Here is a 72,089-nt window from a genome sequence, read left to right on the forward strand (position 1 = left end):
CCCACATCTGTACCCTAGAGTTCAGAGTGGAGAAGGAACCTTGACAGGCCTAGAGTTCTTTCTTCTCTCCCACTCTGAACAGGAGATAACAAAATTCCCCTCAGACATTCAGTACAATGATAATCGTGTCCTGTATCTCAAATGACAGAATGCTGCACATTATAATTAACATCCCCTCTGTTGTACTCTGCAATGTATGAACGGATTTGGAGAAAACAGCTAACCTGAAACATGGCCCCAAACTAAACTAAAAATGAATCTTGAAGCATAACATTCAGTTAAATGGTTTCTTCTTGGTCAGCTGGCGTACAATTCTATTATTAGTGAAGTTCTGAACACATCTTTTACATTGTGATGTATGAATTGTTCCAATTTATGGGTCCAGTCCAAAACCCCCTCAAATAAATAGGAGTCTCACAATTTATTTCAATAGTCATTGGAAAAGGCCTAAAGTGAACAAATTAATAAAAGTTATATCCATAATCCTGATTTTAGCTCTCACAAGACACAGGTATGCATAAAAAAGAAGCAATATCCATTAAGTTACCAAGCAGAAGATCAGTCTACAAATACTTCTAATAAATTCCCTAAGATCATTAGGTTTCGGAGTAGCAGCCGTGTTAGTCTGTATTCGCAAAAAGAAAAGGAGTACTTGTGGCACCTTAGAGACTAACCAATTTATTTGAGCATAAGCTTTTGTGAACTACAGCTCACTTCATCGGATGCATAAAGTGGAAAATACAGTGAGGAGATATATATACACACAGACCATGAAAAAATGGGTGTTTATCATACATATTGTAAGGAAAGTGATCACTTAAGATGAGCTATTACCAGCAGGAGAGTGGGGTGGGGGGAGAGAAAACTTTTTGAAGTGATAATCAAGGTGGGCCATTTCCAGCACATTTCCAGGAGTTAACAAGAACGTCTGAGGAACAGTATGTGCGGGGGGGTGGCGCATGGGAGGAATAAACAAGGGGAAATAGTTTTACTTTGTATAATGACTCAACCACTCCCAGTCTCTATTCAAGCCTAAGTTAATTGTATCGAATTTGCAAATTAATTCCAATTCAGCAGTCTCTTGTTGGAGACTGTTTTTGAAGTTTTTTTGTTGAAGAATAGTCACTTTTAGATCAGAAATCGAGTGACCAGAGAGATTGAAGTGTTCTCTGACTGATTTATGAATGTTATAATTCTTGACATCTGATTTGTGTCCATTTATTCTTTTACGTAGAGACTGTCCAGTTTGACCAATGTACATGGCAGATTATGGCATATATCACATTGGTAGATGTGCAGGTGAACGAGCCTCTGATAGTGTGGCTGATGTGATTAGGCCCTATGATGGTGTCCCCTGAATAGATATGTGGACACAGTTGACAACGGGCTTGGTTGCAAGGATAGGTTCCTGGGTTAGTGGTTCTGTTGTGTGGTGTGTGGTTGCTGGTGAGTATTTGCTTCAGGTTGGGGGGCTGTCTGTAGGCAAGGACTGGCCTGTCTCCCAAGACTTGTGAGAGTGATGGGTCGTCCTTCAGGATAGGTTGTAGATCCTTGATAATGCGTTGGAGAGGTTTTAGTTGGGGGCTGAAGGTGATGGCTAGTGGCGTTCTGTTATTTTCTTTGTTGGGCCTGTCCTGCAGTAGGTGACTTCTGGGTACTCTTCTGGCTCTGTCAATCTGTTTCTTCACTTCAGCAGGTGGGTATTGTAGTTGGAAGAATGCTTGATAGAGATCTTGTAGGTGTTTGTCTCTGTCTGAGGGGTTGGAGCAAATGTGGTTGTATCATAGAGCGTGGCTTTAGACAACGGATCATGTGGTGTGGTCTGGGTGAAAGCTGGAGGCATGTAGGTAGGAATAGCAGTCAGTAGGTTTCTGGTGGTGGTGTTTATGTGACCATCGCTTATTAGCACTGTAGAGTCCAGGAAGTGGATCTCTTGTGTGGACTGGTCCAGGCTGAGGTTGATGGTGGGATATCATTAGAAATACTTCCTGATACATCTGCCAGTGCCAAAAAACTATAGAATTACATTCAGTCAGCAGTAAAAATGAATGTATAAATGAGCTGATCTAAGATAATTTTTATTCCTACAAAGATATTATCACAGTATCATAACCATTTCTGCTACTCTTATCAAGAATCATTTTTGTATTTTAAGGGTCTCTTTTGCTGACACTTCAGATAGACCAAAAAAGATTTTAATGCTTTCCTGGGAAAAAGATACTCATGACACTTCACAGTTAAGATGAAGCTAACTTTAGAGAGTGGAATTTTACTGAACTGTAACCCTTAGCATATTTTGAAAACTGGTGTAGGAGATATCTTGTGGTTAATACATTGCTAAGGTATGAAACAAATAAATATGTCTAGAAAAGGGCATAAATAGTGACTAACCTTCAGGTGTTGAGACAGTTGGAAAGTTGCAATGGAACAGGGAACCTTGGAAACAGCCTAAGAGAAGAAGAATGTGTACCAAAAATAGGAAATAGAAAAGGATCAGAAAGAAACACGATAACAATGACAAGGGTATAATTACCATACAAGATAATGAGGAGGTAAGACCATCTGCAATCTGGATGCAGGATGTCAGTGAAGTACAGGGAAAGGTCTTCCGCAGCTGTTGGTAACTGTATGTCCCTCTGTGTATGTGATGTCTTTACTAACTGTTAATCAATACATCCAATCACATTGATTTATCGAAGATCTGTTATTATTAAACTAATCCAGATTTGATAGAAACCCTCTCACAAAACATATAATCCCAGTTAATTTTTATCAGTTATGAGTTATCAATTGGTTATTGATTGATAAATTATTATTGATTATTAATTATCAATACTTTATTGTTTCCATCTCTTTACATTATCTTTCTTCCAATAACTGCCCTACGATGGTATAGAGCATATATATTATGCACATAAATAAAATCATTATTTTATCATGGAGCTAAAATTGCCTTGAATATAATATCTGAAACAGTGCTGCTGTCATCCTAATACTCTGTATGCCAGACTCCTTCAATTGGCATTGAAGCTTCAACAAGAAAACACCTCTTTTAATTAAAATAAAATAATTTAGTGCTGTTGAAAGAGTGCTGGATTAACTGGTCTGGAGACTGAATTCCTCAGTTTATATCCATAGCATAGTACTAGCTAGTGCACTGGCAAAGGCAGTGCAAATTTCCCCCATGCTGCCACAACAATCTGCCTCAAACTTCATGTGAAAACTACCCTCCCAGGGTGACAGAATAGTCTCTGGTTTCAGAGTAGCAGCCGTGTTCATCCGTATCCACAAAAAGAAAAGGAGGACTTGTGCCTCCTTACAGACTAACCAATTTATTTGCATCTGATGAAGTGAGCTGTAGCTCACGAAAGCTCATGCTCAAATAAATTTGTTAGTCTCTAAGGTGCCACAAGTCCTCCTTTTCTTTTTGCGAATCTGTACTCATTCGATATTTGGCCCCTTTGCTAATGCTGATCAGACAGGTGCCACTGCAGATTACTGCTATCTGATTATAGTTTGCATGATGTGGACACCTGTCTATTAGAATTTGCCCCGAGCCCAGCAACTCATTTGCCATAGACCAACAATACTGTCAGAGGGAAACAGCTTAGTCTTGTCTATGAAGTACTCCTCACTACAGGAGTGTGAATTGTAAAGCACAACACATTAGAGTGCTCTAACTGCCCCATGAGGACCCTGCTGGTGGCATGAACTAAAAATACCAGCTTCGTGTTGACGTAGTCCTGTTTCAAACATGGCTATGTTAATACAAACTAGGTACCTTTTAGTTTGTGCCAGCAGGGGGCACACAGGTCAGAAATCTAGGGCCATTACATAATAATATGAACAATTCTGGTTTTTATTTACATTATTGTAAATAAAGATCCCAGTCAGGATCAGGACCCTTGGGTCTGGTGCTGCACAAACTCAAGTAGATACAATGCATAATTGAAGTTATCTGTTGACATGAACCATCCCATTTGATACTACAGAACAAACAGTATACACATATCCTCAATCATCTAAAATTTACAATGTTGACAAGGCATTAACAGGAGCTAAAGTGGGACCTTATAAGTCAAAGAAAAACTACCATTGACTTCTATCAAAGGGTTATTGGGCCCTAAAATAATAACACAAATGGAGGGGCAAAGTTAAGGTTGTTTGACTGTGGGTCAGAGAATGTTTCTGTTTAAATGGTTACCCTGTGTGAATCCCGTGTTAAAGTTGGTGTCATCCTTACTTATGTAACCTTAGTTTGTGATTTCCATATTTTCAAAATGTTCAGGGTGTTTACTGATATGTTAATTCTATGTCTTCTCTTTAGTTGTACTTTAGAAAATGGGCTCCTTAACTGCGATTTAAATAGATTAGTTTCAGAATACAGGATTAAATTCTGTGCTAATTACACATGTGCAACCCCACTGTACTCATGTGGTATAACCCAGCCCACAATTTGGCCCATAGTTTATTAAATAATTGTATGACTTTATATAATGTGTTTTCTGAGTTACTCTGGCCTTTTGGAGAAAACATGAGATATAGCTAGTGGCTGACATCTCCATGGAGCCATGGATTTATTACTTTTCCAAACACACTCTTCTTGGCAAATTAAACCAATGCAGTGGGTCAATACAGGGAAAGTTTTGTTAAGCATCTTTCATAGACAGCCAGGAGTGGACCTAGGATTGGAACATTTGGTTCTGTATTGTTAGAATATTAATTTTCATAAATGTCCTCTGACTGGTTATCATGCAAGACCCCTGACATGCCTGAAGAGTGCACACTGGTGTTATCTGGCGCAACCATGAGGTTCAGGCTCATGTTATTTCCTGTCTGAAAAACAGAGGGGGGAAAAGGAACAGATTTTTTTTTTACAGGTAAATATTAGTTAAAACAGACAGGTGAAAACTGAGAATAATGAGTGTAAAAGTTGCAAGGGTGGAGAGATAGCACCAGCTGGATTGTGATCATGCCAATGCAGGATGCATTGGTACCTGCAAAGCTCAGGTCCAGCAGCACTTTCTTGTTCACCAAACCATGTCTGAGATATACGGTTGTAGGAGCTGCTTCCTCCTGATACTGTGACTCAGTATATGAGTCAATGCCCTGTCTCAAGAGCCCTCATACAATGCCATGTCTTCAAAGATTTTCGGACAGTTCAAAAGGATGCTTTTTACTCAGGGTAATACTGTTCCTTCTCTTTCCAATATAATAACCCTTAGCTTTTCTACTTCTCATTTGTGCAGCAGTTTGTAAAGGGCCAGATTCTGCCCCCTTTCTTCACATTGAGTAGTTTCTTATACCACAAGTAGCCTCATTAAAATCAACAAAGTAAATCATTAAAGAGAGTTGCTGAGACTAGACAAAGATGGTGAATAATGGACACCATGAGTCTAAGTGTTAGTGCTCTCATACCACAGTGGTGTAGGTGCCTGAAAATACCCAGACAGAAATTGAAGACCGAGATGTTATTTCCACTCAGACCCTTCAGGTGTCATTTTCATTTCTACATTCAGGTCTGACTCTTTTTCTTCAAGAAAACACGATGTTAATGAAACACTAAGGCTGGGATTTTGATTGCACAAGAGGCAGGACATTCAAAGTTAAAGTTGCTGTGGAAACTCTAATTCTCTCCAAAACTCTGAATTTCCTGACTTGTGTGATTAACAAAGCAGCATTAACATTGCACTGACATAGTTGATGCCAAATTCTAGTTCTCCTCATTTGTTTACTTTGTACAGATCGAACAAACAGCAAAACACATAGGTCTAAATTTTCAAGAATTGGCTCCCCGAATTGTGCCACACACCCCACATACAAATGGGAATGAGTGCATGCAAACCAGATGCATACATACAGGAGTGCTCATTCATGTGGGCGATCACAAATGTGGGTTTTAATCACTCAACAGATGTAAATATCAGTTAGAAAATATTACAGTGTTTGGCCCACAGTATCTGCCTCACACACATATGCCAGTGCGTACACATAGGGTATGTCTTCATGGCAAAGCAAAGGTGTGTTTATAGTGTGGGTAGGCATACCTGTGCTAGCTTTAATCTAGTTAGCATGGGGAATAACAGTAGTGAAGATGTGATGGTATGCACTTCAGCATGGGCTAGCCACCCAAATACAAGCCCGCCAGGGACCTGGGTGCGTACTTGGGTTGCTAGCCCCTGCTGCCATATCGTCACTGCTATTATTACCTGTGCTAGCTAGATTAAAGCTAATGTGAGTAAGCCTACAATCACACCTTCACTTGCAGTGAAGGCATATCCAAGTCTGCCACAGACACTGGACATCGTCATCGGTTGGACTTAACATATGACTGTGGATGCTGTCAGCACAAAACAAATCCAAACATCACTTAGCTTTGTTAGCACAGAAGCAGAAGCTGCCTGTCAAGAGAGCTCGAGGACTGAAAATGAAATGCCCAGAGGTCAGAAGAGTTATCCCATCAGCACAAGGTGTTTTAATGGCATGCTGTAAATTTAGCCTGTAAGTTTAATTTACACTTTTATATATTTTATAGCTCATTTAAGTGAATATGCTTCGTAAATGTTTTGAGCTCTGTTTCTATAAAAAAAAAGGTACAATAATTAGTAAAGTTTGGTTAAATGATTAAAGAAAGCCCAAATCTCTTCTTATACTAGTCCTGCGCCTATTTTACTGTATATTTTACTTATATTATTAGGAAACATCATGTATGCTCAAACTGATCTTGATCTTTAACCAAGATTTTGGATCAAGACAAGATTTAGGAGTCAAATCAGAAGTGTGGTTATGCATGTAATACACATATGTCCCATAAAGTTACTTCTGAGCAAATATAGCAAAAAAATCGCATATTCTTCTACATAAAACACTCTGATTCATTTCCCTGGCATTTGCAACCCCTTTACTATATATTTCCAAACATTTGAAAAAGTCAGGTTTTCCTCCCAAGAATTTTCACAGCAAGCTAAAGATTTGTGAATACTTGTGTGAATGAATATTTATGAATGAATGTGTGAATGAATATACACACTTGATGTGCTCTCAGAGCCATTTGGAAATACTCTCCCCCGACCACCACCACTCACACAAGAGGTCTGTTTAACAATTATGTGTAGGAAATGACTTTGTAATAACTATCCATGGCAGTAATTCAAGACCAGAAAAAGGAAATCCCCTTGTTTATAAAAGCTTAGTTCATCCACTCAGAGAACAAACAATATCATGTGACTTAGGTGACCATACTACATGAATAGCAAATTTAATAGCTAATATTCATGCTGACAGGTTTGCAAGCAATCACTAATTTACATTTTCTGCTTAAAATCTGTGCATTGTACAACAAAATTATTAACAAAAATTACCTGTTTATAGATCATTCATGAGCAGAAAAAAAGGGCTACATTTATCAGATGAATTATTCAAAACATAATTCAACTAGATCTAGTTACCTTACCATTGAGTCTCTATGTTTTGATTCAAGAAGCATCCAGTAACCTGGGACCATTAAAGATTACATCTCATTCTGTAGCTCTCAGTCCCTCTTACACCCACAGTCTGTACTATTAGGGTGGAAGGTGGAAAATAAAAAGGCACCACTAGAGGTGTTCGCCTCCCTCCACTCCAGAAGGAGAATCAGTCCTCTTCAGGAGGGAACAGAAGAGAGTGTGTAAGGTACACCAGCATCTCCTGGAATAGGAGAAGGAGGTGGTAGAGGAATTGGCTCCTCTTTTTCCCCTGTGGAGGAAGCTGGAAGTGGCTCCTTCTTCACCTTACTAGAAGTCAGATGGCAGAAGTAGGCTGGGAGGGAGCTATGGTATATGCTTCATCCATGTAAATAACTACAAAAGTCAGGACCTGCCTGGATGGGATGTTCATACAATCTCAGATCCAGTCTTCCCCTTTGAGTGTGGCACGCTCTCTGTTTGATAGGAACCAGACCCAAGATCAGTACTCTTGGATATTCCACAGAGGACAACACATCTTTACGATCTACCTAACTAGTCCCTGTAAATTCTTCCAGTAGGAAGCAGAACCGGGGTTTCCAGGGACAATTATCTTTTTAGTCAGGGATCTGATTGGGAAGGATGCATCACCCAAACAGGAAGAGATTAAGCCAGCAATTTTACATCACCCCACCAGGAACTGGGGTAACACTGAAATGGAAAGAATAATAAAAGTTTAAAAAATACATATCTAAATCCACCAAAACAGAAAATCTAAAGCAGAGTTGAGTGATTTAAATCAAAGTGATTTAAATCACTGATTTTAATCACAATTGAAATCAGCAAGCTGATAACCTTTATTTAAATAATACATTTTAATTGTTTTTTTGCATTATTACTTTTTAGTTATTTTCCTAATAAAAGATTGATTGTCATTGGGTGGTAACCATTAAAACATGTTGATTTGCAAGTAAATATGGTCTTTATACTTAATATGGTACTATTTTTTGCTAACCAGGAAGATAGCTATGTCTACACACATTTATATAAGCAATTGTATAGTTCAGCATACTGTTATTTTAGATTCTTAATTTTTACATTTTTATTATGTTAGAAAATAGTGAATGATGATTTTCTTATTTACTAGATTAGTTTTACACTCACGATTACTGTCAAGCTGCATTCTGATGGAAATTGCAATTCATTTAAAAATGCGCAAAAACATAATTTAAAACTTGTTTTATTTATTAGTTAAATAAAACTACCTTAAATATGCTGGCTACATAAGGGGAAGTAAGTTCATCAAACTTGTTTAACATTTAAAACTAACTGATTTATTAAACAAAGGAAATATCTGTAGTTAGTGAATTGAACGGCTTGTTTCAGGTCACCATGTCCTTCAAGGTTTTAGAACTAGCAGATCTCATCCCCACACCTCATTTTTATTCATAAATAGGAAGAGTAGAACAAACTTCCCTGCTTTTTCAACTTGAATCGGTTTCTCAACTTTGAGTGAATTACTCACTGAACTGAATAGTTGAATAAACTGAAATGAAGAAAATATTCTCTCTGCACCTGCAGAGGCGGCTACTGCTGTCAAAAGCTGGTTTAGCACTTCAACAAAGTCTAGTTCCAGGTGCTTAGCCAGTGATTTCCACTAGTTCAATGGTTTGACTTTCTTTAAAATTTCATCAGCAAACACGTACTGCTTAATTTTTTTAATTTCATTTAAATGATTTTGATAGATTATAGTAAATTTAGGCTAAAACATAGGTTGTCATAATTTGAAATAAATACATTTTTCTTTTAAAAATAAACCTAATTTAAATAATCTGATTTAAATCAAAATCAGATTTTTTTTACATTTTTAAAATTTATTTTTATCCACTCTTTTCTAAAGCCAACCTTCTTCAGAATGTGGGAATGAAATTTAATGCTCTCTGATCTCTGCCCAACAGAAATACTAATGAAATGTCAATAGTATGTAATGGTCACAGTTTACTCCTAAAATCTTCCTGTTTCAGACTCTCAACTAAATGACATTGGATGCCAAATGGAATATCAGTGACTACTGTTATTGTCCTTTCAGAAGTAATTGCATTGAAGTCAATAGAATTACATTGGTGTAAGGCCAGGGTGAAAGGAAAATATGGCCCATCAGGAATAAAACTTTGTATTCATTCTCAGCAATGTGTCAGGTAGTATAACTTTAAAGCAATAGTATTTTATCAGTGGAGGTTAGAGGTTTACCTTTCCTGCCTTCAAAACAAAGGGGTCAGGGAGATGTCCCATAGCTCTGAAACTTATTCAGGCAAAGAGAAAAGGGAATATTTGGTAGGATTTTAATATAATTTTTTAAATGTTTGGTCTACAACTAAATTAACTAATACCCTGTTTCTGCTGGCTTTCCATTGCGGGGCCTAGCTATGCCCCACCGTCTGCACAAAGAGACAATTTGACCAAGCACCTAAGTGTTTTCCTCCACTCCCCTTGCCTGTCATATGGGTATTAGGGTGTTGTCTTCTGCTTGACAGGAGTCACTGACTAAGCTCCAAGTGACTTACCTCTGTGTTGTAAAGTACAGTATAAAATAGTCACAATAATGACACAGGAAATGGTGCTGCCTGTCAGGAGATAGTGAAGTAGAAAGGAAAATCCCTCGTGCTCTAGGAAGATAGAGAAAGATATTAATAGTTACAGTGTAGGAGAGAAAATCCACAGGTGGTGGATGGTGTCTCAATCAAGTCACAAATCCTCTGACTAGAGGATATTCAGGATAAAATGGGTAGATGATCCACCTGATCTCTACATTAACCAATTGAAAAGTGGGTGTGCACATATGATACAGAGAGTTTAGGCGGACAAGGACACATTTCTGGGGTGATTTTAATTGACGAAAGTCATAGAAAGGTGGCTTAAGGAAGGGAGTCACTTTAGAGGCAGGGACAGGCTCACTGTCTGTTAATTCCTATCTCCATCCATAGGTATGCGTACGCTACATAAAACACCATGAACAGCAACATATTTTCTTCTTGTAGCAGCATTTCCAATGGTGACTACTATTATTTTCCATTAATGAACAGGCTTTTTATTAAAACACTATTAGATCTCTGTCTTACTGAACCCAGTGATGATACATGTTGTGTAGCAACATGTGTATCTTAGTAGATTATAGGTGTACTGCAAGCTAGAGGTATACTGCGGCCAGATCAGCAATGTGCATACAAATTTCAGTTCTCTGGATCCATGAAGGTGCAGTCATGGAAGAATCTCCAAGGGGAAAAAATGGGCCAGAGAAAGAAAAGAGAAAGCAAACCAGGAACAATACAAAAGAACAATAATTTCTTTTTTTTTCAAGATCAGGAGAACATAAGGTCGCAGCTGTTCCCTTTGCCCAGGTCTGGCAGCTATTAGTACTTAATAATATTTCACAAAAGTAAGGAACGTAAGTCCTGGTAGACAGTACTGTGGAGTGGTACATTGGTGAGTTGACAGCGGTAGTAGCTTAGCTAAGAGTGACTGTTTGGTGAAGAAGTGAGAGATGAGTAATGAGTGGGTAAGTGAAACTCTCAGGATGTTGGCCATGAGAGTGATTTCTAGTTAGAAGAGATAATACAGTGGGTTTTTATATAGTGCAGACTAGGGCTGTCAAGCAACTAAACAATTAATTGTTATTAATTGCATGATTAAACAATAATAGAATACCATTTACTTCAATATTTTTGGATGTTTTCTATATTTTCAAATATATAGATTTCAATTACAACATAGAATACAAAGTGTACAGTGCTCACTTTATATTTATTTTTTATTACAAATATTTAACTGTATAAAAAGAAATAATATTTTTCAATTCTCCTCATACAAGTACTATAGTGCAATCTCTTTATCATGAAAATTGAACTTACAAATGTAGAATTATGTACAAAAAAAACTGCATTCAAAAATAAAACAACCTAAAGCTTTAGAGCCTACAAGTCCACTCAGTCCTACTTCAGCCAATCACTTAGACAAATAAGTTTGGTTACAATTTGCAGGAGAGAATGCTGCCCACTTCTTGTTTACAATGTCACCTGAAAGTGAGAACAGGTGTTCTGATGTCACTGTTGTAGTTGGCCTTGCAAAATATATATGTGCCAGATGCACTAAAGATTCATATGTCCCTTCATGCTTCAACCATCTTTCCAGAGGTCATGCGTCCAAGCTGATGATGGGTTCTGCTCGATAATGATCCAAAGTAGAGCGGACCAACAACACATGTTCATTTTCATTATCTGTGTCAGATGACACCAGCAGAAGATTGATTTTGTTTTTTGGTGGTTCGGGTTCTGTAGTTTCCTCATCGGAGTGTTGTTCTTTTAAGACTTCTGAAAGCGTGCTCCACACCTCGTCCCGCTCAGATTTTGGAAGGAACTTCAGATTCTTAAATCTTGGGTCGAGTGCCGTAACTATCTTTAGAAATCTCACATTGGTACCTTCTTTGTGTTTTGTCAAATCTGGAGTGAAAGTGTTCTTAAAACAAACAACATGTGCTGGGTCGTCATCTGAGACTGCTATAACATGAAATATATGGCAGAATGAGGGTAAAACAGAGCAGGGGATGTACAATTCTCCCCCAAAGAGTTCAGTCACAAATTTAATTAACGCATTATTTTTTTAACGAGTATCATCAGCATGGAATGGTGGCCAAAGCATGAAGGGGCATACGAATGTTTAGCATATCTGGCACGTAAATACCTTGCAACGCTGGCTACAAAAGTGCCATGCGAACACCTGTTCTCACTTTCAGGTGACATTGTAAATAAGAAGCAGGCAGCAGTATCTCCCATAAATGTAAACAAACCTGTTTGTCTTAGCGATTGGCTGAAAAAGAAGTAAGGCTGAGTGGACTTTAGGCTCTAAAGTTTTACATTGTTTTGTTTTTGAGTGCAGTTATATAACAACAACAAAAAATCTACATATGTAAGTTACACTTTCGCGATAAAGAGATTGCCCTACGGTAATTGTATGAGGTGAACTGCAAAATACTATCTCTTTTGTTTATCATTTTTACAGTGCAAATATTTGTAATAAAAATAATATTAAGCACTGTACACTTTGTTGTAATAGAAATCATTATATTTGAAAATGTAGAAAAACATCAAAAATATTTAACACATTTCAATTGGGATTCTATTGTTTAACAATGTGATTAAAACAGTAATCAATCATGATTAATTTTTTTAATTGTAATTAATTTTTTGAGTTAATCGCATGAGTTAACTGTGATTAATCAACAGCCCTAGTGAAGACATATTTTGCGGTCAGCAGTGGCTGATGTCATGGTATAATACATATATATTTTTGCTGTCAACAGATGACAAGATACAGTGCAAATAAATCTTCATTGGCCTCCTCAGATATTCAAGGTCTAGCCAGCTGCTACTAAAAAACAGAGTAACCAGAATCCCATCTATACATACACGGCTGCACCTCCACTCTTCTTCACTCAAACATTCTGTACCTCAGTCCCAACTACACACATCTGGTTTCTCTGCAAATTTGCTGTCAGCCTTAATTCTGAAATCACATGACTTTTGCATCGTCGAGATCTCGCTGTTGCATCAGTGTAGTTCTTGGCATGCAATAACTGGAGTGAAGAATGAAGTCTGATTCCCATTTGTTTTGTAGTTTGGCAAGTGAGCTACTAACAATGTAGCTTGAGGAGGGCAAACATACACACAAAATATACTAACGCAATACTGAGTCCACTCGGTCTCAGAGTATCAGAATAACCAAAGCCCCCTTAAAAAATTTTCATGTAGTTGTGAATTTTTAATGCTTGGACACCAAGGGTGGGATTTTCAAAAGTGCTTGGCATTGGCCCACGTGATTTCCACTGAAATCAGTGGTGACAGTTCCATTGACTTCTATGGGTGCAGAGTTAGAGCAACGCTGAGCGCTTCTTGAAAATGCATTTGGTGAACCACATAGATGCTATGGACCTCTGGATACTTGGTTAAATCAATTGTAGGCAAATTGTTTCTGCTGCTGAAGACTCAAAAGCCAAGGGAAGATCTTATTATCATTACAGAATATTTGGTTGAAGCTCTATCAAAAAGTTTATGGAAACTCTGTAGAGTTCTAAGAAAGGGATTTTAAAAAATACATCACTTTTTCTTTAGAGCTGTATAGCAGGTTTGATTGTCCAGTGTAACTACATTGAAATCAATGTAGTTACTCCCCAGTAAATCAGATGTACCAGAGCAGGGAAGTGACCCCAGAATATTTCTATAGATCTTTTCCCTCCAAATAGGTGTTTTCGAGATGTCAGAAGAGTGAGTCTCTGAATTCCCTGGAAATTCCCATACATAATCCCAAATCATGAGACCAGCATACAAATCATGAGATTCTTTAAAAAGATTAAATCATGTTTTTTAGTCTCTCTTCTGATTTTAGTCTGTCCTCTGCCCACCTCCAATGTGTGTGAGACAAACACAGTACCGCCGGCTCTTGCGAATGTGTTCAAAGATGATTTTGCCCTTGGCTGCAGGAACTCTTGCAAGAGCTGTTCCCACACAGTCACCTTTATGCCATTTTGCACTGAGTGCCTGCAAGTCCTTGTCCCTAGCTCTCGGCCTCCCAGGCCATGGCAGGTACCTGTTCCCATAGCCGCCAAAGTCTGTGCAGCTCTAGATGTGGCATTTCTCACTAGTGTGAAAAACTCATTAATGTCCCCTACTGCTGCTTTGGAAGCTGGAGGGACCACGTGAGGGACATTGGTGCTGTTATTAGTGAGACAATCTCTAATGTGGCTGCACAAAACTTCACTTCCCCATTTGAGCCAAGGAGTGATGAGGACGGGTGAGCAGGAGCTTCAGAAAGCTGGAGAGAGGGAGAGACGAAGGGAAGCAGCTACCTACTGGGGCTGGGGAAGAGGAAAGCAGGTGGCTGCTGGGAACATTGAGGGAGGAATCAGGAAACATGTAGCTGCTGGAAGTGGAAAGGAAGTGAGAAAGGGCACCAGCTCCAAAATCATGTGAGGGCAGGAGCTTTTCACATCATCATGAGAGCTCTTGCAGCCGAAGGCAAAACCATGGGACTTGTGGTCAAGTTGCAAGAGTTGGCAACGCTGGGGCACATGTAGGGACGTAGCTCTGGCTGATGCTCCCTGGTATAGCTCACAGACAGCCCCAGTCATGGAGAGGTGTCAGGGCATTGCCCGGTGTTACTGTGGTCCGACCTCCAAGTCTATAGCCATGGGTGGGGTGGGGAACTATGTACGAGGCTGCATCTCTATGAGTAGAGTCCAAGATGGAAGGGAGAGTGATCATATACATCCTGAATAGAATGGCCACAAACACAGAGGCAGCCCAGAGTATCCCTACAGGTCTCTGACTGAGGAGACTGAAACTCCTGGCCAGGTACAGAAAGCACCAGAGAGTGGGAGTGTCCCACCCACCTCTGGTCTGGCTGGGATGGGGATGAAGCTGAGGTGGCAGCAGGAAGAGCAAGGAGGCTGTTCCTTCCCTCCCTGCCTGGGTCCCACCAACCCTGGAATTTTGCCTGATTTTTCCACTCAAGCCTGTGGGAAGTGACACATCAGTTGCCCCCTGCCCATTACATGCTGTAGTTCTGGGCTGCACTCCACTGGGTGGGAATGTGACACAAGGTGTTTCTTACCTAACACACTCAGAGTGTAGTTCTGATGGAGACTTCCATCAATGTTTGCAATTTCACACATGTAATATCCTTCATCAGAGAGTCTCACAGGGTGAATCTGAAGGGTGGGGTCATGATCAGGTCGAGCTGCCCAGTCCATCCTCTCACTGCAATTTGTTCTGACAGTTTTATTTAAATCAGCCCTGTATGCTAATAAACAGCAAGCTCCATCCCTTAGTCTTATCTTCCATACTGCTGAGATAAGATTCACTAGTGACATATTAGAGCAACTCAGCACAGCCCTGTAACCAGTCACTGAAGACACCACGACGTTATCTGGAGAGGATACAAGAAGGAAAGAAAAATGAAAAGTGTCACTTAGGATGCGATTACAGACGAGCAAATTCTGAATTCCCCTCGGATTAATGTTTCTGCTCTTGTACTCCATGGAAACCTCCCCATGAAGTAGATCCCAGGTCCATTTGGGGGTATTATCGGTGCACAGCTTTAAATAGCTAATTGTGTGAGGCGTGGGACAAAGATACCGATCGACAAGATTTATCTCTCCGCAGACCCATAGCCTCTTTTTGTGCCAGGCTATAATCACCATTAAATGACCTTTATTGGGATGAAGCCTGATTTGTATTCTCCCTTCCCTCCTGCTCAGTAATTTTATCATGGCCAGCCTGGTGACCATGAGATCATTGCTCTGGGCTTTCACCCAAAAGATTGAGTTTTAATTTCCAGGCTTGATCTCCCTTGATCAAAGCCAGCAGGATCTGAGAGCGCTTCAGAGGTAGCACGATCACCCCAGAGTTAAGGGGCATCAAAATAGGAATAACACTGCTAGGCTCTGAAGGGAGTCCCACCTAACTCTCCTCAGTCAAAGATCACCATGATGTGGTAGTTCAAAAGGCAAATCTCTCATAAAAGACTAAATAAAGAGTTATGTTGAAATGTTAGAAAATTCTCATCCAAAAAAGCCATTTCAAAGCTGCCATAAGAACCAGGATGGTAAGAGACAGTAACCTGTCATTCCTTCATTCTAGCTGGTATCAAAGTGATCATATCACTAGTTTACTTCACGCTGTTGCAGGGTGGCACCACTGTGAAGGAATTTGTGACAAGTAAACCTCTAAAATGTTCAGAAGTTCCAATAAACACCCCAACATTTGGACAATTTCAGATAAACACCCCAATTTATTTGATCTAGATGAATTACATGCATTAAATGAAGCCTCATCTTAAGCAGGTACAATTCCCACTGAATTTGGCCCCTGGGCAAGACTGGGCTGGAAATCTTATGAGGACTGAATTTTTCTTGAGATTTCCAATACTTTCTGTGTGTTTGGATTGCCATAGATATAACAAAAAACCAAACATCCTAGCCCAACCCCAGCAGTTTAGTACTCAAGCCCTCTGGCAATACTTCAGTACGATCATTTCTACTTCCAGCGAGAACAAGGAAATGCGTAGGAAACCAAAGCTGAAAAGGGATAAAGAACTGAATTTTTCAAACTTCAGAAGAGGTTTGGTTTCGTTTGGTTTGAGCCAGCGTTCCAGTCAGTTTTTATTTTCGTCTCAGCAGCCCACCCAGTTCTACTAGAAGCTCTGGCTGGGATGATTTAATTGGGGATTGATCCTGCTTTGAGCAGGGGGTTGGACTAGATGACCTCCTGAGGTCCCTTCCAACCCTGATAGTCTATGATTCTATGATTCTCTGCACACGTAGCACTAAAATTTTACTTTGTGGATTCCGTCATTTAGTGGAAACATCTGAGACAATATGTAAAATTACAGAGTGGGTTTTGATACCTCTAGTGTCCTCCTCCAGCTCTTCCTGCCTTCACTGGGCCCAGTGCAACCCAGGGAGCAACTGCACTTACACAATCCCTCTGCTCCTCCGTGCGTAGGGTGACCATATTTCCATAAACTGAAAACTGGATGCACAGAGCTGGACCAAGTTGCCTGGAATTGCCACTCACCCCATCCCCAAAGGTTCCTCCGTGCCCCCAACTGAGCCAAGTAGCAGAGATGGGAGGTCGGGGGAGGGTGGGAGAAGAGGAATGGGTATGGACTGGGATCTGGGCAGCAAAGGAGGGTATGAGTATATGAGTACTTTTGAGCTCAGAGCCAGGAGATGAATCTATTGGACTATGATCCAGCTAGTGGTACTATTCACCTTTGGGGACTGGGATAGCAGAGGGGCAGAAAGGAGGCTCCGGGTAGCGGGGGGACCAAAGAGACTCGAGACAGCAGCCCTGGGGAGGTGTGGAGAGGCTGGGATGTGGCAGAAGCAGGTGACTAGAGGCAGCCTGAGGAGGGAAAGAGGCCAGCTGGGGAAGGAGGGAGGGGGCTGGAGAGGGCTCTGGATACCAGCCCCAAAGGACAGGGGAGGCAGGAAGACCACAAGGCTGGGGTGGGACCTCCAGGGTCCGCATGGGGGGCATAAGGCCCATGGGGGGCATCCCATGCTCGGTGGCCCAGCACAAGGGGATGCTGCAGGACCTGGTGAGGCACTTACCAGCCAGGTTGCCTGGCAGGACCTGGGGCTCACGAGTCATGGGAATGAAGTCAGTGGTTTCTGAAAAATAAAAAAATAACGGAGCGTGACTTATTGGTAAATCAGTTTATCCTGGTCTTCCACGCGTCCTGTCCTGTGCGACAGTAGTTCAGGAACAGTTGGCATTATGCCTTTACCTACCAGGAAGGAAAGGGAAAGGTGTATGGCAGCTCTTGTGCCTATCCTTCTCAGCTGAACACTCCCCAGAGTAGACACATTTAGAAAGACAACAACATAGGAAATGGCCGTGTTCCTGAGAGGAGAGGAGGGTGACATGTAGGATGGGAGAAGAGAAGACTGACAGCCACCTGTTAATTTGTTTTTACTTGTGGTGAATTCCCCATGTCCCATCCCACAGAAATGGGTAGTCTTGCAATTAAGGCACTGGACTGGAACTCAGAAGATCTGAATTTAATTTGTGACTCTGCTACAGACTTCCTGTGTGGTCTTGGGCAATCAATATCTCTGCCTCAATGCCCCATCTGTAAAATGGGGATAATATTTTCTTTCTTCCAGGCACTGCCTTTCTTGTTTATTTTAATTTTCTTTCTTGTAATTTTAAGAAGTTTCAGCATCTGTAATGTTTTCAAGGCTTAGTGGTTTGTGAGGAATTCACACCTGTGGGTGGTGGAACAAGTTCCATGAGATCAAATTTTCTCTTCCCCATTGTGCAATTGTGGTTGTGAGTAACGCAGGAGGTGGCTCCTTGGAAATCACCCACTTCCTCTCCTTTCTCCTACAGTGGCCCCTAATGCAGGTGGCCATGGGAGCAGCTCACAGGGACAAGGCCACAAAATCTGGCACTCAGCTTAAGCTACAAGAACGTGTCTCTCTAGACTCATGAAGCCATTAATGGATGCCCCTCCTTGAAGCAGTCTGTAGTCTTCTGTTGCTGCCCGGAGGAACTGAGAGGGGGAATAAGAAAACAAATGGGGGGAGGGGACAAAAAGGTGGAAGAGGGAGGGGAACGAGAGAGAGAGATGAGAAGGTAAAAAGAACAGAGAAGAAAGGCAGACAAGTACAGGACAGATAAAATACACAGGGAAGAATCTGGCCGCAGGGCCCCTGCCTCATTCAGTGCACAGGATGGACAATACTTACTGAACGATCACCTATTCTATATTTTGTTTTATCCTCATTGTTCAATGTGTATCCACACAACTTATTTACTGCTCACTATTCAGACCCTGCTCTGAACACAGAATTAGTCATTTCCTGATGGGCTTTTCTAAGGTGCTCATCACTGTAGTATTGGAGTGCTTCACAAACACTCATTAATTTATTTTCACATTTTACAGATGAGACATCTGAAGCACAGAGAGATTAAGGTGAAAAGTATACACTATTTTGGGTGCCCAATTTGAGATGCTTAGGACCTGATTTCAGAGTTCTTAGCATCATATAGGACTTTGTTCACTGAAAACCCATTGACTTCAGTTGTGGCTGTGGGCACTCAGCAACACTTCTGCAAATCAGGGTCTCAAGCTGGGCACCCAAAAATGAGGAACACACAATTAGTGACCACCCATGAAAAGTGTGGTTTAAGTGACTTGACTAGCATTGTACAGGAACTTTGGCAGATGCAGGGATAGAATCCATTTCTCCAGGGCAGCATTCAGCTGCATTAACCACCAGACCATTCTTTCTCTCTGCAGTCCCCTGCCTCCTTCACTACACAACTGAGTTTCATCTACAAAGCATAGTACATCTTGTGTCCTGAATGAGGTGCAAGAATTCCTATTCTCGGTTCTGGTGCCTGGTGCGACAGGGTGCGTCTATACTTTGTTTTAAAACCTGCGGCAGCAAGTCTCAGAGCTTGGGTCTACAGACTCAGGCTCACACTACTGTGCTAAAAACAACTGTGTATACATTGCAGTTCAGGCTCTGAAGCCAAATCCCCTTCCCGGGCTTCAGAGCCTGAGCAGGCATGTCTACACTGCTGTTTTTAATGAAATAGCGCTGTCCCTATGACTAATGCTCGGGCTATCATGAGAAAGATCTGGGTTTAATTTTCAGGCCTGGTCTCCCAATCTCCAACCCAGTAGCATCTGGGACCCTTCAAAAGGCAGCATAGTCAACCCCCGAGGCAGGGACACGGAGCTAAAATAACACTGACAGGTTTTGAAGGGAGCCTGACCCAATCCAGGTTTATCCATGCTAGATAAAAAGGTGCATTTGTAAAATGTGATAGCAAACCTGCTTTAAAACCCTAACGTAGACAGGGCAAGTTGCATTAGCCACTCGAACTGAATGCAGATTAAAAGAGATGAAAGAATTCCAAACCTCTCTCAGGTCGGGACTGATGTGCATTTGTAAGGTGCTGGGATAGTGATGAGTGCAGATTTCATACTTCAGTAGAACATCCATCACCATTTTTATCCCCCTGGGATGCATTAAACAGCATCCAAAAGCAGATCTGTATTTAATATGCAGGAGCATACGTGATCCTGGTACCAAACTCACCTCTAACAATAACCCTTATTGCATGGCTTTCATGGCTCAGGCTGCCCACAACAGCTCGGCAACGATACAATCCACTGTTACTCTGTTGAATCGACATAAAGTTCAGAACAGCCACATTCCCCTCTCTCCACACTGAGCGTCTTGTTGGCCCATCTTTCAGAAGTAGGCACTTCATCTCCTGTATCAAGCACCACTTTATGGCTGGCTTTTCTGTGCAGTACTTTACTGGACACTCTATACTCAGGGAGTCCCCAGGTTTGCCCTGATATTGGTAATTTCTTGGAACTTGAACTTCAACCGTACAATTAACAGTTACATCACCTGAAAAAAAGAACAAAGGAACATTACACTATGAAATTCTGCCCTCTTTATCTCTAGCTGTTTATCTTAGAGCAGGGAGTATGAGGACAATAACAAGGTGTAAGTTTTAATAATATGTAATGGAGAATATAATAACTGCACTGAAACCCAAATGTTTTTATTTATCAATATTTCTTTAGCTGTTATGAAATTAGAAAAACACGCTGGGCTAGTTAACTTACTGGATTATATAAGTGTTTAAATGGTAGCGCAGGTAGATTACTAAATGGAATGACATCCTTTTTAGTCAGATCTTGCAGCTAGGTCTCAAGTTCCCTATTTTAAAGGTATTATTTTGTTTTGATTACCACTAGAAGTGGAAGGGCTGTAAAAAGACCTGCTAGATTTCATGATATGCTTATGTAAATTAAATACCGGATTCTGACTTATTCCAGGTTTTATATCATGTTATGTATCAAGGAAGTCCAATTAGATACCTAAATTTAGTTTTTAAAAGATTTTGCACTGCACAAACATAAGAAAGAATACAGTATATTCAGGAAGTGGAAACATGATGTGACTGCAATGTAAGTTCAGTCAAACTCAGAAATAGGAGAGAGACATGGGGCCAAACTCAGAGATGAGTAATAGGGATTGACTACATGTGCAAGTTAGTGTGCAGTAAATGAGGGTGTGAATTTAAAGCACACTAGCTTCTCCTCACTAACTGCCCATGTGGACACTCTGATGGCACCCTAAAAGTGCTCTGGGGTGGTTTAATTTAATGCACTTTCAAACTGCATTAAGCTGTTGCGCACAAAGGCCCTCAGTGCACAGTGTGCACTAGCTACTGCTGTCTTTTTCTCCCCCGCCTTGTAGACAAGCCCTAAGTGAGTATCAGGCTATGGATATGTCTGCACAGACACAACTGCACCACTACAGCCACGCTGCTTAACACCCTTGTTACAGCAATGGAAGGGGTTTGCTGTGTCTGTAGTAAATTCATCTCTGAGAGGTTGTAGCTAGGTTAATGGGAAGAATGCATCCACAGTGGGGCTTAGTTCTATCTAACCACATCGCACAGGGCACAATTTTTTCTCTTTTTTTTTACAGCCCTGAGCGAATTCACACACACCTGAGCGATGTTGCTAGTTCAACCACTATTTTAGGTGGCCTGACAAAGCCAAGAAATTATTTAAATTAGCATAACACACACAGAGGGGACTGGAGGAATGTGTACATTATGCTGATTTATACTTGTTCTAAACTCTCTCTAACCTCTTAGGAGACAAGTTGGAGGCGTGCTGGTGACACATTAACCTAGGCTTTTCTTAAAGCTACTCGGACTAGGAGAGCAAATTGGAGTAATTTACATGCTGAGAAGTCAGAGAAATGTGTAAACTACAGAAATCCCTTACTCTAATTTGATACATGTAAATTACAGTAACCTCTTGCTCTAACATGTTACAATTTCAAAATATCCCTCTAGGTTTGCAAGAGTGGGACTGGATGAAGCCCCTCCTCTCTTTCCCTCCATTACTCTGAAATCCATTGTATAGACTTGGCCTCAGGAGAACCAAACCTAATTCGCTGGGGCGGAGTGCCATCCAAAACAAGGACACCGAATTGCCTGTAGACCAACAGGGTAGGGTGACCAGATAGCAAGTGTGAAAAATTGGAGCAGAGGGGTAGGGGGTAATAGGTGCCTATATAAGACAAAGTCCCTATAAAATTGGGAAATCTGGTTACCCTACACCAGGGAGAGTCTGAGTCAGTGAACACTTGGAGAGGCGGTATGAAAAACCAAGGGCAAGAAGTTTGGAAGGAGAAGGAAAAAGGAACAGCTGCCCCAGCAGCAGCAGAACCAGCAGCTCTGAACAAGGGGCAGACAGACACCAAAGCACAGGGATGCAGAGTTTCACCTAAGAGCTACTAGATGGGGAGCCAGCTGCTGCACTGGTGACTGCAGCCCTGAGGGGAGTCCTGCAGACATACATCATATCCCGGCCTCTGTTCCACAGCCAACTGCTCAGTAACAGCAGTAATGGCCAGATTTCAAAAAGTGCTCAGGACCCAGCAGCTCCCATGGAGAACAATGAGAGCTATTCCATGCTGAGCAATCTTGAAAAATTGGATAGAAGGGTCCAGATGCAATCCCCCACTGAAATCAGGGAAAGAGTCTTTCCGTTGACTTCACTGGCAGCTGGATGAGACTCTAAGTTGTGAGGAGTAGTTAGTGAATTGCATTTACTCAGTGAACTTTCTCACTTACCTACCACTTGAAACAGTTTGAAAAGGAGGAGGGGGAGGAGAGTAACCAGAGCTGCCTGTGTTTCATACATCTTTCAGGAAAGATCAGGGTGAACTGCAGGAGGTAAAAATAGAGAAAAATCACTTGGACTCACAGGGAACTGTGCAATTCGTTCCCAAACTTTCCTCTGTAACAGGATTGCAACTTTAGTTATGAACTCTCTGTTGGCTTATCCAGGGGCTGAGGTGGGAAGGGAACAATCGGTTATAACTATGTTACCACAGTTAAGGCTTCCAAACAATCTTAACTGGGCCCTGAAGTGAAGCCATGTAATCAATGAGCACGCTGAAACAAATGTAGATCTTCTGTACTTAGAGGCTATTATTTTACAATTATGACTTACTGTTCCTGTTAATCGCTGAGGTCTCGTTAAGACTTCCCGGTCACAAATGCCTCTCCATTTTGGATGCCCAGTTTGAGTCATGTGATTTTCAGAAGTGCTGAGCAACTGCAGTTCCCGTCGTAAACAACAGAAGCTGCAGGGAGCTCTGAAAATCCATTGTGCGGTGTCTCATGCAAGGCATCCAAAACCTGAGGCCACTTTTGAAAATTGCGGCCTCTATATGGGTTACAGTCTGTGAACAGGAATTGCGCTAGAGTGAAAGAAAGATGATAGTCCAGGCTCTGAATGAACCCAGAAGAGTTTTGCTTCATAACTCGAAACTTTGTGAAGCTGTGGGCCGAGACCAAGAAATATTATTTGTCCTCCACCATAAACACTGCCAGGAACAATCTAGCTCAACTGTTTCAGCTAGCTCATTCATTTGATTGCTGTGACAAGTTTGTTATCCTGAACTATAGTGACATCATTGGATAAAAACTGTATGAAACAATCTGCTGTGCCCTTAAAAATCAGTTTCATTTTACCTAAGACCACAAAAGGTGATATGCATTAACTATAATTGTATGTTTATTGCATGGCATCGCTACAGGACAGTGTTAAGGTTGTTTGGGTACCTTCACCATGCATTTCCAAACTTAAACAAGTTTTGATTTCTTGTAAGGTTAACCTTTACTCTGAATTTTCTGAGGTTAATACTTGGATTTGGAATAATTACAAATATCCAATCCCACACAGCTAGTCCTGCCCTGGACCTGATCTTGGGCCTACAGGTCAACATAAAAGTCATCACAATGCAGCTGCTGTCTTGGACAGACCATCACCTCACAAAAACAGGCTAAGGACACCATCCCTGTCCATCCTGGCTAATAGCCATTGATAGACCTATCATCCATAAACGTATCTAGTTCTTTTTTGAACCATGTTATAGTCTTGGCTTTCACAACATCCTCCGGGAAGGAGTTCCACAGGTTGACTGTGTATTGTGTGAAAAAATACTCCCTTTTGTTTGTTTTAAACCTGCTGCATATTAATTTCATTTGGTGACCCCCTAGTTCTTGTGTTAGGAGAAGGAATAAATAACACTTCCTTATTTACTTTCTCCACACCAGTCATGATTTTATAGACCTCTATCAGATCCCCCCAAGTTGTCTCCTTTACAAGCTGAAAAGTCCCAGTCTTATTAATCTCTCCTCATATGGCTGCCATTCCATACTCCTAATCATTTTTGTTGCCCTTTTCTGAACCTTTTCCAATTCCAATATATCTTTTTTGAGATGGGGCAACCACATCTGCACACAATAGTCAAGATGTGGGCATACCATGAATTTATATAGAGGCGATATATTTTCTGTCTTATTAGCTATCCCTTTCTTAATGATTCCCAACATTCTGTTTGCTTTTTTGACTGCCGCTGCACATTGAGTGGACGTTTTCAGAGAACTATCCACAATGACTCCAAGATCTCTTTCTTGAGTGGTAACAGCTAATTTAGACCCCATCATTTTATATGTATAGTTGAGATTGTTGTTTTCCAATGTGCATTACTTTGTATTTACCAGCATTGAATTTCATCTGCCATTTTGTTGCCCAGTCACCCAGTTTTGAGAGATCCTTTTGTAGCTCTTTGCAGTCTGCCTGGGACTTAACTATCTTGAGTAGTTTTGTATCATCTGCAAATTTTGCCACTTGACTGTTTACCCCTTTTTCCAGATCATTTATGAATATGTTGAATAGGACTAGGCCCGGTACTGACCTCTGGCGGACACCATTATTTATCTCTCTCCATTCTGAAAACTGACCATTTATTCTTACCCTTTATTTCCTATCTTTTAATCAGTTACCAATCCATGACAGCTTATTTTGCTTAAGAACCTTTGGTGAGGGACCTTGTCAAAGGCTTTCTGAAAATCTAAGTATACTATATCCACTGGATCGCCCTTGTCCACATGCTTGTTGACCCCCTCAAAGAATTCTAATAGATTGGTGAGCCATGATTTCCCTTTCCAAAAAACATGTTGACTCTTTCCCAAGAAATTATGTTCATCTATGTGTCTGACAACTTTGTTCTTTACTATAGTTTCAACCAGTTTGCCTGTACTGAAGTCAGGTTTACTGGCCTGTAATTGCTGGGATCACCTCGGGAGCCCTTTTTAAAAATTGGCACATTAGCTATCCTCCAGTCATTTGGTACAGAAGCTGATTTAAATGATAGGTTACAGACTACAGTTAGTAGTTCTGCAATTTCATAACTGAGTTCCTTCAGAACTCTTGGATGAATACCATGTGGTCCTGGTGACTTATTACTGTTTAGTTTATCAATTTGTTCCAAAACCTCCTCTAATGACACCTCAATCTGCGACAGTTCCTCAGATTTGTCACCTAAAAAGAATGGCTGAGGTTTGGAAATCTCCCTCACATCCTCAACCATGAAGACCAATGCAAAGAATTCATTTAGTTTCTCCGCAATGGCCTTATCGTCCTTGAGTGTTCCTTTAGCATTTCAATCGTCCAATGGCCCCACTGGTTGTATAGCAGACTTCCTGTTTCTGAAGTACTTAAAAAATTTTTTACTATTACTTTTTGAATCTTTGGCTAGCTGTTCTTCAAATTATTCTTTTGGCCTTCCTAATTATATTTTTACATTTCGTTTGCCAGAGTTTATGCTCCCTTCTATTTTCCTCACTAGGATTGAACTTTCACATTTTAAAGGATGCCTTTTTGCCTCTCAGTGCTTCTTTTACTTTGTTGTTTAGCCACAGTGGCACTTTTTTGGTTCTCTTACTATGTTTTTTAATTTGGGGTATACATTTAATCTGAGCCTCTATTACGGTGTCTTTAAAAAGTTTCCATGACGCTTGCAGGGGTTTCACTTTTGGCACAGTACCTTTTAATTTCTGTTTAACTAACTTCCTCATTTTTGTATAGTTCCCCTTTCTGAAATTAAATGCTACAGTGTTGGGCCGCTGTGCTGTTTTCCCCACCACAGGGAAAATTGCAACCAAAAATAGAGTTTTTACAATGGAACTAGCTCTAGCATCATTTACTGCTACACAGTGTATTTCACTAACATTTTCTTGATTATAGTAGCTAGAACACTGTTGAAGCCATAATAATAAATATTCTGTATTTCATTCCTTTGATTGGCATTTAGTGCTGATAAAAGGTGCAGGGCTGGTACCCTTGGAGACTGAAGACTTTTATCTGCACAATAGGCACTGGCTCTGAAAGCTTCCCCCACATTACCACAATACCATGTCTCAAACCTGTTCTGGGAGCTCTGGTACTTATATGGCCCAGTTACCATAATATCTGAGTGCCTCATAATTCTTTAATGCATTTATCCTCACAACACCCCAGTGAGGTAGGGAAGTGCTATTACCCCCCACACACTAGCCTAGAAGGGGTTAATGAGGCTGGAAAGGGGCCAATTAACCATCTAGGTCACAGCTGAGGGGAATTAAACAAACCATGATGGAGCCAACTGAGAAGGAACAGGTGGGGGCTAATAGAAAGTCAGGAAGCTGCCAGCAAAAGACGGCTGCAGTGAGGGAGCCTGCAGCCACTCTCTAAACATTAGAGAGAGAAGGAGGAAAGGACAGGGTGTAGGAAAAGGCTAAGTGAAATGACAGCAAAGTTTAAGACGATACAGATCTTAGCTACTGATTAACGGGTCCCTGTGCTGGGACCTGGAGTAGAGGGTGGGCCTAGGTTCCCTACCAGCCACTGGGGAAGTGGCACAGTTGGAGCAGTGAATGGGAAGACTGCCTAAGACAGTTTGTAGGCAAAGACTTTGATACCCTGGAAGGGGGAAAACCACTTAGTGACCTGGCTGGAGGGCCAAGCCATGGAAGAGAGCATCCAGAAAGTAAGAAAGAGAGCCATCAGGGCATGCAATGAGTGGCAGAAGGGGGCATCAAAACTGAAAAGAGCTAATCCCCAGAGCATCCAGTAGGAGGTGCCCTAGTGATGAGAGACCCCCCCGTGACACCCCATTTTACAGATGAATGAGGTCTAGTCTACACTAGAAAAGAGTGGCTGGTGGAGCTCTACCAGCAAACCCTCCTAGGGTAGACGCAGCTTCTACCAGCAATAACTGTAGTTTTGTTGGTATAGTTCATACCAATTTCCCCAAATAACTACACTAGGGTTTTTGCCATTATAAAAATGTTGTAAAATATCACAACCCTAAGCAATATTACTACCTGGCTAAAAGTTTCTGGTGTGGACGTGTCCTAACTCCCTCCCTCTGGGAATGGCTGAGAAGGTATCACAGAATAGTATTCTCTGTACTCTTTCAGTACTTGGCTTTTCTACCAAGACTGGTGAAAAAGTGCCATTGCAAATTAAAGTTAGCTGTGATTATTTGTTATGGCATTAACACCTGTCCACTGGAAACTGATCTGATCCCATCAACTCCTTGTACATGGACCAAGAAAACTATTAATCAGAAATTGTTTTAAGCCAATACTCACTTGGGTTATACGCACTATTCCATGCGCGTTTATGAGTCACCTATATTTATTTTTTAAAACTATATTGTCTGAGAACAATAAACAGCATGACCTAATTACATTTGGTTTAAGTCTGTGTAGGACCCAGAGCTGTCTCAACGTTTGATTTAAGACACCTCAATTCTCCCTACTTTCCATCCCGAGTGCAAGATGCACCTTTTAGACTTTGCCATAACGAATACAAGCATACCAGTGCATAACAATAAAATCCATAGACACATTTACACCTTGAGAGAAGACAGAAGTACAGACGGCAACGTACGTGACAGAAACCAGTCACCTCACTTCATGCATCTCTGAAAGGTGCTCAGATATCACCATGATGGACATGTTGTGCAAACCAAAATATAACAGAATCACATTGTAAAAGTAATAAATCATAAGAGCCAAAAGCAAGCCTCATTCTGCCTTGATTCCTAACTTCCTATTGTTCCTCTTACTATGACAACCCACCTGTTCTCGGCTCTATGCATCTGTCCAGAAACCTCTCAGCTCACAGATTCAGAATGTCCATTGAGAGTCACCGTCTGGTTAGCCAGATATTCCCTTTTCACTATGACTTCAGAGAAGATAAAGTTAAAGCAACTGATCTGCTACTTTGCACCAGACCAACTGCGCCTACTTAATGCAGCTCAAAGATGACACACATCAGACTGACCAGTACATCACAGGATGTGGGAAATAATTTACAATAAAGAAAATTAACCACAACTTGTTTTATTTCTATCACACACAACAGATAAGCACAAGAACAAACTAATGGCCGAGTCTCGTTTTCTAAGACAGACTAGAATATATATCTTCTGCCATACCTAACTTGTACCACTTGGCCATCGGCATGACAGCAGAACATAGATTCACAAAGGGACTGACCGTTGCAATGCCTAACTTTTAGGCAACTAGAAAACCACTGGGATTCACAAAGCCTGAGTTAGATACCCAGGCTCCCTATACAATGAATGGAGGGAGATGTGAATCCCATTCTTAGGCACCTAAGAGTCAGGACACTGAACAGGGAGCCACCTAAGCTAGACGATGGGAGGGGCAAACAAAAGGGTTGTCTCTTAAGCTCCACCCCTCTCAGGGGGCTTGGCACCTAAATCTGAGCTGGAGGGAGACACCTATATCGGCAAGCGTTATAAACACCTGTAAATTCTCTCCTAGAGCCAAGCACCTAAGGCATTTCTTATGCGAGTGCTGGTGGAGGGAGGACACTGCCTCCTCTATAACCGTTAGTCCAGTGATTAGGTTACTTAGCCAGGATATGAGAGACCTGAGTTCAATTCCCCCACCTACCTGCGGGAGAAGAAAGAATTAGAGTAGTGGTTCTCAAACTGTGGGTCACGACCTGGGGTTGCCAGGGCTGGCTTAGACTTTCTGGGCCTAGGGCCAAAGCCCAAGCTTGAGGGCTTCAGGCCTGGGCAGCAGGGCTAAGGTTACAGGCCCCCAGCCTGGGGCAGTAGGGCTTTGGCTTTGTCCCCTGCCCTGGGGTGGCAGGGCTTCGGCAGGCTCAGGCGTCAGTCCCCCCCATCCTGGTGTCGTGTACTAATTGTTGTTGTCAGAAGAGGGTCACGGTGCAATGAAGCTTGAGAACCCCTGAATTAGAGCATGGGTCTCCCATCTCTCAGGTGATTACTGTAACTCCTGGGCTATTGGGCATTCTGATGTGGGTCTCTCTTGTTGAAGCTGGTCCCCTAACGTGCAGTTAGGCACCTAACTCCCTTTATGAATCTAGCCCGTCGTGTACGAGAAGCAAGGTTATAGACTTCACACCACAAGGGGTCAACTTTGCCCCTTGGGTACAGCGAGTGATTGAGAAACAGATACATTAATCCCTCCAAAAATTTGCAGCATCTGTTAGTTTAGCTGAGCAGGGACTTGCTGGAGTCCAATGGTGTTTCGGGTTTTTGCTTTGATGTAAGCCAGTGATGGAAGCAGAGTCGGACTGTCCCGCAGGGCTACAGAGAAATTTTCTGGGAGGATGATGAGGTTTCTTGGAAGTGTGGAAGAACCAGACCTCTGCCTACATGAACCATGCCACAGAGATGAAGCTGCACCCTGCATCACCTTCCCCAGCTACCACATAGCACCAGCAGCAGATGCTGCTGCAGCCTCCTCCTTCTTCCTCTTCCCCCTGCCTGTCAGCTGTCATGCGGTAGTGCAAGTAGGAGTGGGGAACAGAGGCGGCCTGTGTGACTGCAGCTGTATGAGACAGAACTCAGAAGTGAGGCAGTATCAGCCAGTACAATTTCCCTCTGCATTTCAGAACAAAATAAGAATACTCAAAAGTCCAACAAGTTCTGACGACAAACTTTAACTGAACACAAGCTAGACGCTCTGACCCTGCTTCACACGCAGTCAGCTCTGTAAATTGACAAAATCTTATCACAACTCCATTGTCAAGGTTCCTTCCCCACTCTGAACTCTAGGGTACAGACGTGGGGACCTGCATGAAAGACCCCTAAGCTTATTCTTACCAGCTTAGGTTTAAAACTTCCCCAAGGTACAAACTTTGCCTTGTCCTTGAACTGTATGCTGCCACCACCAAGCGTTTTAAACAAAGAACAGGGAAAGAGACCACTTGGAGACTTCTTTCCCCAAAATATCCCCCCAAGCCCTACACCCCCTTTCCTGGGGAAGGCTTGATAATAATCCTCACCAACTGGTACAGGTGAACACAGACCCAAACCCTTGGATCTTAAGAACAATGAAAAATCAATCAGGTTCTTAAAAGAAGAATTTTATTTAAAGAAAAGGTAAAAGAATCACCTCTGTAAAATCAAGATTGTAAATACTTTACTGGGTAATCAGATTCAAAACACAGAGAATCCCTCTAGGCAAAACCTTAAGTTACAAAAAGACACAAAAACAGGAATACACATTCCCTCCAGCACAGCTTATTTTACCAGCCATTAAACAAAAGGAAATCTAATGCATTTCTAGCTAGATTACTTACTAACTAACAGAAGTTCTGAGACTGCATTCCTGATCTGCTCCCGGCAAAAGCATCACACAGACAGACGAAACCTTTGTCCCCCCCCTCCCGATTTGAAAGTATCTTGTCCCCTCATTGGTCATTTTGGTCAGGTGCCAGCGAGGTTATCCTAGCTTCTTAACCCTTTACAGGTGAAAGGGTTTTGTCTTTGGCCAGGAGGGATTTTATAGCACTGTGTACAGAAAGGTGGTTACCCTTCCCTTTATTTTTATGACATTCATCCTGACTTGTGGCATTAAATATCCTCCAGACTGTTATAGTCCCTCCAGAGAGTTGAAGAGATCTTTGAGGTGGTATTTCAGGAATAGGGCAAATCTGAATTCTCATTCTGCAAAGGCAATCTGGCAGGGCATTCTTGCTGTTCCCACACCTGACTTTGTTGTGTTCTTTAAACCCGTATCTTTTATTCTGGTCAGAAATATGGTAACTCTTGCACTAGGTTTTCAGCTGAAAAGTTGATCTTATCTTGGAATTCTTGTACAGCTTTTTCTCTGAAGGTTTCAGGCCTAGGTTGGCTTACAGACCCCAACTCCACAGTATCCGAGTGCCTTCCAAGTACTTAAATTATGCATTATTTTCCCCTCTTCCAGTCTACAAGAGAAATAGCTTGAATAGTTCATATGGTGTTTAAGTGTTTGTATGTGTGGGAGTCTTTTGTATGCCTGTATAGAAACAGAGAAAACTGTCATATGTTCTGCATTTAGCTGTGGAAAGTGGTTAGTTGTGTGGTCATTCTTGTCGCTTGTGGGAGTGAGTTCCATCCTCTAGGTCCAGCTCTTGAAGGTTCTGTCTCTGATGCGTGAATCTCTCTCTACAGTTTTGCGGTTTCAGTAGAACATAGCTATCATCGGACTGCGTGGTCAGGAACGGGGGGCACTCTCTCAGGTAGCTAGGGCCCATCCTATGGAGGGTTTTGAGTTACATGACAGAGATCTTGAACTGGTGTCTGTATTCAATGGGGAGTCAATGTAGAGATTAGAAAGCTAGGGTGGTGTGTTCAGGACAACTTGTGACGCTAGGCAAACAAGCTGCTGGTTTTTGGAGCAGATGGAGCTTTTTCAGGAAGGGGGGTTTCATTCCTAGATATGAAGAGTTACAAAAGCAACCCTGGCAGTCACAGATTGAAAAAGCACCACTACCAACTCTGGGGCCAAGAGAATGAGAGAATCTTCGGGACAGATGCAGCAGGAAGTAGACTTCTGTATTTTCTTGGATAGCCTTTTTGCCACCAACTGCTTCTGAGGAATCTAAATGTGCAAACCTGTACAAATGTAGAGGGGACCAAGGGATCCTCTCCCATAAGAAGAATAAAACAGCAGATGCAATTTCTTTCATTCAAGAATATGTGAAAATATTTCAAAACAAATAGTTCAATATTTATTATGATATTTGTTTTCCTTTTTGAGTGTGCTCTAAAAGTTAGGTCCCAAAACTCAAGTTAAAGGTTGTTTTGCCACATTTTCAGCTCAGTGGCTGGGCTGGCAGGACAAAGTGGAGACTTCATTTTAGTCGTACTGTTAATGAACCTCCACTACTCAGCCACCCTCATTCCCTATTAAACTTGCCCATGATGCCCTCCCCCGGTATCAGCCAGCTCTGCTGCCTTCCCCTTCTTTGCCTCAGCACCCTAAAAACACCTCACCTCTCCTCAGGTCTCCGCTTTCTACACACACCACCTTGGTTGCTAGGAACTCCCTCAACCCCAAATCTCCCATTCCTTCCTAGAAATCCCCCAGTATGTGCCTCCTTCCCACTCCCTCTTCTTCATGGAAACTCCCCACCCCCTAAATATCACCCCACAGGGTCCACAGTGAGCTTCGTGGGCTGCAGCTGCTGACATCACCTATAAGGCAGGGAGTTGGAAGGCAGAGTCCTGGTACCTTATGTCTCAGAGATGGGGCTGCAGAGACCCACAAACTGGAAAAATCCTGGGGCCCAGCTTTTTGTGCTGGGTTCCATAGTTGGAATTCTGTCCACTGCTGCATCTGCTCCACTCCGCTGTCTGGTCCAAGGGCGGCAGCAGGCCATACCAGGAGGAACCAGAGCACTACCCAGCCAATAAGCTTATGCAGCCAATACAGCACCATAATTCTGTGTGTATGTACAAGTGCACAATAATAGTGTGACATGCAGAAACACTGGCAAGCAACTGAAACTTTACGGTGCAGTCTCAACACATAATCCGGGTCAGAGATCCAAATGCAATACCTCTCATGACAGGGGTCATTATCAACGCTACCGTTCTACCTTCACAAACGAATGACAAATACTGTCCCTGGATCTTGATCGCTTCCTGATCAGACAGTCACTTGTTCTCAGAAGCACTTTCTTTAGCAGTGGCACTCTAGCCCTGCCATACATGGAAGCCACGCAGCCCCAACTGAAGCTAAGGCTCTCAGAGCTTTCAGGCTCCTTGTTGCACAACAGGAGACACCCCCGATTCTGGCGGGATTCCCACAGCTGTCCCCTACTGCAGGCAGCTGGCCACTGAAGAGAAATGTTCTGATTTTTCCAAACTGAAAATTTTTCAGAGTTTCCTGTCCACAGGAAATTTTGGAATTTTCTAGATATCATTCCAAATCAGAATGGAACTGGAATCTGCAGAAAGGAAATTCTAAGTTTCCACCAGCTCTATGACAAAGTCTGTTCTTGGGAGATTATCATCCCAATAGTAAACAGAGATAGGTGGAGGTAAATAACTACCTCCACCTATCTCCACATACCAAGATGCAAGGAAGGCTGCACCAGGATGTAAAGGAACAAGTTTCTCCCCTTTCTGTCCCTGCACAGGCTGCCCACAATCTGGTCCTTTGTATTTTTATGTTGCTCAGTCCTGAAGTCCTCTGAGTACCTAACATAAATATCTGAGCACTGCATGGCCATTCATTTCTAAGTGGTCAAATAACTGTATACCCAAAGAGGTTTGGATGCAGATTCAGACACACATTCATGGTTTTTAGATGTTTACTTGAACTAAACTTTTCAGTGTTGCCCATCACTCATTCCCACTTACAGATCAGGTGCAAATGCATTTGTTTGGCTTCTGTCATTATATATGTAAGGTCTATACAAATCAGAAAAATTAAAAAAAGAAAAAAAAAGTCATAGGATATAATGTAAGATCAGCTGCTACCAGTCCCATGTTGCTAATTCTGAATGTAAACCATTTTTTCTACCTAGTAAAAATTCTTTTAATTCTGCCAGCTAGACAAGTATTGCATTTCTGTAATGGGGGGGCTCCCTATCCTTAGGAGTTTTTGGGGTCCTTAGTTTCACTTGTTTCCACCACAGGATTCCAGGGATAGTGCAACTGTCAAAATGCAATTCCCATGTTCTCACAGTCGGCTGGCAACTAGGCACACAGGTATTCATTTTGCATGCCCAAGGCTCCAGCTTACAGATGACATTTTGATGAATGTTTTTGAAGCTTGGGCCTTAACATTTCAGACAAAGGTATTTATGGACATCCAAAGAAGGAGAAAATTTACTAAAACATGTTGATCCCCACCCGTCTTTCTGCCTCCATTTTCCTGAGCGATGAAGACAATAAGAACTCCTTCAATTTATGAAGGCCAACCACAGAAAAGTAATTCAGCAACTCCGAGAGGAATCTGCAATAGGTGGATCAAAGCCAAGTCTTCCTGACAGAAAGGACAGAATTTTTGGAGCAGGTATATGTATGTGCTGCAGGACTTCTAGCCCCATTTCAGAATGGTCCCAGGATGTGTTAGATATTCTTGATACAGAAAATAGCTGAGCTAGGACTAGACTCTTTGCCTTTATGTTTTAAGAGAATTAACCTTTTTATGTATGTTATTCTGATAGATACTTTCCACGGTGGAAGAGTTAGTTGTGTTAACTGTTCCAGGCCTGGATGTGAGTTTGAGGTTATTCCCAGTCTGCAATACAAAGAAAAATCAATACATTAAGCAGATTTTTATACAACATCCCAAATACAGACCAAAGTGAAATGGATGAAATCAGGACAATGACGTGTGAAGTTCCATCACAATTTACTCTGAATGAAGAGATGGGGCAGAGATGGTGACACTTGAGGGTGGAGAGAAATACAGCAGCTTAGTGAGGACCTGGTCCATGACTCAGACTCCTACACACATAAGTGTTGGAACTAGGGGCTCTGCCGCACCCCCTGACTTGATGTGGTTTCCATCATATATACAGGGTTTGTTTAGTTCAATGGCTCTCAGCACTTCCACTATACAAGTTGTTCCAGCCCCCCTGCCTACATACTATGAGAATACCAACCACCACCACCACCATGTCGTAAATTACCAACCTATTACAGGAAAGAATGAGAGACCTGTTCAGTTCAGGCCCTGTAATCTCGTTCCCCTTCCACATATCACGGTTTAGGACAGCAACATTTGCACTTGTCTGAGACTATATGACTCAGGACATGAAACTGTGGTGTAGCTATTGCTGGGGGGTTTGGGCCAAATCACCTCCTACTCAGACATTGTCCTTCCACCCACCTAGAATTGTTGTCAAGAGCACAGACCTTTAATGCAGGGTGAGCCCAGCAGGCATCTTTTCACAGATACAATAACTCTCCTTCACTTTGCAACAGCAACATGCAAAGCTGTTTATAAAATGCTGACGCTAACAGTATAACATAACTGAGGACATGGTGAAATTCTCTTGCTTGGGACACTCTGATGGGTCGCTGCCATCATTAAGCGGAATTTACAATGAATAGAAGTCGCTGTTTTACTTTCATAGTAACGCTGCTGTCTGAGAAGCTGCACAGCCCATTGTGCTACTGATCAGACCCAGGGAGTCGGGAGTGGTACTAGCTACACTGGGTTAGGATCTGTGCATTCAGCTTTGCCCTTGCCAGGGACAGCTGATTGACCTCCAGAGTAATGGCCCAATAGTAACCAACCTGGAAGGAGATAAAACAACAGCTAGGAATAGGCAGCGAAGCAATTCAGCGTGTATCACTGCTACTGAAAGGCATTGGGAGCAAACAAACTGCAGAAGAGTGAGACAAAACAAAAAATCTGAGCACAAAAATCACACAAAGGCATCTGCTTAAGCAGAATTGTTGTTCCCATTAAGAAGTAATTAAATAATATTTGGTGATTTTGCTTAAATGCTCTCTCTGTCTCAGAGACCTGGAATAGGACTATTACGGAAAGAAAAGTCCCCCCAGATTTTCCTTTAGTTCTATAGGTAGCCTCACTGCTTTCGCATGCAAACATCCCTGAATAAGGAGATATTTCTTCATTTGTAATGTACTCGCTTTATGCCAGGTCCTGAGAGGAGCTGAACACCGACTTATTTCCTGAAACTCCCGCTGACCAAAGGGAGCTTTGCAAGCTCAACAGGTGCTCCTCACCTCTCAGAGTTTAGCCAGTTTGTTACCTTCCTCTATTCCTCACTGTTCATATCAGGCTTCATAGTTTTTAATACATCCCTGCCAGCCTGCACAAGTGCAATAATAATTCTGAATGTTATTAATCTGCAGAGGGTAACGAAGCTGCTGTGTAGATAATAAGATGACAGAGAGAGGTGCTGAACAAGGATGGTTGAAACTAGACAGCCTGATGAGTAAAAAACAATAAGGTCTAGAGAGACTGTGGCATCACTACCACCGCAAAATTACAGTGAAAACCTGCGTTAAGATCCTGACCTTACTGAAGTCCATGGGTGTTTTCTTCAGTAACTTCAGTGGGGCCAAACCTTTGGTAGGTATTTTCATACTGTATCTATCTAGCATTTCAATTGTACTGAGGGAAATTATATTTAAAAGCGAAGGTCAATATTTAGATTTTAACTGTACGAAATCAGAGAGTTCAGAGAGCTAGCTCCCACAAACACTTTACCTCTTTCTCCTAGAATGTGTGCATCACCACGGGGCCTTTCACTACACAATCACATAGCAGTGGCCCATGTGACATAATACAGCTTGACAGATAATACAACATAAGGGAAAGCAAGTGCAGCTTTTCTGTACCTATAGACGAAAACAAAATGCTATGGATGTGCAATACCCGTTTACTCATGCAGAATGCAATGTGGAATCAAAGCCTCTAGTATACTGCTTACATACACAAGGGCAGAGTTAAGGTTGACATGGGAACCATAATTCTGATCTCAGGAAAGTCAGTGCATTCAAAAACTCAACCTTAAAGCTGCATTATCTTTCTTATAAATAATTTATGATATTTTTATGGCAGATGTTGCATTACATCCCTTGCCTACAATTATGCAATTACTTCATGCATTTTAAACAAACACAAAAACAGACACAAACATACAGGTCACAGACATTTTCATTAATATATAGCCAGGTAGACAATGACACAAAAACATAGAAATTGACATCTGGGGGCTGTGTGAGACCAAGTAAGTTAAAATGAAACTGGATGTGTCAGCCCAAAATAAGAACAAATTCTACTTACTGTATTCGGCACTGTGGCAGTATCTGCCAGTCCAGTTAACCAGGAGGCTGAAAATAAGACATCATCAGATCAAAGTGGTTTGATGGGACAACACACACACTGTAGTTATCATCTATACTTCCTCTGCTATTAGTTGAAAAACTTTCATCTCAACACAGCTGAACTCCTTGGCTTAGTTGACAGTTGTATTGTCTCTGTTAGAATTCCTTTATTGCCAGCAGGTTTGCGATTGTTTTACTTTCCGTTTCTAGAACATGTTCAGACACTCCAGTAGAAGAAAGAATATGTGAAAGTTAAAGTCTGCTGTCTGAGAAGCTTGCAGATATTGAATTGAACAGGTCTAATTGGGTGGAGGCTTCCATCTTAAATAGAAGTTTCACATCTGGCCCCCAGGGCTGGAGGAAATTATCACAGGAGTTTCGATAACAAGGAAATAGTAGAGAGAAGAGAGAGATGCTACACCTAACGGCAGATCATCCACCCACCTCCCTGGCAGGATGTGAAAGTGAAATTCAATGGCCTTTTGGCCCCATTCTAAAACATACAGGGGAAATATTAAACCCCCTTGTCTCAGGATATGTCTACACAGCAAAAGCTGGGCATGGGCTAGCCTGCCTGAGCTAACTTGAATCCAGCTAACGTGGGTTACAATTACATTGTCTTCACTGCTGTGCAGGAAGCATAAACCCAGCATAGACTTTGGATACATACTCAGCTCAGTAGCCTGCTCTGAAGCCTGTGTGGCACTGTCTTCACTGTTATGGTTACCGGTGCTAGCTGGATTGAAGCTAGCTCAGGTAGGCTAGCCCATGCCCAGCTTTTGCTGTATAGACATACCCTCAGACTTAGCTCTAACATTCACAAGAGGTCGAGAAAACCATCACTGATTGCATAGGTGCACTTCTCCCATCCAGTTAGTAAGAGCACTGGGGCACTTCCATCATCTGGCAGTGGCAGAATAAAGGGTTATTTCCCCTACCAGGTAAGTCAGCCACGAGGTAATGAAACATTTTTGTATATCTAAACAGGGACACAGCCCTTAATACAAAGCCCATAGGATTGAATGCAGATGAAACCAATAGAGGTTCTATTCAATTATTCTAAAACCCCTCATCTTGTAATAAAGAATATCTGTTCTACAAAAATTTTCAGACACATATAGAATTTAACAGAGAATTATACCTCTGCTGTGGAATTCTTGGGTTGGTTTAAAAGTTCTGTAGAAAAATCACCACTATTTCTTTAACACATTTCCATAGGTCTTAGACATCGTCAGTAACTGGAGCCCTGAGCTTTTCCCTCAACCTCAACCTGGCCAAACAGGTCAGTGATAAGGTATATTTCCTTGTAAACATGCAGAGTCAGTAATGTGATGCTGGGGCATTTCCACCCCTTATGAAGCAGTAAGTGACTAAGTTCCAAATGGCTTACCTCTGCATTTTAAAGTCTGGTATAAAATCAGAGCAACAACTGCAACAGCGACACACGAAGAGGTGCACATCAGGAAATAATGGAGTATGGGTGAAAGTGTCATGTCTGCAGAAAGTTCTGCCAAGATACCAATACAATGAAAGTTATAAAGCTTGATGGAGAAATCCACAGATTATATAACTATTGGATTTTACCCAAGCCATGGAGAGGGGAGTTCATCCTCTGCTCTTAGGGTGTATGAGACAGAGAGCTCATACCTACACACACACACACACTCTCAATCACTCCCCTCTGGCCAGTTTATTACAATATCTTACATCAGGCTCCTCTGAAAACTACATGGACACCTAATATGGTGTCTTTGGAAGAGTTAAATCCAGATGAAGCCCCAGAATCACAGTGGTTCTCCTTGTGTTCAAGAATCACCCTACAGGTGGGTTAGCCTGATCCATTCTTGTGGGTGGAATGCCAATTGTACTGTGTCTCTCTTTAGTCAAGTAAATTTAGTGCTGTGGACACCAGACCAAGCTTCCCCTCACACCCTGCCATTGTGTTTCAGCCCTGATGATAAGTGACTGTCCTCAGGGAAGGAGAGCATAGCTCAGTCTTCATGTCCTGTTTGGTTCTTGGTCTCTCTGCTGTGAATTCTAACAATAACTATGACAGGCTATATAAACCCCGTGCCAGCAAGGATGAGGGTAAGGAGCTGCTTGGGGCTGCAGTGGCCCTGCCCCTCCACACATGCAAATCCTGCCAGGACTGGAGGAGGAGTTAAAAGGAGGGACCTCCACTCAGGTGGGGGCAACCTTGGGAAGGGAAGAGGCTGTTGAGAGAGGTCTGACACCCTGCAGAGTCCTGCCCTTGCAGAAGGCCGACATGGATTCCCTGGGCTAAGAAGGGGAAGGAGACAGACTTGTACTAGAGACCAGTCAACTCTGAGTTGGACTGTGATATTTCCAAGGCCCTCTGAAGTAAGAGGGGCCAATATCCTGACTAAAGCTGCCTGCATGTTTTCTTCCTTTTCCTTTTATTTAACCTTGTTTGCTGATAGGGGACTGTCCTGTTGTTTCACCTGGAACCCTGAGAACCCTGAAACAGCCAAAAGGCCTCAGCTGGAGGGCTGAGGGCTGGCCCCTGTTAGACTGATACATCTCACAGTGTCTGCTGGGGTGGGGGCAATTTGACCTGCACAATTGCGCTCCTCATGTAACTCCTGAAGGGGGTGCTCTGCCAAGGACACTTTTGTGACAAAGGGTCTTCTGGTGTCCACTGTGCTGGGAGTTCGCAATGTGGACACCTGCCCAGCTCATTGGCAGAGACAAGGTTTGGACTCTAAGCAGCTAGTGGTGACCTCAGTCTGGAGGCTGACTTTGCTGTGGGACTGCACCCTACACATTGCCACATTCAAGCATTGGACAAGAACCCTTGAGACCTTAGATAGCAGCTGTATCAGATGAGCCCAAAGGAAATGTCTCCTGGCTGAGCCAGTAACAAGGGCTGTGCTAAGCTGATCTTTCTATATAGCTAGATATAATTCAGCACCTGGAGTTCAAATCCCACTTCTAAAACCAGTGTGACAAATCTGTGGCTACTTGAGACATTGTGGCTGTCCCCGGTGATTGAAACAGGAGGGGGAACTCTCACTACATCAGTCAAGGAGGAGAGAGCGAGCACTGCAGGGGAGCTGCAGGGGCCATTACAACAGCTTCGTTCTAGAATGCTCTAGACATTCTGCAGAAAGTGGAGTATAGAAATGCATCATTTGTCTATTGTTGTAGAGTGTTTCTTTAGAGCTTTACCCCATTAACATTCAGTGTAGCACATCAAAGTAACTCAGCAAAGTTCCTTGGCCCTCACCATTTGCACTGGCACTTGTCTGAACTGATAAAGTAGAGATGTACATGGAGTAACAGAGACCAGTTACGGAGAAGTGGTACTCACTGGGTGATAGTTCTATAGTCTGGGTCTGGTTCATGGCTGGATGGATAACTAAGCAGGTCACGTGAGCATTGGTGCTATTGATCATAGACATACTGCTGAGTGTGGTCACTGTTCCATTGGTGTGATGAGTTTTGTTCTCTATGCTGCGACCATTCCCTTGAGCCCATGAGATTTCTGCAGCTGGTTTCCCTGCAGACGCGTGGCACACAACAACCCCGTTGCTATCATGAGTCAGAGTCACCGCAGGAGGGACTGCAGGAGAGGGGGGAAATAGTTGAGTTTTTTTTATTGCAGTAGGAAAAAATTCCCCTACCAAGGCCTTCAAAAGTGACTAGCGATGTTTGGGTGCCCAAACTGAGACACTTCAAAGGGGCTGGATTTTCAGAATGTGCTGAACACCCACCCTCTGAAAAGTCAAGACACCTTAAAAAGACCTGAATTGGACACCTGAAAATCACTAGTTGCTTTTGAAAGTCTTGACCCCCTTTGTTTTGTGCATGAAGATCACAGCAAAAACAGAAGATGATGATGATGATGGCAGTGGGGAGGCAGCAAAAGGAAAGGCATGGGATTCTCCATCACTGGCAATTTTTAAATCAAGGTTGGATGCTTTTCTAAAAGCTATACTCTAGTTCAAACGGGAATTATTTCAGGGGACTTCTATAGCCTGTGTTTTAAAGGAAGTCAGTCTAGATGATCACAGTGGTTCTTTCTGGCTTTAGAGTCTATTATTACAACAAGGGATATGACTATCTGTTAGCAAAACACAGACTGAAGAGAACACAGCATGGTAAAAATCACAGCTGGAATTTTTTTGAATACATGGGAAGAATTCAGAATTTGACAGTAGGAAAGGGAAGTGGGCAGGGCAAGAAGGAATCACATGGAACTATTCAGTCTAGACACCAGCAATACATATTCTGCCCTTGATCAGACAGAAAAAAAATCAGATTAAGAAGAGGCAGGGGACAGACAATAGCTTAGCCATTATCTGAGAGGCAAGTACCAAGAAGGAAAAGTCAAGTGACATGAATTATGATAAGGTGGGTGAGGTAATATCTTTTATTGGACCAACTTCTGTTGGTGAGAGAGAAAAGCTTTTGAGCTCCACAGAGCTCTTCCTCATTTCAATCACAAAAAACAAGACACACAAGGTGTTTCTTACCTAACACAATGAGAGCAGAGACTAGGCAAAAAGTCCCATCGCCGGTTGCAACTTCACAGGTGTAATTACCCTCATCAGCAAGTCTCACAGGGTGAATCTGAAGGGCAGGGTCATGATAAGGACTAGATTCCCAAGTCATCCTCTCATTGCAGTTTGTTTTGTCTGTCTTATTGGTATCAGCTCTATATGCCAACAAGCAGTGACTTCCAGTCTTTGATCTTATTTTCCATACTACTGAAACCAGAGATGACACTGAGGTGTTACGGCATCTCAGCACAGCCCTGGTACCTACCACTGCAGGCACTGTGCTGTCAGCTACATGGGAAGAAAAGTGGAATTAAAAACATCACTCAAGCTGACATTATAGTTTATGGAGTTTTAATTTCATTACAGGTTTCAGAGGAACAGCCGTGTTAGTCTGTATTCGCAAAAAGAAAAGGAGGACTTGTGGCACCTTAGAGACTAACCAATTTATTTGAGCATGAGCTTTCGTGAGCTACAGCTCACTTCTCTGCTCTCATACTGTATTGAAACCTCTTCCTGCAGCAGATCCTGGACCCTTCTCTGTATATTTATGGTAAATGGTTTAAAAATTAGCTGAGAACTTGAGATGTGCCAGAGTGATATCAGTTTCCAGGACTGACCTCACTAGTCCCACCTTCTATGGAAGCACCTTGCTACTGTAGATCCTAGGCCTCAGTCACCATTTACAGACACTATGAAGTTGGAGACTAACTTCTTTCATTTCTTTGCTGCTCAAGAATTTATCCAATGGGCTGGCAACTCTATGTTAGTGCTCTGTGCTGCCACATAAAAGATGTGTTTATTTTCCATGCCCAGTCTCCTGCTTGTCTGGCATCAGGAATTGGGTGTGCCTGGGAGACAGTGCCTTGTGGTGCTTTTTATTGATTCATGATGGTGGGCTAAAGTCACAATGAAAGCCTCAACTGCCACGGAATTTTGTTCACCTTGATAGAGGGCTTTGAGAAAGTGGTAGGGTGAGGGAACCACTCAAGAAAGGAAGGAAATTCCTTGGAGGACCTGATTATAACACAGCTAAAAAAAACCCAACAACCTGTAATATAGATGGAACCTAATCACACACTTGTAGCAATCTTTAAAACCCCAGGTTGCCCACAGCATTAGTACAGTTACAGGGACACAGAAAAGTCCTGTCTATACAGCAAATTTTCAACCCTGGTGATTCGCATTAAATTGTACTCTATGGGGCCTTCATGTTAACTGTGCTGCCATCCACAAGTGGGAATTGAGTCATGACACTTTTCCCTATCACCAGTGGTTACAGATCAAAACGCTGCCAAAGATGGTGTCTCTTCTAACTTGGAATATCTAAACTCAAGAGTGGGGATGGAGATTGTTATCATAAAATTTCCTCTTTGCTTTTAAATCGTGCTGGAAGGTGAGGGGATGTGGGTTGTTTTCCTGAGTACAATAACTTTCAAGTCAGTTCCACCTCTTGTGGAAACTGACCATAAATTGTTTGCAGAAAGATTGTGTGTACTGTAATCCTAATTCGTGTCACTCTTCTGCTTTCACATTAAATAGCAGAATTACTCCTGCTGCCTTGGCCAAATCTGTCTGTGAAGTTTATTTTTCTTTTGTAGTAGGGCCTCTCCTTTGTTTGTACTGTGGCTTGCTTTATTCAGTAGTTTTCCCTGGTCAATTTTAGAGTAACAGTTTGTTGAAAGAAGAGACTACATAGCAGTCCTCTGGAACTCATGGTATTACATTCATTTAATGATCTTCCACGCTTACCTGGCCCTTGAACCACTTTAATTAGGAAAAGAAGGAAGTCAGCCAGAATTGGCCACATCTGGGCCATGTGTTGGGAGGGGATTCAGGGAAACTGTACAAAATGAAGGTAATGACGAGGACTTGGAATAATGGGTCACTATGTATGTCCCTGCAAATAATTTCCTGTTTTGAGAGAAGAGCAAAGTTAGAACATGAAACAAATCATTGGCTTCCCTTCAAAATAAATGTTCTGTAAAAGACCTTTGTCAGGCTATTTCAGATATTTTTTCTGACCCCTCAAGAAGGTATATCAGCAAAAGTTATATCCAGCTTTGACTAAAGGTTCATGAAAATGAAGAAACTTGTTTCACAAATAAATGTCAATCTCTCTACAGCTGACTTTTTTATTTATTAGTACTAGTAGTATGCATCCATTCACTGATAGAAATCTCTTTGTGTTTTTATTTGATCTTTTTATCAGCCAAATATTCTAAAGCAGCAGCAAAGAGTGCTCTGCTTGTAAGAACCTGGACACTTTGCATCCCATTTTGAAAACTGAGGCAAATGTATGTATAAGAATATTCAGGATCTAATCTTCCATCAATTGATAGGGCACCTACATTCATTAATGAGAATAACCCTGGGAATGTAAGCCCTCCTTCTTTTTAATTTCTGTAAGAGTGCTGCCATTTCCATAATAGAACAGAATGGACAGCAGTTTGCTGCAAATGACCAGAACCTTTTAAATGAGGTCTTGTTTATTTCCTATTTTCTTCAGAGAAATAAGGCATGGTGCATTTAATGCTATTTAGTAACATATCACACAACGCATGATATTCCACAAGCAAATAAAGAGACTTTTGTTTTAAAGAAATTACTTTTGCAAGTTATTGACTGCATTAAAGCAAATGCTGAAGTACTGATCATTAAGAATGAGATGGTGCTTTCATTCAAATGTGCTATTTTCAGGTGCTTAAAATTTCATTAAAAGATGACCTGCTGCATGAGAATTTTCAGTACAGATTTTCAGCCAAGAAGCATGTGTTTTGCAGAGGAGAATTTTGAAGAAAATCCTTTTAGCTGTGGCTGAGCATAATTTTTGTTGTTAAGGAAACTGGTGATATCTCAATGCAAAAACTATAACTAATTTGAAAAAGGAAGACTTGGTGTGTTCTACATGGTCCTGGATTATATATGTATGCTTTGGGTCCCAGTTTTCAGACTTATGGAGCATCCTATTGACAGCATCACTTCCGTTTAGGTCACAATCCTGCAACTGATTATGTGGGAACACACCACTGTATAGCTTGTTAAAAATTGATGGGGCTCCCGAGGGTTGCACTGCTGTGCCCATACAGAGTCATTGCAGGATCAAGGCCTTAGCCTATTAGCTCATTATAGCAGGTACTGTGGCTTAGTGTGTTTTTGTGAATCATAGAATCATAGAATATAAGGGTTGGAAGGGACCCCAGAAGGTCATCTAGTCCAACCCCCTGCTCGAAGCAGGACCAATTCCCAGTTAAATCATGGTGAAGCATTGATCAATATGGACCCTGTCCTACTGTGGCTTCCAGGCACTACTGCAATAAACTAACAACTAGATTTGTGTTTGCTCTGAAAAGACCTTTTGTTTTGCAATACAATGACAAATGTTTAAGCACAGCATTAGGGAGCAGTCTGTTTACCTTAATTCCAGAATCACACAGGTGTGCTGCTTCAGCCACTTAGGTGAGAGAATCTTAAAAGCTGCAAGTGCTTCTCTTAGAATGAGAAGTCTTTATTTTAAAATGATCAAACTTTTATGATTCACTCACAATGACTCATTTTCTGTTTTAACCCTCATCCCATTCCCTATCCTTTGTTTAACTTCATGGCCTACAGTTGTCTAATTTAGCACTCGATCCTGCAAATAGTTGCATCTGTGCATATGACATCAGTGGGACACTGAGCATAACTATACAAGTGGGCATCATTATTTGCAAGATCAAGGCAAAAACAGTGTAAATTCTTTGTTGCAGGGACCATGTTTTTTATCATCTGTGTAGGGCACCATGCAGTTATGATGCATAGAAATGTTTATTCATAATATTGATACATTTGTAAGTATACATATTAGTATGTGAATGTATGAATTACTTTCACAGTTTGAAACAAAAACAGTGATATTGATGCGACACAAATATGTTACAACAGAGCTTTTCTTCTGGGCAATCTGTGTGTACTGAGAATGATCACCCTTGCATTTAAATGTAAGCGCACTCTTTAGTTTGGGGTATGGAGGAAAGAGAACAGCTTAGGATACAGTCTCTTTACACTAAACAATCAGTATAACAGCACACACACAGTAGGTCAAAGCCTCAGATGGTATAAACTGGCAAAAAGGTTACTCTATTTGAATGGAGCTATAACGATTTAGGATCTGGCTCATGTGCTGGTATGTTGGAGTCAAGGGAGGGATATGTCACTGAGGCCACCCTCCTAAGCGTTACACTAATGAGTAGGTCATTTGGAATGGCATCATTTAACACTTAAAATTCCATTTTTCTGACCAGCTCTAACGTTTGGTGCACAGAAAAATAAACAAAATAAAGCTACATTTCTGATATCTGAGTGTAAGAAATATCACCAATTCCCTTAACGACCATGTTTTAATATATATTTTATATAAAATAATATTCATGCTCAGACCACAGCTAAATGGATTTTCTTCACAATTTTCTCCTGCAAGACACACACATATCTGGGTTGAGAACCTGTGCTGAAACTTCTCATGCATCAGGCAATTTTTTTAATACAATTTCAAACACCTGAAAACCAGAGTTTGAATGAAAGCACCAACTCAGCCTTTTCAATTCACTAACCATTTGCTACAATGCAGCTAATAATTTGCAAAATCATTTATTTATTTATTTTAAAAGTAGCCTTATTATTTGCTTGTGGAATATCATGAGCAGATGATTTTTCCTGAATTTATTCAATGCATATAAATTTTAGCTCGACAGGATGGTTGTGAATGATTGAAAATGAACATAAGAACTGTCATACTGGGTCAGACCAAATGTCCATCCAGCCCAGTATCCTGTCTTCTGACAGTGGCCAAAGCCAGGTGCCCCAGAGGGAATGAACAGAACAGGTACTCATCAAGTGATCCATCCCCTGTTGCCCATTCCCAGCTTCTGGCAAACAGAGGCTAGGGACACTGTCCCTGTCCATCCTGGCTAATACACATTGATGGACCTACCATCCATGAACTTATCTAGTTCTTTTTTGAACACTGTTACAGTCTTGGCCTTCACACATCCTCTGGCAAGGAGTTCCACAGGCTGACTGTGCATTTTGTGAAATAATACTTCCTTTGTTTGTTTTAAACCTGCTGCCTATTAATATTATTTGGTGACCCCTAGTTCTTGTGTTATGAAAAGGAGTAAATAACATTTTGTTATTTACTTTCTCCACACCAGTCATGATTTTATAGACCTCTATCAGATCCCCCCTTAATCGTCCCTTTTCCAAGCTGAAATGTCCGACTTACTAATCTCTCCTCATATGGCAGCCGTTCCATACCCCAATCATTTTTGTTGCCCTTTTCTGAACCTTTTCTAATTCCAATATATATTTTTTGCGATGGGGTGACCACAATATATATTTTTTGCGATGGGGTGACCACATCTGTACGCAGTATTCAAGATGTGGGCGTACAATGGGTTTATATAGAGGCAATATGATATTTTCTGTCTTATTATCTATCCCTTTTTTAATGAGTCCCAACATTTTGTTTGCTTTTTTGACTGCCACTGCACATTGAGTGGATGTTTTCAGAGAACTATCCACAATGACTCCAAGATATCTTTCTTCAGTGGTAACAGCTAATTTAGACGCCATCATTTTATATGTATAGTTGGGATTATGTTTTCCAACGTGCATTACTTTGCATTTATGAGCATTGAATTTCATCTGCCATTTTGTTGCCCAGTCACCCAGTTTTGTGAGATCCTTTTGTAGCTCTTTGCAGTCTGCCTGGGACTTAACTGTCCTGAGTAGTTTTGTATCATCTGCAAATTTTGCCACCTCGCTGTTTACCCCTTGTAAACCGGAACGGTGTTGCTTAGCTGGAATCAGATAATATTGTTTCTGCCCCTTGTTTGGATGTTTAGGCATTAAATGAAAAAAATTGGTTGTGACTTTTAAGATTTACTTTCCCTGAATAGTTTAGCCTATTATGAAAAGCAAAACACAAAAGGGGACCAAACATAGCTGAAATGAACCCATTTAAAAAAAAAAAGGACTATTTTCAGATTCAGGTTTGTATTGTTTACTCTGTGCTAACTAATGTGTTGTTACTGCAACATTAAAATAAATTGTAACTGTCACTTAGACTTGATCATAGCAGCCGGATAAAGCCTTTATAACACATGCTCTGCTCCTTCCATTTGTATTGATACTGCGGTAGGAAAATGCCACTGCTAATGTTTTGCTACCTTTCAGCAGCACTAAAATTCATTAAAAATGAATCCGATTGTCAGCCCTGCAGTAGAGTTGGCTGGTCGCAGAGAAGGAGCAGCATAGGCAGCAGCACCATTATGCTTCAGCCTTTTGAAATAACCACCACTGGAGATGTGTCTGTGCAATCCTTGACTGCTCCCCCCGCCCTCACCTGCTAAAACCCTATCAGGGTACTAGTTGTGATGGGAATTTATTATGTGGATACCTGTCCACTAGAAACTGAACTGAGACCCCCAATTCATCTCCATAGGCCGGGGTGGGCAAACTTTTTGGCCTGAGGGCCACATCTCGGTATGGAAATTGTGTGGAGGGCCAGTTGGGGCAGGGGATTGGGGCACAGAGGCACGATGAGGGCTCTGGCTGGGGGTGACTCTGGGGAGGGCTGGGAATGTGGGGTTTGGGGTGGAGGAAGGAGATCTGGGCTGGGATGGAGGGGTTTGGACGGCGGGAGGGGGCTCTTGGTTGGGACAGGGGATTGGGGCGCATGGGGGGTGAGGCTCCAGCTGGGGATGAGGGGTTTGGGGTGCAGGAGGGTGCTCTCAGCTGGGATCAAAGGGTGTGGAGGTCAATCAGGCTGGGGCCTGGGGTGCAGCAGGGGCTCAGGGGTGCAGGATCCAGCTGGCGCTTATCTGAAGAGGCTCCTGGAAACAGCAGCCTGTCCCCTCTCTGGAGGCAAGGCCATGCCCCTCTGTGTGCTGCCCCGTCGGCAGGCACCTCCCCCGCAGCTCCCACTGGCCGCGGTTCCTGGCCCATGGGAGCTGAAGAGCAGATGCTTGGGGCAGGGGCAGCGTGCAGAGCCCCCTGGCTGCTCCAGCTTCCAGGAGCCGCGTGGAACTGAACTAGGCAAGCCCCCTGACCCTGCTTCCCAGCTGGAGCACCGGAGCGGGCAAGCTCCTAACCCCGGCGGGAGCTTGAGGGCTGGATTAAAAGGTCCGATGGGCCAGATGCAGCTCACGGGCCATAGTTTGCCCACCCCTGCCATAGGTCAAACAGCCAATGCAGAGGAACAAGCTTTCAATCACTATCAGCCTGAACTATGAAATATTCTGAATTCCATTTTCAATCAACCCCCTTTAAAAACCAAAAACCCCACCAGATCCAATTGTCACAACGAAAAACCTAAAGAACCTCTGAGTAATATTCTAGGGTGCTCTTTTTTAATCAAACTCTATGCAAAGTTCTATTCAAAGTCATTATTACTACTAGACTAGAAACAATTTCTGTTCTCACTCGGTTCCTAAATCCTCATTGCTCATTCTTTTTCACTGTGATGCCCATGAATGTCTTGGATGGTTTAACCAACAAATCCTACATTTTGGCAGCGGGTAGACTAGACAACCCTTGTGGTCCCTTCTAAGCCAATGGTTCTATGATTCTATGACTATTCTGATCTGCCTGAAACAATCTCAGTCCTGGACCGCGTAGTGCTGGTCATAGATGGGCATCACAATCCCCTCCGTCCTGCGCTTGTGTGCCACACAGCGATTTAGATGGTATTTTCTACCATCATCACCACGACTTTAAAGGAGAAGTAATTAAGATTACTGACCTCTCACAGAACCATAACGTCTTGCAACAGTGCCTCAGAGAAACTGTCCCTCAGCTACAACTCAGCTCAGCTACAAACAGACTCAGCGTGAAGGCTTGCCCAAGGAGGATGTGGGCTCACAGTTAAAATCTAACAAAAACTAACCATTTAGATAAGCTATTGTGCATATTTAACAGACAAGCTACAAAAGCCTGCGCTGTGCAAAGCAGTAGAATAAAAAGTTAAATAAAAGCAGACACTGGCATCAATGCTATTAGAACAGTGGTTCTCAAACTAGGGGTCAGGACCCCTCAAGGGGTCACAAGGTTATTACATGGGGGGTTGCGAGCTGTCAGCCTCCACCCCAAACCCCGCTTTGCCTCCAGCATTTATAATGGTGTTAAATATATTTAAAAGTGGTTTTCATTTATGAGGGGGTGGGGGGCCGCACTCAGAGGCTTGCTATGTGAAAGGGTCACCAGTACAGAAGCTTGAGAACTACTGTATTAGAATTTATAACATCCAAAGCAGAGGTTCTTAAACTGTGGTCCGTGGACCACCAGTGGTCCGAACTCCATTCAGGTGGTCCGCGGTTAGATCCCTCTAAGGTGAGAGCCTGGGCAGCAGCACACAAGAGAATGAAGGGCCATCCAACTAATTAGTGGAGCTGCGCAGGCATGGCTCCACTAATTAGGTGCCTGAACCCTGGAGAAGACGCACGTGTGAGGTGGTAGCCATGGGGAAAATCGGAAGGATGGGGGAAAATTTGGGATGTGCAGGGCTGTGGCGGCCAGAGAAAGAGGCGATTTTCCCCAGTTCGAGGGCTGTGGCTGCCAGGGAGAGACCCCCCTCCCTCTCAGCCCCAGCTCGGGGGCTGCTGTGGCGGGGGAGAGAGGGCACATCCATCGCATTAGAAAGGTAAGACTACCGATATTAAAATATGAGTTTTATTTGTAGAACAAAAAAGTTTATTAAGGTTTTTTTATATAGTGCTTTTATCCAAAGCGCTTTACAATAGTTAGCTAACAATACAAACAACCTTTGGAAAGATCATTAAGTGGTTCACCGAGACCCTCAGCAATTTTCAAGTGGTCCGCAGGGAAAAAAAATGTTTGGCAACCACTGATCTAAAGTGTTCCATGCTCCTCTGACGTATCCTTAGATATGCCACAGTGCAGATCATGAGGACAGTGCAACACCGGTCTACATGTAATCATGGCCTCACTCACCATTGCATTTTTCAAAACAACACTCATCTCATACAGCATGTTCCCATCTTCTAAAACAAAGCAGCTTCTCTCTCACAGCGCCATACATTGTGAGGGCAGGGGGGACCATTATAGTCATCTATTAATAGAGCACCTTCATACAATCTTTATAACTTCTTAAAACTAGACAAAAAAAGTAAGGTGGCCAGAGCAATGTTAACGCCCCCTGTTGTTAAATGCACAACATAACATGTCCTATAGTATAGAACAGTAGAGGTAACCAGAAGAATGAGACACAGTTGCATTGCCTAAACATCCATACGTTTTCTATGCAGCCAGAGTCCTCACACAGCAGTACCTGGATCTACCCTAGATCTAGTTGCAGGCAGCATGGTTCTGCTACCTAGTCAGCTTTAATCCACTATTGCCCTCCGCTTCAGGGACTAGAGCTCTGTGCTTCAGAGGCAGATCAGCAAGTCTCTTTAAGGGGAACCCCTGCCTCTTGGAGATAAGTTATGCTGGAGACTTAACTTAGAAACACCAGGAGCCAGATGCAGTTTAAGGCTAACCAGTATATGGTGGGCAGCATCACACTCCAGTTGCTGTACATATAGTTCCCCTGGGCCTGCACGAGTTATACCAAGATACCCACACTATCTTCCTTATACCTGGGGCCATGGATCCAGTGAACAAGCCCTCATTTGATGGCAGGCCAACTCCCCCATTATGCTTTTAAAAATACATTAAAAATAGATTTAAAAAGGGAGCTGTATTTCATGTATGTGTACACCTCAGTATGTGGGCATCATGAATCAGATTGGTTGGTATTGTCAGAACTTTTCTGTGAAGATCCCAGAACCCTATAGGAGAGGCCTTAAAATAGACTATCAAGTCCAGAATGGGCAGGAGGCACCTGCTCAAGGGCACAAAGCCTAGAGAAGGAAATGTGGTGGTTGTAGCAGGACAGCTGCTTACTGAGCCTCCATTCTGGCTGGGGTGTCTCTGCAGGCTCCCCTCCTTTGTTTTTCCTCTGTTCAGGGCCCTTTAAGAACCCATAGAGGCTTTCTCTAGTTAACAGCACCCCTGCATGGGGCTAGTTTAATACCACAAGCAGTTTACAACAATCTACAGCCCCAAACTAAAATCCATTCTAGCAACACAAAGAAAAGTCCATACTTGCTCTGGCCTGTTCTCTCAGCGCTAGGGCCTCTCTTCCATCCTGGTCCAATCTCTCAGCCAGTCCCCCCCTCACTGGGGCTCTGATATCCAGTCCCAAACACAAGCAGGGTTTTCTGCCCCTCAGAAGCCTCCTGCTCACTTGGGTGTTACCCTCCAAACTCTCTGGTATCATGATCCTACCAGAATGCTTTTTTCTCCCTGAGCTTTCCCCTTTTGCTGTAGCCACCTCTGCTCTTCATGGGGAATTGCCTGATTCCGCTCAGGTGGGGCTCATTCTGTAACCAGGTGTGACTTAGCCCCAGACTCTCCAGCCCACAGGACAAGCCACCCTGCTACAGTAGTGCAGAGACCAGTGCTAGGGCCCTCGAGAATAACCTGCTGAGGTGTGGATGCTTGTATATGACTAATTAAAATGAGCTCTTTGGGCTTTTTGAACAGTTGCCACTATCAAATGTCTGAATTGTGTGTGATTGTTACACTGTGTATTGTTATGGCTCGCTTCTGAGGAGACTCTGCTGTATGTTACTGCAACTGCTGAACAGCCAAAAATATATAAATTTGAGGACTGGGAGGTATTAGCAGAACTTGCTTCTGGCAAGCCACTTTTAATAACACAGTTACCTACATTATAGCTCTATTTAAACTGTGCTGTAACTTTAAATGGTGGTGCCTTCTCTGATCTCTGCATGGGAGAGTCACTGACATTTAACAAAGGTCTCCCAACTGTTTTGAAAATCTCACCCATAATCTCTGGACTCAATATCCTAACACTTACCAGTTTACTCAACTAAGAGACAGAGAGGGGTCAGCAACCAAAACTCTGTGTGTCCCAGCCTAGACCAGAACTCTGTGTGTTCTGTCTAGAAATCCTCCAGCAGAATTAGGTACTATCAGCATGAGGTAGCTTGGCCATGGTACAGCTGATCAGAAAAACGGATTATTTTTCACTGAAAATTTCAACATTTCAGCCAAAAGTCTGAAAATGAGTGTGTGTGTGTGTGTGTGTATGTGTAGCTGGGGGAGATAGTGTTTGTCTTGCTTTTAAATAAGTAGAAATTTTCCATTGAAAATTTCATTCATTCAAAAGTTCAGTTTTCTATTGACAAACTGTTTTGATGGAAAATTTTTGACCAGCCATAGCCAACACTCCAAATGTGTCCCCTCGCCCCCACCCTGGAAATATAACAATATCTTAACCCCTCCATCCCCCCCACCCAAAACTGCCATTTTCTCTGTGCCCAAAAGATCTCCAAGTCAGAGCTCCTATTGGTACAGTCCACTGGACCCTCACAGTGCTCTGTGCAGCACCATTGATCTGAAGAGTACTTGCCGCTGGTTGGCAGAGGCTGAGGGAAGAGAATGATACTGTGATCTCCTTCGGGCAGAGATGAAAGAAGGCTGTTTTGGTGCGACATGTCACCTTAACTCTTGGTTTGCCAACGTTTGAGCTTTTGGAATCAAACTCTCCCATGCTAGAAGGGCACTGGGAGCACAGGGCTACAGAGTGTCTACAGCCTTAACTGCATGTTACAGGTTTTTGCATGTAAATATCTATACCTATCTGGGATCCCACTTTTTGTCAGTATTGGACAGATAAATAATGTGTAGCTATTCCATAGAAACAGGAGTCACACTGAGTGTAGCTTAGCTGAGGAATATGTTCTGTTTCTTTCAAGCCATCCTGGAAACAAACTCAATCCTTTCTCCCAGTATAGAAGTGCTGCTTGGTCTCCTATTAGTTGTGGCCCTGCTGTGATCAAGGGTTATGCATTTTACTGAAAGGATTACATATATAGCCTGGGGGTTGTAGGTTGCAACAACTTGTCTTGTAGCTGCTGTACATGAAAAGGCTTATACCTTGTATGTTGTATAGAATATAGAAACTCAAGAAAGTTCAAAGAGATTTTAGCTTCTTAAGTAAAGTGCGTCTCTCTGCGGGTACAATCCTTATTTTCTCTTCCAGTGCCTGGCAAAGTTTAAAATAGAGTTCTCATTAGTCTCTTTATTTAATTGCTACTTATATTTTCACCACTAGATGGGAGTATAGCTATACCATGCTACAGAACTAGAATCGTGTTCCTGTGTGTGACTGTACAGAGTGCTGTCTGAGGAATAACAGTCCTAAAAACACCTCAGCGGAGCCCGAGTCATCTTAGTGGAACCCAAACCATAGCATCACACGGTGTTCTTCCTGCCCAACGTGCCTGGTGAAACGCACATGCCATATGTTGCCTCTGCAAGGTGAGGATGCTCTTTGAGCACCAGGTTCTGTCAGCCATAAACAAACACTTTATTATTTCAACAACTCAGACGGAGCACTTACTCTCAGGTTACTTGTGATGAAAGGAATCACAGAGTATACATAAAAAGAAGCACAGCCCTTCAGAGTTGATAAATAACTAGGATAATTCTCAGTGATAAATAGGGAGATAGACATCATATGACTTATGTATTTTATTCATTTATAGGACAATTCTCTACCTTTACATTCCATGCAGCGCACGCAACTATTACAACATGGCATAGGTCAGACATGCTTATCAAACACCAGAAGCAGGGCAGCTACTCATGGACTTTGAAACAAAAATACCAAGAGGCATCATGCTTATGCATGTGCCAACAGATATAAACACAGTGCCTTCCTATGTAGATTTGGTAGCAAATTTTGTGTCTAAAAGGAACTCCCTATTGCCCCAAAGCAGATTTATAGAATTATATTTGCAAAAAAGCCACCTGTTTTTAAAAGCATATAGTCAAGATAAAATGCTGTATTTAAAAAGTCTACAATTATTAAAATGGAAGAATTTTTAAAAAATAATTTGCACATTTATGGTCTCTGTTTGTAGAACATTCTATTTAACCTTTAGTCTTTAAATCTTCAGCCATTTTCAAGTTCTCATGCACTATCCCACTGCTGCTGTGTTTAGGTTTACAGTTATTACTTAGCTATTTCCAGAAATACCCACAGTGTGCTAGTTTTCCAAACAGAGAAGAAGGTGTGACCTCTGCTCTGAGAAGCCCACAATGTACACATGGAGGATGTTCAATTGTTCCCCAAAGAAGTTGTTAACTGAAATTTAAAAAGTCTTATATTGTTCCCTCTCCCCACACACATACACACACAATTTTGGACCTAAACTAACAAACAAGTATCTAGGAGCTAATCCCTGGAGGGTCTCTCTTTCCAATTCCCCAAACTGACCTGTAGTATAAATCCAGTTGGAATCCATCCCAATGCTACAAAAGCTGCAAAACCCTCTTTAGAGAATTCTACCTCCCACTGCTTGGGATTAGATAAGAACTTCCAGCACCCTTAAAACAACCCAGAGAGAATAGGTAGTAGAACAGAACATGGCAGAAGACAATGTGGATGACAGAGTGGCACAGAAAAGAAGCACTGTGGAATCTTTCTTTAAAGAGCGAGCGTAGCAGGTTGAGGCAATGCGTACTAGAAGATCTCTCTGGATAGGTCCAGAAAGAAGACACGGAAAGAAATCTCTTCCTGCCCTTTAAATGCTCTACACTGAGAAATCCATCCTCAGTAATAGCGGAGACAAAACACACAAGACTGACATCAGAGACTACAGAAGTCCACTTCCAATGCTGACGAGTGTGAGAGTCCCTCTGTTTGACGAGGGGGTGTTGACGGCTTAACCACTAGTATAGGAAACAATAAATAATCCTGCAGAGCTGGCGTCCAGGTGCTCAGACATTAAGCTACTGAAAATCCTTCTTCAGAAACAGTGTTCCATGAAATGCTGAAATGCAGTCCTGTGCAATACAATGAATTTGCTATTACAACTTTATAGAAGTTTAGTCTGTTAACTTTTACTCTGCTGTTTAGAGGAATCTGCCCAAGCACCAGAAACTGTATCTTCGTCACATGTGCCTGAAGAAATAAAAACAACTAGCTGCCCATTAATGAGTCAAGTGCTATGTCAACATTAACAAAGCATAAGCTTGTCCAAATACAGACCGGCTTAAGTCCCCAAAAGCCAGACCAGCGTTCAAGCTGAAGGGTCATCATGCCTCTAAGACGGCCATCTCATTTTTAAATCAACTAAATGGCTTCACACTCAATATTTGATTGCACAATGGCTCAGATCACATTACCACATCTCAGGGCTGCCTGCGAATCCCTAGAGGCTCATGACCACATATAACAGGAAACACTTAGAGCCCATAAGCCAAATCAGCTCTGGGGCCACACGGCCTGCTTCATAAAAGTCGTCAGAAAACCACAGATGTCACTCTTACTGCCTGCAGGAGACCAAGCTTGAAGCAGTGGCACCTTGTGCCACCCCATGAAAGCAAAGGCATTACTAAGAGTGGGGTTCACTTTGCCTTTCTGGCTAAGGACTCTAGTCCATTCATCTCTATGGTATGGCAGTGATGGGAGATGAAGCATTCCACGAAATAGCAGTTTTCTTAAGAAAAAGGAAAACGGGGTCATGCTGAAAATCCAGCTGTGTGGCTCTACTATGATCTTAGAGGATGGCAGATCACAGGATCTCTCTCTTTAGAGAATGTATACATCTTTTCCTACCTTTTAAGAAAGGGTCAGCCAGAGTATCATGATCAGTGCCCATGTCTTTTCCAGCCAGGAATCCATCCTCAGAGCTTTGCTGCCTTGGGAGACAGCCTCTGGACTCCTTGTGGTGTTCAAAGAACTCACATGATTTAATTCTTCTGCTACAAGCATGAACAAAGTGCAGGTAAGTAAAAACACTTGGCGGAACTGCCCTGAGTCTCACTGTAAACTCAAACCACAGCGGCTTTCTTAAGCCACAGAGAAGGCAGCTAAAGAAAAAAAATTAAAAGTGAGTTGAAACATTTTGGAGAAAGCGCCACGCAGCATGGTGAATGAGAATATAATTTTGATGCATTGTTAACAATTAGGCTGTGTGAATGGCTTGGAAAGAACATGAACCTGCTCCTCCCAGTCAGAGTATCACAGACGTGACTCTGGCAGGCTCCAACGTAACACCATGCTGCAGTGTTACAATGCTGCACCGCATTGTGAAGATGATGCATAAGAACTAGTGAGGTGACTCCAGTGTGGTCGAATTCAGGTTTGGTTGCCACTTTTAGCAACTGTGGTCCACAGCTCACTCATTACATGTACAGGTGGGGGTTAGGGGATGGGGAGAGCAAAAGCAAGTGTAAAATAATAGTGTGGCTGCAAGGCAAATCATTCCTTTGTATAAGTGAAAAGAAGCGGGGCCAACTGATGTTGGCAGGTTTGGGGAGCTGGAACTGGAGTCTGGAACACAGAAGGAAAGGAGAGTGATGCTGAAGTGGAAAGAGTCATTTAAAGGCAGAATAGCATGTTGGTTTATATTTGTGGACAAGGAGGTGGAACAGAGAATGTCTGGACTAGGGAACTGCTTGGATTCACAGGGGCAATAGCTTTGGCAAGTGACCAAGCATGGGCACAATGTCAAACACACACATGCTCCACATCTGTCTGGCCCTCCTCCCTCAAGCTGCAGCATAAGAGTCCACACACGGTATTGCCTATACTCAAGGGTGTATCCCACTGGCTATCCCACATGGTATGAATGATTCCTCCAGGGCTGTGCTTCTGCCTTTCTCTGACTTCCCTGTTGGCTTATTAGCTGTGCAAACCTGCCCTGAACTTCTGAAGAGTTTCCCAAACAGCACTTGCTTGACAGCTGGGTTTTCAGCCACTCTCCTCTGTCCGGCTCAGGAACATTCTGTATCCAGCCCAGGGATGTACTTTTTCTTTGGAGCACTGAGCAGGGGTCATTTTGTAGCTCAGATGAGAACATATTGCATGATCAACCAAGAGGATTCAGGGGGGAAGGTGGCAGGGATCCTGGTGTTTCTCAGTCCTTCCTGTCCTTTCTTTATACAGCATTTTTTTCTTATTCGTGTGAAACGGAAAAGCAGTTCAGCTCTGTGAGAAGTAGCTCAGCAGTGCTGGCCCTGACCTTGTGAGCCCCATCTCTGTGAGCACGGACGCTTCAAAAATCTACATTCACCTCAGGGCAGCTGTGGGCGATCCTCATCCACAACACTAAGGATTCCATGCTCATATACACCCAGTCTTCAATTTAAAGCATTTCTTTGCCACGTGTTAATGTATCAGGTTCTGTGGTTAAAAATAGGAGCAATATCAGGCGAGCCAGTGTGGGAATGAACTTTGCCTCTGAGTTACAGGCTGGCAGCACGTCACTCTAACACTCTTCTCATCATGCCCTTGTCTGCCCCCCTTCCTTCCCCCCCCAAATTACCTACAAGAACTGCTTTGGTACCCAAAATACAAAGCATGCTGCTCCCACCCCTAGTAGATGAAGTGGGGCCACCAGCCAATCTGAAATTCAAGAACGCCTCAGTTTTCATATTGCTGTCCCACATCCAGCAAGACAAACTGGAGAGAAAATTTAAAAGCCTTAAACTGATTCCAAGTGTCACAATACAGCGATCCTATATCATGAGGTTACATTAGCGTGTGATATCATTGCATCAGGATGAGATGATGCAATTCACTGACATATTTTTTATCGTACAAAGACAAATGTAAAGGACAAGAATATGTTGCCCCTCTCGCCTCTAGCACCTCCCTGCCCAAAACAAGCCTAAAAGCTACCACTGCTTACCTGTTACATTCACTCTGATATAGTGACCCACAGCAGTCTGGTCACTTGCATTGGCTCTGCACTGGTAAACACCGCTGTCTGAACGGCTGACATTATGAATCTGCAGGAGCAGAGACAAGCTGACCCGTGCTTGGGGATTTAAGTGCTCTGTTGATAGCAAGCATTCCAGATCTTTGCCAACCCTAGCACAGCTGTTCTGATTTTCCGCCAGTTTACACCAGTAGACCGTCAGATCTGAAGGCTGTTTCTGTTGATGCCACACTGTGCAATTCAAGGTCAGGGGATCTCCTTCTTTAAGGATAAAACTGGCTGATGAGTAAATGATTTCAAGCATGTCACATCCTGGGGAGTAAGAGAGCAGATATTAACTGGAGAGGCTATTGTATGAGCATTAACCTGCCCCCTGTCCCGGACACCTGCCACTTCTGCAGCGTGAGGGAGACCCTGGCGCACGTTTACCTGGAGTGCGCCAGGTTGCAGCCCCTATTCTGGCTCCTCTTAGATATCCTGTTACGTTTTTGGCTGCACTTTTCCCCTCACCTTCTTATCTATACACTACCTATCCGTGGCCCCACAAAGTCACGGGACCTCGTGGTCAACCTCCTCCTAGCCCTGGCTAAAGTGGTCATCGATAAAACCAGGGAGAGGAGATTGGCAGACGGGGCCTCCTGTGACTGTGGGGCCTATTTCTGATCCTCCGTCCGTTCACGCATCCGGGCAGAGTTCTTCTGGGCGGTGTCCACTGGCTCCCTTGATGCCTTCGAGGAGCAGTGGGCACTGTCCAAGGTTCTCTCCTCGGTGTCCCCGTCAGATTCCCTTCGTTTGACCCTTTGTCCGCACTCCTGTCCCTGTTATTTCATTAGCTGTCCCCTGAAATCACTTGGCTTCCAGATCCTGTGGATCCTCCCCTGTGGATCCTTCTGCCCGCCCACTTCCTGGATCCCAATAGGATCTTTCAGGTGACTTGTAAGCTCTTGGGGCAGGGATGGTCTCATACTCTGCATGTACAGTGCTTAGCACAATGAGGCCCTGACTTCGGTTAATGCCTCCAGGTGCTGTTGAAATACAAATAATTAATAATTTGGCTTTTCCCATAACCTCAGTGTTTCTTGGCAGGCCTTCTGTGGAACTGTGTGATGAGGGATAGCACAGTATCCCCCACCTATCTTCTACAAGGTCTAGGGCACGCAGGTTGGCCAAATATTTTCTGCCAAGGAGAGCGTGAACAGAAAATCGGGTTTGATAAATGTCAGCTTTCCTCAAAAAAGGTTTATTTTTCATTAGAAAACCTAAAAGCCTAAAATTTTCAATTTTCAGTAGTTTGACTGAAAACTTTTGGTTTTTCAAAAGAACAATCACAATGTTTCACAGGAAAAATAAACCTTTTTCTAGCCAGCTCTAGATATTCCTCCTTCTGAGGTCAGAGTTCACCTTCTCTCTCAGGCTATTCAAGGGAAAGGAGTGCTTGTAGCATAGGTAGGCAAACCTACCTTGGCTTTAATCTAGCCAGCATAGGTAACAATAGCAGTGTAGATGTGGGGGCACAGCTTCCGCAGAGGCGAACAACCCAGGATCCCTGGAGGGCTTATACTCTCCTTGCTGGCTAGTGCTTGAGCCGGTGCCCACCATGCCTACACTGCATCGTTTAAAGCTAGCATGGGTATAATGCTACAATCACACCTTTCACTTGTAGTGGACACACACCCTCAGTCACTGTGCCAGTGAGCTAAATTCACCAATGGAGAAGACATGAGGAGACAGACATGATTCAGAGTCTGTCTAGGAAGGGTATTGAGATATACCTCTCCTTTCCCATTCCCCAGACAGCTTCTCTCTTCAGCATAGAAAACTAACTTCTAGATTGGGCTTGAAAACTGTCAGCAACGTCCCCCGTCTTGCCTGGCTTGGCCTTACCTGTAGAACCCTGGCGGATACAAAATGCGTATCCGCATCCGAGCCGCAATCTGCAAACATGGTCCATAGATAACCCCAGATTTGCAGGGTTCTACTTACCTGTAGCTTTTATTCCCAATGCTGCCCACAGGAGAGCAACAATAAGGCTGCTTCTTCCACGCCCAATCAGCCAACCCCTGATCCTCATCATTTTCTGGGATACCATCAGATCAAAATCTTGGACAATTATCAGCAGACCCCTTTTCTCTCACAGCAGAGAAAGTGCATTAGAAGCCTCTTCTGCCGTTTATGAGCTGTCAGGAAATTACAAACCTCCCCCCATTAGTTACATGCTCACTGGTTAAAGCACATTGCCACTTAACCTCACTTGAACAGACATCACAGAGAAGAGATCTTCTTAAAGAGCCAGAAGACCATTAACACTTTCACAGTACAACACACACACGCACACGCTGAAAATCACACCCCCCTAAAACAGAGTGAAATAATCATCACTCTAATTTGCAGTCGTTTTAATGACATTTAAGAAATTCTCAAGTATTCAACCATATTGTCTATAGCTTCTCTTCCTTTTCAGCATGGCCTGGCACCAGCCATCTTATCAAATTACTTGTAAAGCTCTTCAAAAAGGAGCCGTGAACCCCCAGCAAAATGTCTTTAGAAATAAAAAAAAAAATCCCAGTTTACTCCATCCCATTCACCATTGTCAAGGTTCCTTCCCCACTCTGAACTCTAGGGTACAGATGTGGGGACCCGCATGAAAGACCCCCAAGCTTATTCTTACCAGCTTATGTTAAAAACTTCCCCAAGATACAAACTTTGCCTTATCCTTGAACAGTATGCTGCCACCACCAAGCGTTTTAAACAAAGAACAGGGAAAGAGACCACTTGGAGACGTCTTCCCCCAAAATATCCCCCCAAGCCCTATACCCCCTTTCCTGGGGAAGGCTTGATAATAATCCTCACCAATTTGAACAGGTGAACACAGACCCAAACCCTTGGATCTTAAGAACAATGAAAAATCAATCAGGTTCTTAAAAAAAGAATTTTAATTAAAGAAAAAGTAAAAGAATCACCTCTGTAAAATCAGGATGGAAAATACTTTACAGGTAATCAGATTCAAAACACAGAGGATCCCCCTCTGGGCAAAACCTTAAAGTTACAGAAAACAGGAATAAACCTCCCTCTTAACACAGGGAAAATTCACGTAAAACAAAAGATAAACTAATCCACCTTGCCTGGCTTACCCATACTGGTTGCAATATTGGAGACTTAGATTAGGATGGGTTGGAGAAGATGGATTTCTGTCTGGCCTCTCTCAGTTCCAAGAGAGAGCCAACACATAAACAAAGAGCACAATCCAAAGCCTCCCCACAAAGATTTGAAAGTATCTTGTTCCCTTATTGGTCCTTTGGGTCAGGTGCCAGGCAGGTTAGCTGAGCTTCTTAACCCTTTACAGGTAACAGGATGTTGCCTCTGGCCAGGAGGGATTTTATAGCACTGTATACAGAAAGGTGGTTACCCTTCCCTTTATATTTATGACAATCACCATTTAGCAGAGAAGGCAGACTTCCTTTTTCCACCCTTATGAACTCACTTGAACATCCTGGGTGTGAAATTTTGACTTAAGTGCTATTGTTTTCATATTCTAGGGGCTTAAGGGAGTGAGGGAGGAAGAAAGAATTAAAAATTATTAGGGCTGTCAACCGATTAAAAAATTAATCGCAATTAATTGCACAATTAAAAAAATTAATCGTGATTAATCGCACTGTTAAACAGTAATAGAATATCATTTATTTAAATATTTATGGATGTTTTCTACATTTTCAAATATATTTATTTCAATTACAACACAGAATACAAAGTGTACAGTGCTCACTTTATATTGATTTTTTATTACAAGTATTTGCACTATAAAAAACAAAAGAAATAGTATTTTTCAATTCACCTAATACAAGTACTATAGTGCAATCTCTTTATCATGAAAGTTGAACTTACAAACATAGAATTATGTACAAAAAAACTACATTCAAAAATAAAACAATGTGAAATTTTAGAGCCTGCAAGTCCAGCCAATTGCTCAGACAAATAAGCTTGGTTATATTTGAAGGAGATAATGCTGCCCACTTCTTGTTTACAGTGTCACCTGAAAGTGAGAACAGATGTTCACATGGCACTGTTGTAGCTGGCACTGCAAGATATTTACATGCCAGATGCGCTAAAGATTCATATGTCCCTTCATATTTCAACCACCATTCCAGTGAACATGCGTCCATGCTGATGACAAGTTCAGCTCAATAACAATCCAAAGCAGTGCGGACCAACGCATGTTCATTTTCATCTTCTGAGTCAAATGCCACCAGCAGAAGGTTGATTTACTTTTTTGGTGGTTGAGGTTCTGTAGTTTCTGCATTGGAATGTTGCTCTTTTAAGACTCCTGAAAGCATGCTCCACGCCCTGTCCCTCTCAGATTTTGGAAGGCACTTCAGATTCCTAAACCTTGGGTTGGTTAGAAATCTCACGTTGATTCCTTCTTTGTGTTTTGTGAAATCTAGTGAAAGTATTCTTAAAATGAACAACATGTGCTGGGTCATTATCCGAGACTGCTCTAATACGAAATATATGGCAGAATGCGGGTAAAAGAGCAGGGGAATACAATTCTCCCCCAAGGAGTTCAGTCACAAATTTAATTAACGCATTATTTTTTTAACAAGTGTCATCAGCATGGAAGCATGTCCTCTGGAATGGTGGACGAAACATGAAGGGCCATACGATTCTTTAGCATATCTGGCACGTAAATACCTTGCAATGCCAGCTACAAAAGTGCCATGCAAATGCCTGTTCTCATTTTCTGGTGACATTATAAATAAAAAGAGAGCAGCATTATCTCCTGTAAATGTAACCAAACTTGTTTGTCTTAGCGATTGGCTGAACAAGAAGTAGGACTGAGTGGGCTTTTAGTCTCTGAAGTTTTACATCATTTTGTTTTTGCGTGCAGTTATGTAACAAAAAAAATCTACATTTTTAAGTTGTACTTTCATGACAAAGAGATTGCACTACAGTACTTGTATGAGGTGAATTGAAAAATACTATTTCTTTTATCATGTTTACAGTGCAAATATTTGTAATAAAAATAATATACACTTTGATTTAAATTACAACACAGAATACAATATATATGAAAATGTAGAAAAACATCAAAATATTTAATACATTTCAATTGGTATTCTATTATTTAACAGTGTGATTAAAACTGCAATTAATCACAATTAATTTTTTTGAGTTAATCGTGTGAGTTAACTGCAATGAATCAACAGCCCTAAAAATTATATGTACCAAATATAGGGCACCCACTTGCATCAGCCTAATGTTGAGGGCTACTAGACCTCCAATCCCTAATACAGAACATATGCTTTCCTTCTAGCTAGGAAAATATAGATGTATTTTTAAAAGATTCTATCACTTACTACAGAAAAAAGACAAGAGTTTAAATGACTTAGAAAAACCTATGAACCTAAAACCTAGTTAGAGAAAAGAAAAGGAGTACTTGTGGCACCTTAGAGACTAACCAATTTATTTGAGCATGAGCTTTCGTGAGCCACAGCTCACTTCATCAGATGTTTACCGTGGAAACTGCAGCAGACTTTATATACACACAGAAATCATGAAACAATACCTCCTCCCACCCCACTGTCCTGCTGGTAATAGCTTATCTAAAGTGATCAACAGGTGGGCCATTTCCAGCACAAATCCAGGTTTTCTCACCCTCCACCCCCCCACACAAATTCACTCTCCTGCTGGTGCTAGCCCATCCAAAGTGACAACTCTTTACATAATCAAGTCGGGCTATTTCCTGCATAGATCAAGGTTTTCTCACATCCCCCCCACCCCCATACACACACAAACTCACTCTCCTGCTGGTAATAGCTCATCTAAACTGACCACTCTCCAGAGGCTCGTTCACCTGCACATCCACCAATGTGATATATGCCATCATGTGCCAGCAATGCCCCTCTGCCATGTACATTGGTCAAACTGGACAGTCTCTACGTAAAAGAATAAATGGACACAAATCAGATGTCAAGAATTATAACATTCATAAACCAGTCGGAGAACACTTCAATCTCTCTGGTCACGCAATCACAGACATGAAGGTCGCTATCTTAAAACAAAAAAACTTCAAATCCAGACTCCAGCGAGAAACTGCTGAATTGGAATTCATTTGCAAATTGGATACTATTAATTTAGGCTTAAATAGAGACTGGGAGTGGCTAAGTCATTATGCAAGGTAGCCTGTTTCCTCTTGTTTTTTCCTACCCCCCCCCCCCCAGATGTTCTGGTTTAACTTGGATTTAAACCTGGAGAGTGGTCAGTTTAGATGAGCTATTACCAGCAGGAGAGTGAGTTTGTGTGTGTATGGGGGTGGGGGGGATGTGAGAAAACCTTGATCTATGCAGGAAATAGCCCGACTTGATTATGTAAAGAGTTGTCACTTTGGATGGGCTAGCACCAGCAGGAGAGTGAATTTGTGTGGGGGGGTGGAGGGTGAGAAAACCTGGATTTGTGCTGGAAATGGCCCACCTGTTGATCACTTTAGATAAGCTATTACCAGCAGGACAGTGGGGTGGGAGGAGGTATTGTTTCATGATTTCTGTGTGTATATAAAGTCTGCTGCAGTTTCCACGGTAAACATCTGATGAAGTGAGCTGTGGCTCACGAAAGCTCATGCTCAAATAAATTGGTTAGTCTCTAAGGTGCCACAAGTACTCCTTTTCTTTTTGCGAATACAGACTAACACGGCTGTTCCTCTGAAACCTAGTTAGAGAAGTTTGTGAAATCTTGAACTCTGAGTTCACTCATCCCTACTGATTAGCAACACCCTCTGCTAGAAGCAAGGATGAGCACATCTCAAGAAGTTCTGGGGTTTGGTATGGAAAAGTATTCAGAAGTGGGGAATTTCCCTCCCGCCACCAGGCTCAATAAGCCATACACAAGAACAAAACCAGGCTGGGAATCTTGGCTTTTGTAAGTTTTCAGGTACTAACAATTTCCATCTGAGCTAGAAACATGACAAGAACAGCTCTGCTCTCAGTATATTTCAGCTCTTCTGCTCTTGATTAGAACCAGGAAGAACAGAGAGGTGTGAAAATGACAAATATGTATCCAAACCCCAGAGAAGTTTCCATGATGCAAAGGTTTGGGGTAGTTCCTACATTACCCAAACCACCTCGCATATCACTAACTAACTGTTTCTAATGGTCCCAACTCAGTAATGAGGCACTGTTTGGCAAGGGCCACCATGGTCTTTTTGTGTTAGAGTTTTATTTACTGTAGGTGCTAAGTAGCAGAGTAATTCCAATCTCATCTTCTTCACTAAGAACCGACTCAGTGCAGTTTAAACTGTCTGATAGCCCAGGTACCGTTTTACAAATATCCGATTAATTTTAGTTACAGAGCATGAACAAAGGGTGCAAACGCTGTTGCTCTTTCAAAAGCTTTTTAAAAGGTGGTGGTTAATGTGTGTGTGTGTGTGCATGTGGGGGGGGGGGGAAGAATCAGTGAAGCCACGGTACAGTTTCAGTAATTCTTAAAGGCAAATCAAGACCATAGACTGTATTAGCAGAGGGTAGGTCAGCCTTCCATACTCATTCAGAGCCTGAGAAATAAAATCCTCTACTCTGCAAGGCAGTTTGCAAGAGCAAACTAAATGTAAATGACTTTAATACTGGTGAAGGCTGCCAGATTGATAGCCCTTGAAACAGACATCCTCTGCCAAAAGTACGAAGTCTCAAGCAGCAGTCCAAGATTCTCCCACATTGCTCTTCCTATCCACCCTTCATTGTGCCTCAGTATTGCCCTAAGCAGGCTACTTCTAACGTTGAGAAAGGGACTTACTGTCTAGGGCCCATTAAATCCTGGGTCTCTGCTGAGGGTACTCACCGAGGTAATCAACTGTGACTATGATGTTGTAATGTGGATACACATCCGATAGAAACCGAACTGAAGCGCCTCACTCTTTCCAGACCAGCCATTCTACAGACATCAGAAGGTTAAAAACCTTTAAGCTGCTAGAGACCCAAGCTAGATTCAAGCTGGCAACTTTGCAGTGTATGGCTTTGCATCCTATTACTGCTCCCCTGAACCATCCACTTTCCCACATAGCTACTGGATTTTTGAGCGAAGTAGGACGATGTCAGGAGTAGCATGTGAAATTTAAACATGCCCAGCTTATTTTATATAGGGTTACAAAAAATAAAATAGTCAACCAACCAATTCTAATCTTCAACTAAAGAAATTAACAACAAAATTCTATTCCCCCACTCCCTTGAAGTAATGAATGCTTGTTTTAAGGCAAATAAAATCTCTTTAGATTCATCAGTAACCGTAATTATTCAGTCATAGTAAAGGGTGGGATGAGTGCATTTTGTGCCCAAGATGTATGTTTTCATGACAGTTTTGCGAGGCAAGGCTAAATTAGACAGGAAATGACCTGCAATATAAGATCATCTAGTCTTTCTCCTTGCCATTGTGGGATTGCTCCAGACAATATATTCTCCAGTGTGTTCATGTATTCCATGATTTTTCTGCTCTGCAGAATCTTTCCATTCAGAAAAAATATTAAGGTTCCAGTACTTCTGTATAGCGTGCTGCATCAGAGATGTAAAATGGCACCTATTTATCACAAAACTAGAGGTAGCTTCAAAGCCTAACTTTATTTAAATCCAGTCACTTTTAAATTACTTTGCTCAAAAAAGACAGTATAATCATTAGAGCTGGTTGGAACCTTTGTTGCTAAAATGAAATTTTGGCAAAATGTTCTGTTTTATCTAAGCCAAACTGTTTCATGAAGACATATTGGGTTCCATGAAATGTTCACCAGGAAGGTTTTTTGAGGGGAAGGGCAGGAAGAGAGACATGCTATTTGAATAGCTGAGTGATTAGGGTACAGGCCAGGGAGGTGGAAGACCCAGGTATAGGCCTCAGTGGAACACCAATTTTGAAACTCAAAAGTTGCCATCTAATTGACTTGTCATCCTCCAGTCAGCTCTAGTAATTATAAAGTGACTAACACACAGTTAAAAGCTACACATATTCGTCCCACACTGTTGTGTGTGTGCCCATATGAGATGATGGAGTCTGAGTCTGGAACTTCTCAATGCTGAATAATGGAGGTTATTTTGCTTGCTCTGCCATGAAGACAATGTACCCTCCAATGTTTTTATCCCGGCAAGGAGGAGAGTATATTTTAAACAAGACCAACTGTTGTGAGTGAAAAACAGCATAACTACTTGGATATAAAAATAACCTTAAGATTGAATCCATTCAGATGACGCAGATCATAACTACCATGACAGATATCGAGCTGAGTTGTAAAATTATACATTTATATGATGATAGCTCTGAGATTCCACCTAGTGTCTTAAAAAGGCAATTCAGGTATCTAGATGTGTAGGCTAACCAAGACCATGACAAGCTCAAACCTCGTTGAAAGCTAAAAAGTGGTATTGAAGCTATAAAACTGCTACTCCCCAATGTAACCACTGGTTCATTGGGATTTTTTTTAATAAAGAATCCCACTGATTAAACAGCTCACTGGTTATTTTTACTTCTTGATTTGTGTGTGTCTGCCCTTTCGGTCAGTGTGCATCTGCTCTGGGGAGAGCTAGCACCTGCATCTAGAGTCTGGAGACTATAATCAGCCTGTATCGCCTCCTCATCACCTCCCCTGTTGTAACTGCAAACAACAGAGGGCTTGTTCCGATGATTACCATACTGCATGTGTTGTCAGACACAAGCCTTTCAAAACCACAGTGACACTAGCTAATGGAGTGCAGGAACTCTCCTCCCCCACATTTCTAGTAGCAGCTCAACACAGTAGGTGCACTGCCGCGTATTACCTCAAAAACAAAGCCAAATATCAATTCATCTAAGATGTTCAAAGATAAGACAGGAAATTAGTGCTGAAGGGGCTGCAAATAGGTCGCCTCATCACCTTCACAACCATGTAGACTTTCCAGTGTGTCCACAGTGCTGAGAGAATCCAAGTCAAGTTACTTCTTGTGGCAGAACTTGGATGCACCCAATAGGAATTCTACCCCCCAAAAAGACACATGGTACATTTAATTTGCACATTAGGACCTAGCATGCTCTTCTGGCTCACAGCTATTTCTACATCAACAGTGCATGAAGGAAACACAAACACGGAATTGGGAACAAGCAGCCAACTTTGGCCTCAGTTTTGCCCTTGGATGCATCGATGTCTTCTCTGTATGGGCTGGAAACCAGAACTATGGGACGCTACACTCATGCCTAAGGCACCACCATCTAACCCAGCTACACCAATTTCAGTTCTGTGCGTGCTGGGTAAAAGGAGGCTCTTCACTGGAATTCATTCTGTTCTGTCATTGGACTCTGCAGCTCAGCAAGGAGCTGCCTGGGGGGAAGAGGGCATATTCTTTAAGTAAAGTCCTTTCCACCAGTCTGAGGACCTAACGTTTCATTACCCCACACATCCAAAACTTAAGGGAATTTTAACGAAAATGACCAAAATGTTCACACTGGCCTGGTGGGTATCAACCATACAAATAAGGTTGGATTCATTATCTCTTCCTCCACTTCCCCAGTACATGGCATCAGATAGCTCCTTTCCCTATGATCTTCAGACCACATACCATACCAGTGACAGAGGGGAGGAAAGCAGGTATTCAGGGGAAAAGAATTCCAAAGGCAGCAGCCCTCAGTGAAAAACATCCTGTGTTCTGCTCCCAACCCAACATATCAGAGTACCCGAGCAGTTCTGATACAATCGTAGTCCTGCATGCAGACTGAAATTTCCTCTCTCTCTCACACACACACACTCACAATGACAGATTGTCAGGAGACTTAAGGACCCCAAATGTCTGGTTCAATGATGGAACATTGACTAGACAAAGTTTGAGTTTTATATTTTATTGATAGATCTAGATAAGTAACTAAGCCAACACCCCACACTAAAATAAAGCTATCCCGATGTATTATAGAAACATTACAAATACCTCAATTAAAAAGATAAGATTAAAATCCCCAAACTAATAAATTCATATCCCAACAAACAATCCTTAGCCAATAACCTAAAATACGTGCTGCTGGGGGTCTACAGTCCTCAAATAAAAGGGACATTATAAAAGCCAATTCAATATTTATGCACTTTGTTCAAAGAAGAACAAATAGTGGAGAAAACAACTCCCATTTTAATTCACTAAGACATAAAACTACAAACCCAAAAGAATGGCTTTGCGAGTCTTTATTTAATACCAATGTTTTTGCTCCCCTCCCCCAAAGGAATGGTCATAGAAAATGTTTCAATATCATTTATAATGAAAATTTTGAGGATAAGCCCAATTTGTTATATCTGGGTAACCAAAAAATTAGGTGGAAACAACATTTCTCAAGGTTAGATATGTAGCTTCTTTTAACTCAAACATGAACACCTGTGGGACTTTTCAGAGTAAATCGTTATTTGACTCATAGCTATTCTCAGCCTGGTTATGTGCCACTGCTCTGTAGGCTTTATCAGAGCCCATTTACACTCTCACACCCACACTCACTCATTCATACACACACCACTAAAAATGCACATTCATACCTGCATGCAGTGTAATTATAGCCATGTTGGTCCCATGATACTATAGAGACAAGGTGGGTGAAGTAATATCTTTTATGGGATCAACTTCTGTTGGTAAGAGAGACAAGTTACCTCACCCACCTTGTCTCTCTATTAGTATCTGGTCAGCATGGGTGATGTGTGACTCCTCCATTGGGGAAGCTGCGCACACCTGGACTGTAGTCCTGCCCCAAGGCTTGACCCCACTCAGCCTCCTCCTCCAGAAGCCCTGCCCATGCTCATCCACCTCCCCAAGACACCCCCTCACCCCCGCCGCTCTGTTAGGTTAAAAACTTCCCCAAGGCACACGTCTCTATTTGTCCTTGGACTGAGGTATGCTGCCACCACCAAGTGGTTTAGACAAAGACTCAAGGAAAGGACCACTTGGAATTCCTATTCCCACAAAATATCCCCCCCAAGCCTACACCCCCTTTCCTGGGGAGGCTTGAAAAATAAACAAGGTGAGCACAAACCAGACCCTTGGGTTTGTAGGACGCTAAAAACCCAATCAGATTCTTAAAAAACAGAACTTTATTATAAAGAAAAAAGAAGTAAAAGAAGCACCTCTGTAAAATCAGGATGGAAGGTAATTTTACAGGACAATCAGATTCAAAACACAGAGGATTTCCCTCTAGGCCAAACTTTAAAGTTACAAAAAGAAAACCAGGAATACACCTTCCTCTCAGCACAGAGAAAATCACAAGCCAAAACAAAAATAAGCTAATGCATTCCCTTGCTAGTACTTACTAATTCTAATGGAGTTGGTTTGCTTGCTTCCTTGATCTGTGTCTGGCAAGCACTCAGAACAGACAGACCAAAACCTTCCCCTCCGCCCCCGATTTGAAAGTATCTTGTCCCCTTATTGGTCCTTTTGGTCAGGTGCCAGCCAGGTTACCTGAGCTTCTTAACCATTTACAGGTAAAAGGATTTTGTGCCTCTGGCCAGGAGGGATTTTAATAGTATTGTATACAGGAAGGTTGTTACCCTTCCCTTTATATTTATGACAGAGCTTTACCATGCAAACACTCCACATAACTTTATACCATGGGCTACAGATGTTATAAGTGAGATCAATACATTTAGCATCCTACAAGTATTTCATCATCTAAACACTAAACACATTCTTATAAACTCACCATCTATTTTAACAATGCTAACGCACAGGTGAACCAGACTGGTTTCTAGCTATGCATTTGTCTGTGTTCAGTGAGGCCTAGGGCCCTCGGCATGAGCTGACACCTGGTCTGCCAGCCTCACACACATCTCCTACTTGACAAAATAAAAATTCAAATAAAAACTTAATGGCAACACAAGCTCTTCATCCTGACAGCACCTCTCAAATCTTTCTGGAACATTGCTTGCCTGTAGATGGTGGATTTTCTCAGCTTCTGTTGGTGTTTAGTTAATTAGCTGGTCGCTTGGATGCTGTCAGACTCACCTGTGATAAATCTTAGTTGCTGGCTATTATTGGGTTCCATCAACCCATTACTGGCCAGATGCCAGGGAAGGAAGAATAGACCTTGCTTATGTGATAGCCAAGCTCTTGGGAAACACACCAAGGATTGAACAGGGGACTGCCAGAGATAAATGCATGGGCTGCTACAGTTCGAGCTAAAGAGCCATGGCTTGGTAGCTGAGGGCTGTAACAACTCATCTCCTCTGTGTATTGGGCACAAAGGTGGGCCGGTAACACACACTCAGCAGTGGGTTACATTGAAATCACATGGCTTCTGACGTGGGGATGGGGGTGGGCAGGGACATGGACTTCAAGTCACCTTTCACCACCACTTCTACAGGGACATGCCCACACCTCCTCCTCTGAACTACCTGGCCGAATCAGAATAAGGCATTTCCCAGGAGTTGTTAGGCCTTTCACCCAATGTGGATTTATTACATCATCTTTCAAAATAATCAAGTCCCAATTTGGGAGATGTCTTGTCGAAATCTGGAAAAAATCCAGTAGACTCGGCAAGTTTCTAACTGAACATTGCAGAAAGTAAATTGTCTATTTATCAGTCCCAAAATATCAGATTGATTCAGTCAGTTTGATGATGTTGGTCACAAGATCTTCTGATCTTGAACTGCTGAAAGGTTGAACAAAATTGCTGGCCATCTATTAGAAGTTGTAATTTTAAAAAATCCATTCAATTCAAAACAAAACAAAAAAATTTAAAATAAACTGACTGAATTGTAAGTCTTAATTGC

The 72,089-nt window shown here is 42.3% G+C and overlaps 1 protein-coding gene across 5 annotated transcripts; it reads right to left on the minus strand.

Annotated features, from left to right (window-relative positions):
- Window positions 1–662: 662 nt before the first annotated feature.
- LOC125630109 (uncharacterized) lies at window positions 663–58,414 on the minus strand. 5 transcript variants are annotated; one of them, XM_075117825.1, is made up of 9 exons: window positions 38,426–38,466; window positions 36,995–37,041; window positions 22,682–22,774; window positions 20,110–20,430; window positions 17,608–17,667; window positions 15,105–15,419; window positions 10,007–10,108; window positions 2,392–2,448; window positions 663–1,952 (listed from the first exon to the last, which is right to left on the minus strand). In XM_075117825.1, exons 3-9 carry the CDS (start codon window positions 22,749–22,751, stop codon window positions 1,903–1,905), a joined length of 975 nt encoding a protein of 324 aa, XP_074973926.1. In that variant the 5' UTR covers window positions 22,752–22,774; window positions 36,995–37,041; window positions 38,426–38,466; the 3' UTR covers window positions 663–1,902. The 5 variants fall into 5 exon arrangements, with proteins under 5 accessions (XP_074973926.1, XP_074973921.1, XP_048691567.2 ...); XM_075117820.1 differs by having other exon boundaries at window positions 663–1,997; XM_048835610.2 differs by lacking the exons at window positions 36,995–37,041; window positions 38,426–38,466 and adding an exon at window positions 58,328–58,414 and having other exon boundaries at window positions 663–1,997.
- Window positions 58,415–72,089: the final 13,675 nt, after the last annotated feature.

This window comes from Caretta caretta, chromosome 1 (genome assembly GCF_965140235.1).
Source record: "Caretta caretta isolate rCarCar2 chromosome 1, rCarCar1.hap1, whole genome shotgun sequence".
Lineage (NCBI taxonomy): Eukaryota > Metazoa > Chordata > Testudines > Cheloniidae > Caretta > Caretta caretta.

Excerpts from the sequence above, each read along its gene's own strand:
- LOC125630109 (XM_048835610.2), bottom strand. The coding sequence starts at position 22,751 with ATGTATGAAACACAGGCAGCTCTGGTTACTCTCCTCCCCCTCCTCCTT. Across the intron at positions 15,420-17,607 it reads CCTGCCAGGCAACCTGGCTG|ATAACGTCGTGGTGTCTTCA; the intron begins GTAAGTGCCTCA and ends TATCCTCTCCAG. Across the intron at positions 2,449-10,006 it reads CTGTACTTTACAACACAGAG|GCTGTTTCCAAGGTTCCCTG; the intron begins GTAAGTCACTTG and ends TTCTTCTCTTAG.